Here is a 72,089-nt window from a genome sequence, read left to right as displayed (position 1 = left end):
TGTATATATGTGTATACATATCACCTTGGACTTTATTTACTCGAGAACTCCAAAAATAAATGACAGGAAAATTTTAATTTCTGAAACGACCCATTTTTGACGGAAGTTGTGGTGTAACCCCTTGCCCATTTGTGGCATAATTGTGTACCTAAGTAATCCAAACTTTCCTTTCAGTTTCAAAGCAAATTTGAGCACAAGCTCTTATATTCTCGTATTAGCAGAATATGTCTGCAAGAGTATTTAATTGCGAAAAGGTATTTCGCCCATACCTTTCGCAGAGGATATAACTACTTTGTCACGTGTTGTTCAACGTATTGACATATTCGGCCTTAAAAAGAAACGTTAATACGTCTATCTCAGAGGTTGAACCATATTATCATGCACTTTGGCTAGCTGTGCTCTACTGCAGGGTCCAACCATTCACACAAGCCAAATGATGAGCTTACTCTGCAACTGTAGCTGTAAGCTAGGAATATTTGTGCTTGAAGCTAAAATCAAATTGTTACCGAGAAACGGCGGATTTAAAAAATGTTACTGACATACATATATAAAACGTGATCCACAATAGAAACTAATTGCAGGCCAAGCAAATTGCTTACAACATGTTCCACTCTATATGGTTGCCTGGCATAAAAGCCTGGGATGTTTTTCAGCTGGTACAGCCCGGTCATATTGTACTCGCTCTCTCTCTCTGTGTGTGTGTGTGTGTGTATGGCATGCAGCGAGGCACATTAATTAAATAAAAATTGATTTTTCAAGCGCATGAAATCCAATCAACGACCAGCTCCAAGTAGGGACAACAACGAGTGGCTCGCACATAAAGCTATGTCCTGGATCAGCGCATCAGCCTTGTAGCACCATCGCATCGCACCACCAACACCTCCCCATTGCCTGCCCACTGCCGCTGCCGCTGCTGCCGCTGCTGCTGCTGCTGGTTGTCAAATGAAGTTAACAAAGTTTACGATTTTTTATATATTTTGCGTTCGCTCGACTTTCAATTTTTTTTTTTTTTTGGTTTTTTTTATTTGCCATATTTTTTGTTGTTGATTTTTTCTTTTTATCGTTTGCATAAGTATATAATATGAGCATGGGACAGCTATTGTGGCGCTGGATGTGCCATGCTTTATTTCTGGTGCATGGTGCCGCATGCCGCATGCCACATGCCACATGCGTTTTGTATCGCCTTCAACCATTGGCCACAGTTTAATGTGCGCTGTCGCCCTTTTTGTGCGGGCGGTATTTAAACCACAGCAAGTCATCAGGCAAATTGAATTTTCAACGTATGCTCGCACACACACACACACACACACTGACGGGCACGCCCACAATTACAATGCCTGGCTTAAAGCTCTACTTGTTTTATATAGCTCTTATAGCAACTACTATGCCCCGACTGTCCCTCTGGTGCCTGGTCAACGCCATTTGCCGTTTCGCTTCTTTCGTTTCTCGTTACAAAATTACCCACGATAAAAATTGAATTACTTCGTCGGCGTTGGAGCTGGAGCTGAAGCTGGCATCGCATTCTAGTCTTGCGTTTGCCTCCTGGACATGGCGAGATCTGGGTCTGGGTCCTGTCCTGGTCCTGGTCCTGGATAGCAGCGTTGTCGGTGCAAAGTGTTATGCTTACTCTTGACGCGCCCACAGCCACGCCCACGTCTCAGCGAGACTACTTAGGCGACGTTGAAACTGTCGCCGAGCCTGGTCCTGCAGCCTGCACCCTGCCTGTAAACGCCACCCTCCTTACGCCCCCATTGTGTGTGTGTATGTGTGTATGACTTCATCTAATGATAAATGAGCTGCAATGGATGACAGCGAATCAACTTAAGTGTATTGCTCTGCTTCGGTGACACTCTCCCCCTAGCCCCTCATTTTCCCTACGGCAGTCTACTTGCACACCGCACCCGCCTGCCTAGTGTTTCATACCCCTCTTCACTCCATGTCCTGCTGCCGGTCTGTGCTTTTTCCAGCACCCTGTCATCCAATGCACTTTCCCTTAACGCTTTTTGCTTGTGTTTACGTTTCACTTCAAATTTCTATGCTACACTAAATATTTACATAGGAAAAACTTTGCGAGTGTAAGTGAAACGCTTTAAAAATGCTCGAGGGAAAAACTTATGCGAATGTTTCGCCACTCATTAACTTATCGAAACTTATTTTATAGCAGGGCTAATTAGAGAGATTGGTATTTAATGATTCCAGCTGCGACCAGTTCATAAAGAGTGGCAAGGAGATGCTGAGATACAGAGAGAGAGAGAGTGAGCAAGAGATGGAGAGAGAAGAAGAGGGAGAGAGAGTGAGATAAGAGAGTGATAGTGCTTCTGCCTGGTAAGGCTCATGTCAGTTACCAATCTGTTTAAGTGCATTGCCATTCTTTTATCAGTGGCAATAGCGTGACAGTCTGGCAACGCTGCTTTTGTGTGGCCATATGTGCCATGCAAGGTGGCAACGCCAAACATCAAACTTCATGTTAAATGAACAACATGTTCTTCTTAAAATTTAGCCAGCAATCATTTTACAGCACAAAATCGAGTTTGATAACAGTTTGAAAAGTGACTGTTAGTTTTGCTAGGAATAAATCATAGACTTTATTTTGGTTGGTGGGTTGCTGGTTGCTCATGCATAACGTTGACTCAAAACATTGAATCTCCACAAGTTCCCATAAAAGTCATCTATCATCATCATTATTTCCAAAGAGCAATTTACAGCGGACTTTATTATTAAATGCATATATAAATTATATTTTATTTGAAAAACTAATTGTTAAAATAAATAAACAAAAAAAAAAAAAAATTAAGTACATTATTGTAAATATATCATTGCTAATATCATTGAATTTATTGTGAGATTATATAGTATGAATGCTACAGTTTTCGTTTCCGTCTATTTGGTTTGGCATTGTGTATAAGTTGTCTCTACTTGTGCAGACACGTTGCATCATCCTTGGACACGCACTTCAGAGTGCGGTAGTCGAAACGTTCCTTGTTATCGCAGCGCAGATGCACGAACCTATGCTTGCCAGACTTCTTGATCTCGCACCGGTAATACTTTCGGCAATCGCGCACATCTGGATAGATATCGTCCTCATCGCATTCCTCTTCATCCTTGAGCTTCTTGATAACGTTCTTTACGAATTGCTTCTTCTCCTTGGAATTCAGATCATCGTTGTCATCATCTTCACTGGATTTTTTCTGTTCGCTGTCTTTCTCCTCATTGGAATCCTTTGATTTTTTGTTGTCCTTTTTGCCATTCTTTTCCTCAGTAGAGCTATTGGATTTTTTCTTATCGGTGTCCTTTTCCTCCTTTGAATCTTTTGACTTGCTGTTGTCTTTCTTATTATCCTCTTTCGATTCTTTTGGCTTGTTGTTCTTATCCTTCTTCTCGTCAGAGCTGTTCTCATTAGAGGCAGGCTTCTTATGCTCTTGCTCCTTGGACTGGTCCTCAGCAGGCTTTGGCTTCTTCTTGTCCTTGTTGTTCTCTTCAACCGAGGCATTCTCATTGGAGATGGGTCCACCAGATGGTTGTTCTACAGACTCATTTGTTTCCGACTTGTTGCTGTCTTCAGTCGGGGCTGGTGTGGGAGCAGTGGTGGGCTGGGCAGGCTTTTTAGATGGTCGCCAGCTATTGACCCAGTCATGCCAATTCGGCCAGAAGGGCTTTACAGTCGGTATATTCTGGCCATTACCATTGTTATTGCCATTTCCGTTACCTGGTTGCTGGGGACGTTGCGGCCAGAAAGGATGTTGGGGGATTGGTCGAATGGGTGGTCTTGGGTGTCCTGGGTGCACGGGGTGAATGGGTTGACTCGGACGCCATGGATGTGGCCATGAGCCCGGACGACCCGGGTATTCAGGAACTGAAGGGATAGAGGGAACAGATGGTTTGATGGGTAAATTGGGATCAACTGGAGAGTTGGGGTTCACTGGAGAGCTAGGATCAAGTGGTGTATTGGGATCAACTGGTTTGTTGGGATTCACTGGTGCGTTAGGATCCACTGGTGCGTTGGGGTTCACCGGTGCGTTGGGATCAACCGGTGTATTGGGGTTGACCGGTGCATTGGGATCAACTGGTGCATTGGGATCGACTGGTGCGTTGGGGTCGACTGGTGCGTTGGGATCAACTGGTGTGTTGGGATTGACTGGTGCGTTGGGATTAACAGGTGCATTGGGGTCAACTGGCGCGTTAGGGTCCACTGGTGCGTTCGGGTTCACCGGTGCGTTGGGATCAACCGGTGTATTGGGGTTGACCGGTGCATTGGGATCAACTGGTGCGCTAGGATCAACTGGGGTGTTGGGGTCGACTGGTGCGTTGGGGTCTACTGGTGCATTGGGATCAGCTGGTGCATTGGGATCGACTGGTGCGTTGGGGTCGACTGGTGCATTAGGGTCCACTGGAGCGTTGGGGTCGACTGGTGCATTAGGGTCCACTGGCGCGTTGGGGTTCACTGGTGCGTTGGGATCAACCGGTGTATTTGGGTTGACCGGTGCATTGGGATCAACTGGTGCGTTGGGGTTCACCGGTGCGTTGGGATCAACCGGCGTATTGGGGTTGACCGGTGCATTGGGATCAACTGGTGCATTGGGATCGACTGGGGCATTTGGATCCACTGGGGCATTGGGGTCCACTGGAGCGTTGGGGTCGACTGGAGCATTGGGATCAACTGGAGCGTTAGGGTCGACTGGTGCATTAGGGTCCACTGGAGCGTTGGGGTTCACTGGGGCGTTGGGATCAACCGGTGTATTTGGGTTGACCGGTGCGTTGGGATCAACCGGTGTATTGGGGTTGACCGGTGCATTGGGATCAACTGGTGCATTGGGATCGACTGGTGCGTTGGGGTCGACTGGTGCGTTGGGATCAACTGGAGCGTTTGGATCAACAGGAGCGTTGGGGTCGACTGGTGCATTCGGGTCCACTGGAGCATTGGGATCGACTGGTGCGTTAGGATCTACAGGTGCGTTTGGATCAACTGGTGCGCTGGGATCGACTGGGGCATTTGGATCCACTGGGGCATTGGGGTCCACTGGAGCGTTGGGGTCGACTGGAGCGTTAGGGTCGACTGGTGCATTAGGGTCCACTGGAGCATTGGGATCGACTGGTGCATTAGGATCTACAGGGGCGTTAGGATCAACTGGAGCATTTGGATCCACAGGTGCGCTGGGATCGACTGGTGCGCTGGGATCGACTGGTGCATTAGGGTCCACTGGAGCGTTGGGGTCGACTGGAGCATTGGGATCAACTGGAGCGTTAGGGTCGACTGGTGCATTAGGGTCCACTGGAGCATTGGGATCAACTGGTGCATTAGGATCTACAGGTGCGTTTGGATCAACTGGAGCGTTTGGATCCACTGGTGTGCTGGGATCGACTGGTGCGCTGGGATCCACTGGTGCATTTGGATCCACTGGAGCATTGGGGTCCACTGGAGCGTTAGGGTCGACTGGTGCATTAGGGTCCACTGGAGCATTGGGATCAACTGGTGCATTAGGATCTACAGGTGCGTTTGGATCAACTGGAGCGTTTGGATCCACTGGTGTGCTGGGATCGACTGGTGCGCTGGGATCCACTGGTGCATTTGGATCCACTGGAGCATTGGGGTCCACTGGAGCGTTAGGGTCGACTGGTGCATTAGGGTCCACTGGAGCATTGGGATCGACTGGTGCATTAGGATCCACTGGCGCGTTGGGATCGACTGGAGCGTTGGGATCAACTGGGGCGTTGGGATTAACTGGTGCATTGGGGTCGACAGGTGCATTCGGGTCGACGGGAGCGTTGGGATCAACAGGTTTATTCGGATTAACTGGAGCGTTAGGGTCGACTGGCGTATTGGGGTCCACCGGTGCATTAGGGTCCAATGGAGCATTGGGATCGACTGGTGCGTTTGGATCGACTGGTGCATTAGGGTCTACAGGTGCGTTTGGATCAACTGGTGCGTTAGGATCAACTGGTGTGTTCGGATCGACTGGTGCGTTTGGATCGACTGGTGCATTGGGGTCTACAGGTGCGTTTGGATCAACTGGTGCGTTAGGATCAACTGGGGTGTTGGGATCGACTGGTGCGTTGGGATCGACTGGTGCATTGGGGTCGATAGGTGCATTCGGGTCGACTGGAACGTTGGGATCGACAGGTGCATTTGGGTCCACTGGAGCGTTGGGGTTGACTGGAGCGTTGGGGTCTACAGGTGCATTCGGGTCGACTGGAACGTTGGGATCCACTGGTACGTTAGGATCAACAGGTGCGTTGGGATCGACTGGTGTAGTTGGGTCCACCGGAGCGTTGGGATCGACTGGAGCGTTAGGGTCCACTGGGGATACAGTAGTTCCCTCTGGATTCACAGGGGCATTGGGATCAACTGGTGCGTTGGGATTAACTGGGACATTAGGATCGACTGGTGCGTTGGGATCCACTGGTGCATTGGGGTCGACAGGTGCATTTGGATCGACTGGAGCGTTCGGATCCACTGGTGCATTGGGGTCGACAGGTGCGTTCGGGTCGACTGGAGCGTTGGGATCGACTGGTGTAGTTGGGTCCACCGGAGCGTTGGGATCGACTGGAGCGTTAGGGTCCACTGGGGATACAGTAGTTCCCTCTGGATTCACAGGGGCGTTGGGATCAACTGGTGCGTTGGGATTAACTGGGACATTAGGATCGACTGGTGCGTTGGGATCCACTGGTGCATTTGGGTCGACAGGTGCATTTGGATCGACTGGAGCGTTCGGATCCACTGGTGCATTGGGGTCGACAGGTGCATTCGGGTCGACTGGAGCGTTGGGATCGACTGGTATAGTTGGGTCCACCGGAGCGTTGGGATCGACTGGTGTAGTTGGGTCCACCGGAGCGTTGGGATCGACTGGAGCGTTAGGGTCTACTGGGGATACAGTAGTTCCCTCTGGATTCACAGGGGTGTTGGGATCAACTGGTGCATTGGGATCTACTGGAACATTAGGATCGACTGGTGCGTTGGGATCCACTGGTGCATTGGGGTCGACTGGTTCATTTGGGTCGACTGGAGCGTTGGGATCCACTGGTGCATTGGGGTTTACAGGTGCATTCGGGTCGACTGGAGCGTTGGGATCCACTGGTACGTTAGGATCAACAGGTGCGTTGGGATCGACTGGTGTAGTTGGGTCCACCGGAGCGTTGGGATGGACAGGAGCGTTAGGGTCCAATGGGGATACAGTAGTTGCCTCTGGATTCACTGGGGCGTTGGGATCAACTGGTGCGTTGGGATCTACTGGAGCATTAGGATCGATTGGTGCGTTGGGATCCACTGGTGCATTGGGGTCGACAGGTGCATTCGGGTCGACTGGAGCGTTGGGATCCACTGGTACGTTAGGATCAACAGGTGCGTTGGGATCAACTGGTGCGTTGGGATCTACTGGAGCATTAGGATCGATTGGTGCGTTGGGATCCACTGGTGCATTGGGGTCCACAGGTGCATTGGGGTCGACAGGTGCATTTGGGTCGACTGGAGTGTTGGGATCCACTGGTACGTTAGGATCAACAGGTGCGTTGGGATCGACAGTTGAACCGGGATCTAACGGAGCGTTAGGATCGACGGGAGCATTGGGGTCGACTGGGGATACAGTTGTTTCAGCTGGATTCTCAGGGGCGTTTGGATCAACGGGTGCATTGGGGTCAACTGGTGCGTTTGGATCGACCGGAGCATTGGGGTCCACTGGTGCATTGGGATCTACTGGAGCATTGGGATCAACCGGAGCGTTGGGATCCACTGGTGTATTAGGATCGATAGGTGCATTTGGATCAACTGGTGCATTCGGGTCCACTGGTACGTTGGGGTTAACTGGAGCATTCGGATCGACTGGGGATACAGTTGTTCCCTCTGGGTTCTCAGGTGCGGTGGGATCCAAAGGAGCGGTAGGTTCAGTTGGGGCAGTCGGGTCAACTGAAGATATTGTCGTTCCCTCTGGGTCAACAGGAATATTGGGATTAACGGGCTCTGTTGGATTTATTGGGAGTGACGTCGTTCCCTCTGGGCCAACTGGTGCATTTGGGTCCACGGGTGCGTTAGGATCTACTGGTGTATTGGGATCAACTGTGGGGTCGACAGGGGATGATGTAGAGCTTCCTGGCGTGGGCTCTGTTGGACGTGTGGGGGCATTAGTTTCCCAATTGGGACCGACGGTGGTAATTGGATCCAATGTGGCGTCAGTTGTAGTGTCCGCCAGCAGTGTTGAATCAGGCTCTGCGGGTGCATTAGTTGTTGTGTCAACTATCGGCTCTGCAGTTGTCTGCAGTGTAGTATCTGTAGTTGCCTCCTCTGGCACATTAGTCGTCTCAATGACAACAGTGGTTGAGGCAATGGGGAGCTCTGTTGAATTGGCGGGAAGTAGACCCTCAGTGCTGTTGGTAAGCACATTGCTTGCAGAGCTGGTGGTAGACTCGATAAGCGCTGCCGAGCCGCTGCCACCAATTATTGGATGGTCGGTGACTGTTGTCATCTTGGCTACTGCCGCTGAAGACGCCTCTCCATCTGATTTAACGGGCACACAAATCTCCAGCCCATCGTTAATACAGAGCGTATTGACTGGGCAGGGGAGAACTTTGCCGGTAGCCACATCTCCCACGCAGGCCTGATAGGTGGCTGGTCCCACGCAGATGGCCGGTTGGCCGCTGCAGTTGATGTTTATGATCTGCGCACTGGTCTGTACGGCCTCTTGTCGGCTGCCGATCAGTGCGGCCAACTATAGGAGACATGGGGATAGAAAAAGAGGGAGAGAGAGTAAAGAATTTAGTATGATTAAGCTATTGGTCGCACTGGTGCACTGTTTGTCACAAGTCGGAGTCTCGGGACCGTAACAATTACACTGGTTTAGTTTCACTTGCATAAGATACTTTCGAGTCGCCGCCGAGTGCTATATACGATATCCAAAGTAGCAAGATTCCCGGCAGCTTTTGTTAGTTTGTTTGGTTTTAGTCACGCGTATCCAAAAGCCCGTAAAGTTGCCACACAAAATGGTTAATAAAATACAACTCATCAGTAACAGAAACAAAAAATATTAATTATTATTTCAAATTTTGATTTGAGGTTCTGGCATGACGATGTGGGGAACGGGATAATCGGGTTTTGGGTTCTGTGGCGCGTTAGTAGAGTTTATGCAATTACCACAAATAACATCAAAAACTTGAATATTTTGTTCGTCATCGTCGTTGTGTAATGTATTTGGTTCGAATGAAAAATCGTTACTATCCTCTGTATGAGCAGGCGAGTTGCTTTTATTCAAAAACTTCCCATCCGCTTTTATCTCTAGCGAATCTGTTTGACGTTATGTAAATAGCCAATGATTATCTTTGTTTGTCCCAGATAAGTTTGCGACCAATTTATGATATTGCAGCTAAAATCTGAAGCGGCCTAAAGCTGCTTGCGGCTGTGAGCCATTTTTTTCCGACTACACTTGGTAAATGTATTTATTTTTTTAACAGATATTTTTCGGTTTCGTCTGTTTTTTTCCTCAGCTGACGCAATAGAATAAAAAACAAATTCGTTGTATGGATAAACACATTGGAATGTGTTTCGTTGTTTTATGTGATAAATAATAATCACACTCGGTAGATATCAAACACTAAGCCCCGACATTCTACAGAAAACTATTTTTGATAGGGCTTTATTTATTTATTTATTTTGTTGAATTACTTTTTATTGTACATCTTAAAACGTTTATTTTAAAATTAAGCATTGATTGAACAATTATTTATTTATATATAAAATATTACATTTTCAACAAAAATGCAATATTGTGATTTTATAAATACAGAACCTGCTCCATTAAATATTCACGAGCAGCCAACTACTTGGCCATGTCTCTATTGGTGTCGATTGTTCGAAAAATTTGATAAATCAATGGGAATTAACTTAGCTCAGTTTAACAAGCTGTGAAGAAGACCTTGTCACTTTGATATGGACATGAGTTTCTCAGTAATTAAAATAATTTTTATATGTAGTTTTTAATGCTAAATTCTAAATGGGCTATGTGATATGAGTCTCTGCTCGTGCAAATAATAATAATTAAATAATCTAAGCTAATAAACGTTATTATCTCGTTAGAGCTTCCGATGGTCATTAAGTTAAGCCAATGATGATATTTCACACATTTGTTTAACTGCCGTACGTAATCTTAATCTAAGCAAGTAGACCCTAGAGTTGAACTTGACAAACAAAAAACAAGAAATATATACGAGAAGGCTGCGCATTTCCTGTGACAAATTTGCGCTATTTGCCAAATTTTAAGAAAAATAATAAATAGACGGTACAATTTCTTGTGTATCGAACATAAATTACCCTAATTCAATTCTTGTTGAATGGTATGAAACAAATTAATAATTTAATGTAGTTCGGGCAAAGGCATTTGACAATTAAGCTAATGGAAAGCTTTTTAAAAGCCATAGTTTATATAGAATTCAGATTTTGAATATGATTTAAGATATTATTGCTTTGAATAAAGGATATAATTATAGGCTATAGCTTCAATGTTCGGATACTCTATCCACGCATAGAGTATTATAATTGAGGTGCGGTAGTGCTTAGTTATACAGTTCCATGGCTGGACGGAGGTGTGCCTCAGAGTGGATTCCAACATAGATCATGACTAAGACCGATTGGCTTATCTGGCGGGCACATGATGCACATCTCACACTGATGTAGCTTTGTGTGTGTGCGCCAGCTACTGTTTGCCAGCGGGTCTGCTAGCACCATTTTATGACGCAGGCAATCCCCTCGAGCAGGGTGCGTCCATCCAATTGAAGAGTTTTGTATCTCTTTTGCGTATGTTTTTGCAAGCATCATGATAAGGCCGAAGGTTGAGCGCATTTCGTATGCCAAACAGTAGTAACAACAGCAACAATGATCATGATCGTGAATTCGAGTGTGATAAGCTACAGCAACCGGTCCAAGATTACAAGCGAGTGCTGTCCAAGTAATCCTTATCTTACAGATGCGAGATCTATCAAGATAAGCAAGCCGCTAGCGGCGTCAGTTTTGTGAATCCACGAGCCAACTCTGGACAGTTGCCGGCCCATCCGTAAATTGTCGTTCGTATTGTATAACACACATGCGCATGATATTAGGCATTATTTATGAGCAAAGGTCCAAAGACCTTTTCACCCAGGCCATACTGACTAATTGTGGGCATTGGCTTCACATCTGGTAATTCCCAAAAGCACTGATACGTTACAATATGTGCCGGAGGGGGAGGAGAGTACATCAAACAAAAATTGAAGAGCAATTTGTAGGCTCTCGTCCATGTTTCGCATTGCGTATGCCCTTTGAAGCCGGCAATTCCATAAAATTGTTAAATTAAACGTCTTTTTTAATTCCAAATATCCAATGAAAAGTTCTTCAAGGGGTCTATTGGCAAGCATGTATGATATGCATCGACAACATGTGGTATGCTTAATATATATTCCAAAGAAAGCGAATCTACACTTTTTGTGTGTACACGAGTTTTGACATAGGCTGATCAAATTTACGATATAATTAGCTCGTATATCGACAAGATCCGAATTATATTTGCCTTTTATTAAGATGAACCTTTCATTTTTAGCGATCACATATTTTCTTAATGATATTAAAAGAGCTCACGAATGCCACTGCACATACAGGGTATCCACGCAGCTCATCACTTTCACCTGGATTATGCGTGCTTTCTTTTTTGCCAGTTGCTTCATTTAATGCGGTTAAACCATGAAATAAAAACGCCAATGCAATGCAGGCACTGCGGTTTTTCATGTCTAGACAATACAATAAATACAGTTAGCCATATATTTGTATTATCATACGGTGTGCATACACATGCATACACATGCATAGACCCATGCTCTCTATACCCGATGCATATATTTTATAATTGGCGTCAATTTGCTGGCTTATCGCCTGGCGGTCTGTGTCACAAAGTGTGCAACATTATGCACAAATGAGACACCAATTTTTTTTAATTTTCTTTTTTAAGTATATTCGTCAACTGTTTCAATGTGAGACTCGGAGTGCATACTGCCAGCGGGTGACCAGAAAAACCAAAAAACAAACAAATGAGAATTAAGGCTAGTTACAGAATTTGAGCTAAGTTTTTAGGCCTGTTTAGCCTTAGATCGAGTAAATATCACACTTGAGCTTGGGACCTAACACTACGCAGCCTTACCTTACTTCAGCTAATTGAATTCCCGCCCCCGATTATCCATGTGCTATGCTTTTGTCGTATTATGCGTACATACTTTACCTAAAATATAAGGTATACCACTTGGTCATAAGAGAATCTAAGGCATTACACTGTTCTGCTAATCTGCATGGAAATCTCTTGAGTCGATTAACCAAATGCTTATTATGGTTGCCTCTCTGTTGTTGCAATCCTGATCTGAATCCTTTACTTGCCACGTCTTCTGCTCCTTCCGCCGCTATATTTTCTGCTGCTGCTGACTGTTGTTCTGCTTCGCATTAGTCTGGGCACACTTTGCGCTCAGCTGAAGGCTTCGCTTTGACTGGTGATGAGGCAAACAGTCGACGTGCTAATTCGTTGCGCACCCAGTTGAGCCTGTGGCTGCCGGATCCGGCAGGGTCCCCAGTCGACAAAAATGTAACAAGGACGCAGCGCGCACACACACACACACACACACACACATATGCACACAAACCATTGCTTGCAAATCAAGCAAAGGCTCGTTGTCAAGCGAAGGACCCCTTCCCCGCTTCCTCAATCCACTGAACACCACCTTTCGCTCCAAATTATGCAAGTCGTGTCGGTGGCTCCGGCCGCGCTGCATCGCGTTAATGTTGTTGGCGTTGCGGCCGCGACTGCGGCGGCTGCTGTGGCTTTCAGTGCAGCGCTCGTGCCTCATTGGCGTTGCACAAAGCGGGCGGCGGTGGCTAAATTTGCATAAATTAACAATGTTTCGCAATTGCAGCCACTGATGCAGCGAATTCTTGTGACCAGCCACCCAGCGACCCACTCATTCGCGCCGCCGTCGCCCACATGCCCGCACATGAAGTATATGTGCGTATGTGTGTGCGTGTGTGCGTGTGTGCGTGTCTGTGTGCTGTCCACCATGTGCAAAGTGCGCGTTTTATTGATTTGATGCTCCAATGCACTTATTATCCCTCAAGCAGCCAGTGCCAGTTAATCCCGTGGCGATGCGTCGCCATTTTACACACAAAAACACACTCACACACCCACACCCACACACGCACACACGCTTGTTCGTATATATACGCATTAGGGTGTGCCCGAAAAGTTGGTCAAGTGTGTGCAGGAGAAGGCTCATTAGCCAAACCAAGTGGAATTGGTAATGCGTATATTTCGCATGGCGGCCTGGGCAAACAAATGGGATGAAGCGCAGCCCCTTTTATGATTCCAAATATATAACACATATTAGTTTTATAAATAGATTTAAAAATACGCATTTTTGGCGCATTTTCAAAAAATTACCTAACTTTTGTTTCAACATATTAAAATTCATATTGATGCAGTTTGAAATTTGTTACATGCCATGTTTTTAAATAAGTGGACTCGTTTGCAAATCGTTTCAAGTATTATTTAACAACATTTATTCATACACTTTGTCATTTCAAAACTCTTTTCGAATTTTACACTTAGGCCAATAAGATCAACAAAATATTTGGCATTGTTTAAAGCACCTTAACTGTGCTTTACTTTTGAAATAGCCCTAGTAATAATTCTAAAATCCAACCTCTATCGGTCCATAGAATATAGAGAAAAAATTGAACCTGTTTGAAGAAATTTGAATTGCTTTTGATAGTTAGTGTGTGTGTGTGTCTGTGTGTGTGTGTGTATTGGTGTGCGAATAAAAATGGCTGCATTATGTTGTTAGTTAATTAAACAACTAACGGCTGCGCACGCTAGGTGGCGTTTAGTGCATGCCTCTGGCAAATGCCTGCAAGTGTAAAAGCCAATCGCTGTCATTCACAATGGACACACTTATCGATCCATCAGAGAGTGTCGCATTTGCTTGTGGCCAGCTATCGATCACTGAAATATATGTTGTTATCAATTATTTGAAAGCAGCTTAATTGCAATTACTTTGATTTTGTGTGCTTAATGTGAACACATTTGAGTGCACTCATTTGCAGCATGAATGGTTTGAATTTAGCAATGAGTGCATGCCGCCTTGGCACGCTCTGGGCAAGTGTCCCACAATTCAATTTGCATTTAAGCAACTAAAAATGAATTTCTTGTAATGCTTCAATAGACCCTCCAACTCCAGCGCTGGACTTGGAGTTCATTCTCGTACTCGTTCCCGTCTTCTTCGTCGTCATCATCATCATCATCATCATCATCATCGTTGTTCTTATTTGTTTATGTTGCGCAAAGTAAACAACTAATTTTAATTTGCCGCAGGAGCCGCAGACGATGACGACGACGACGACAACAAGAAGATGATGACGACGATGTCGCCGGTCGAGGTTGCCAGTCGATGCCAGTGGGCACAACTGGGCAGGCAACCAGACACTGGCGCTGGCATTCAGCGGGCGGAGCACTGACAAAGGATTGGATCAGTCGAATTAAATAAAAGAAAGAATCACACAAATATACATATATACACACAGGAACAACAAAACCGCAAACAAGCAATGCATATCTCTCTTCCTCTCTCTCTCTCTCTCTCACTCTCTGTCTCTTTCTCTCTCTCTCTCTCTCTCTCGCTCTGTCGTTTTTAGTGTCTCTCTCATTCTTTTGTGGGTATTCCTTATGTTTTATTTTGTTAGTTTGCATTTTGTTTTGACGTTTCATTTATGTAAATAACAGCAACAATAACAACGACAACTGCAAACGGGCGCCCAGTCAAATTATCTTTAAATAATTTAGATTTGTTGGGTGTGTGGGCAAGTGGGCGTGCCTGCCTGGCCATAACATGAATGCAAAGCCAACTCGGCGAACTTTTGCGATGATTTCAGATTCTGGCTTTTATTTTATGCTTTCCACTGGCCAAAGGACAGAACTGCTTAATGCACCAGTATGCGTGTGTGGGTGTGTGTGTGTGTGTGTGTGTGTGTGCTGGTTGAACATCATGAAAGCGGAAACGGAAGTGCTTACCTTTAGCACACACACACACACACACACATATGTACATATATACGGTCGGCCACACAGGCATACATTATTATATATGGCATGCAAAAAATTTTTGCTGCGCCTTCAAGTGCTCCCAAAACTCGCGAACAGGAGCATGGCTGTGGCCCTCTTGGTAGACTGGTCCACACACACTCACACACACGCACACACACATGCATGTACACATATTCAGCCAAGTGAGCTTTAAAATATGTCCACAGGTGCACAGGCCGAAACTGGGGGCTGGAATTGACTTTCAGCTTTTGACTTGTGTGCCAAAAGAAACACACACACAAAATTGCCATTTTCCGAGGGTCGAGCAGGTAGTTAATAATACGTTAATATATGCTTATATAATTGGGAAATAATTGATATAATCAAAACTAATGAACAACAATGGTATATTATGCATCTATCTGACTCGCAGCAGAATTTGTTTGTAAATGTATGCTATAACTTTTTTATCTGATCTCAAGTGAAAATAGAAGGATAAAGATCAGCTCATCTCTGAATCTGATCTTTTGGCAAGCCAACTGGATATTCCTTGTCTTTCAATATATATTTATAGTGTGCTTATTTATTTACATGAACAAATCTCACTGTATCTATTTCGTTGTTATTATGGGAGCAACTTAAATTTATCATATTTGAATATTTACAAATATAACTCATTCTACTGTTAAGTCTAACATGAACATTTGTAAAGATAGGCTGATTATATAAACCGATCTGACAGATCGATTAGATGAGACCTACGCATTCTCCGCCGCATTCGGGCTCCTCCAATTCAAGTCCTGATACTAAGTGCTTAGTTACTTTATGCACATTATGGAGATTGCGCTTTCTTCGCAAATAGCTGCTACCCTTCTGGGCAACTTCTCGATTGACCCTCGCCTTGTAATTTGAATTCTTGGTCTGTTGCGTTTACTGCAAAAGGCTAATTGAAATTTGCCATTAATAATGCAAAAAGGTCTCGGTGAGAAACTTTTAGGTCCACCCACATGGCACACTACACATTTGGAGTGTGTGCGCGAGTGTGTATCCTTGTGTGTGTGTGCGGGGTTGGCGGCTGTGCGTGGGTGTACCTTTGCTGTTTGCACATGTGTGCGTGCTATTTTAAATATTTCAAATATTTGTAACATTTGCCGGTGCCGCCACTCAAGTAACCAAAAGTACACTACACACAGCGGGCCAGGCCAACCATCCACCGGTCTCCACCCACCGGTTGAGCCCTTCGCTCCCGCCCACAATTTCGGCCTCGCCATTTACCGCACGCCAAAAACATCAACGGCGAAGGTGAATGCTTATTTTCTGGTCCGTCAGCCGCCGGCTGATGTCGACGTCACAATCACCACATGTAAAAATGCTGCCAGTTAGCCGTGTCCCTGCGCCCGGCGCTCGACTCCCATTTACCTGAAGCCCCATATATAGCAGTGGAGTGTGTGTGTGTGGGTGGCTGATGGAGTTTGGGGTTTGGCTTCGCCGTGCCGAGGCTGCTGCGCGAGTTATGCCGTGATTTCGCGATCTGACGGGGGCGTCCCACTGTGTGGACTAGTGAGTGGGGGGAACCGTTGGCCAAAGGACGCACAACAACAAATAGGGGAAAACAAAGTAAAACAAACTCATGATAAAGATGAAATGGTATACAAAACGAGTATGTGCAGCTGGGGCTGAAGCAAAGATAGCGCCGGGCAGAGCAGCCTATGCCAGCCAACCCACAACACGAACAATCACACACGCACAAACACACACACGTGAGTGACAGCAGATATGTCGCCGAGTGTTGAGTGAGTGGCAATGGAAAGATTCGTATATTTTGGGCTTATGCAGAATGGGATACTGTCTTCAAATGTCAGCCAACTGCGCTACAAAGCGGCTCTAACGAATCTCGAAAAAATAAGATAAGTAAAGAAAGAACATACGATTAAATACCCTGAAGATATGTGAGGAGAATTGCGAAGCTCATAAAAACTTGAAAAATATAAAATAGAAAACTTTTTCATATTTTGACCGACTCATTCTGATCATTCTGATTCAGACTGATCGTTATAAAATTCGGCTCATATCTGTGGACCAAAGGGAACTCGTAGTGGGGTGGCGTGAAGATAACTCGAAAACAAACAGGTTTTTTTATTCAACAACCTATTTCGGGCATATCGTTTCTCTGACAGGTATATGATATAGTGGTCCCATACGGAAATTTCCGACATATCCAATGTCTACAGCGTAAAGAGGGACCTCTGCAAAGTTTAATAACATCCGACGATCTACTCGTTTGTCATAACTGATCAATATATATATATATGGTGTATAGGGTATGGTATGCCTCCTTCAATGCACTGCACATATCATGACAAAACTATAATACGCTCTACAAGGATCTAACCACATAACAAATGAAACGAATTAGGTTAGCTTATAAGGCATACAGGGAAAACTTCAAAGCAATCAAGATTTTGAAAATATATGTATGTTCATTTTCTTGTTTTCTCTGATCCACTTTCATCAAACAAAGAAACAATTTTCATGACATTATGTTTTACACTGTGTGATAAAACCGAAATCCCAAAATTGTAGCGCATTCAAATTTCAATTGCGATTTTTTTCATGTAACTGACTCCCACCACATTTTTTTTTTGGTGATTTTTTTTTTTTTTTAGTATTTTTGGTTCATGTCGTTTCGCTTTTTTATTATTTATTTCACTTTTTATTTTGTTGATTGTTTTACAAAACAACAACATCGACAACAACGGGAAGCAAACCGAAACGAAACGAATGCCAGCGCCCTGGCAAACCGTCTCCAGGAGCTGGGCGGAATTGGGGGTTTTGGTAAAGCAAATGGAAAAAAATCTCTTGAGGCTACTGAAAACTGAGTTTTCTTATTTTCTTACTCCCGCCGCTCAGCTCCGTTTTCTGTGGCATTCCCAGTCAGTTGGGTTCGGATACGGTTTGGCTCTGTATTTTTCTTGGCCAGTTATTTCTTATGCTGCTTGGTTTTTAGCTTTGCGCCCGTCCCGCCCCCTGCTGCCTACCGAAATGATTCACGGCGCTCTACGCTCGGGGCACTGCCGCACACGCTGCTCGTAGTAGTTGGTGGCTTAAACACATGAAACAATTATAAAGTTAGCAAGAATTGTAAACCCGAAGAGAAAACAATTTAATTGAATTTAAGCAGGGGTTGTCATATCCTAATGGATTTAAAGCAACAACAACAAAGCGCACAACATTTACAACAACATCAAATACAAATAAAGCATAATACATAAAAAATGAACAGAGGCCAATTCGAATGGGGAAGTACACAGAATTGTGCTTTGTGTGGCTGAAAGTCGGAGGTGTATGTGTGTGCGTGTGTGTGTGTGTGTGTGTGTGTGTGTATTTTGCAAACTTGCTGGGCCACTAAATGGATGTTGGACCTTTTGTTCGTGTCTGCCGCGCAGAGCCAAAGCAGAGTTTTGGTGGTGTTGTCTATTTAATATTTCAAGTGTGAGCATCTCTTCTATGGCTGGCTCATTACTTATGTAGATATTTTTAAGCAGATTATGTAATCAGCTAGATAGGTGTTCCCCCATGATTTATTAGAGGATAGACATAGCTGGCCAAACAAATTACTCAAAGCTCAGATTTCTGTTCTTTAGTTTTTTTAGCATAACATTTCGTTTTATTTGATTTTATTGTGAATATTTCTGCATTTGGCAACTCTGGCTAAAAATAAATCGATATATTCGAGCGGCTACTGTTTTTGATCGTTATATTGCGAATATCTTTTAAGCTGAAAACTAAAATCCTCATACCTTTGACGTTGCCAGCAGCCACGCCCACGCAGCATGTGTCGCTTTATCTGACTTTTCTTTTATTCATTTCTTTTTTTGTGTTTTCATTTTTGCCGCTTAATGCCCATTGTGCAGCGTATGCCGACGAACGGCGGCACTTTGATTCAGTATTTGAAATTGAAATCCGTTTATTGTGGGGCTCAAAAATAAAAGAAGTTAACCAAATACCAATACGCAGGCAGAAGCATACAGCAAACGGCATAAATAAAGCAAAACAATATTTTCCTAATTTTCGCGCGCGCACGAGACCAAAGAAAAGCCAAAAAACCAAAGCAAAGAAAACTGTCAGCAACAGGCGGATGCTGTCGCTGGGGCAACAGCAGGAGATTGCACTGGTCGGGCCGACGGGTGGGCAGGAGCACAGGCAGGCTGTGCTACAAGCAGCAGGAGTACCCATAGACAAGGTAAATGCTAGATGACGGGCTAGAGCCACCCCCCCCCCCCCTCACCCGGTTGGGGTGGCTGGGAAGTTAGGGAGTTAGTATCTAAACCAGCCAGTGTCTATGGGCTATGGATAAAGATGTGGATGCAGCGAAGCGGCTATTGCGTTGCGTTTGCTGCCTGTTTGGCTTTTGTTTGCTGTTGATTTCCGCTGCTTCCGATTGCTTTGTTATTATTGCTGGAAACAACGCATAGCTCCAGGTGACTGCTGGCAGATAGAGGCGGCAGTTTGCGTATTTCTAGCGATTTAACCTTGATCGAAATAAAACAGACAAATGCGCTTAATTTTCTTTTGAATTACATTTTGCTTTATTTCATTTGAACGAACGAACTGATCTCTCCCACCGTCAAACCATTGGATTCTTATGAACTGTCGCTGCTAATTACAATTGCCGGCGTACGAAATGAGCTTGTGAAATCGAAGCTAATAAGTTTTCGTGTTTATTTGGCTCAGTAATTGCTTTTGCTTGGGCAACAATTGTATTACCTAACCTCGGCAAAAATGACATATGAGTCTTTCGCTATGTAATGGAGGTTTCTCTGTTGTCCGAGATTTAATTAATATCTTGTGCTGTTGCGAGTGCAGCTACGTGTGATTACCAATTAATCACACCTAAGAATATAATTACAGCTACAGGCTGTTACATGCATGGTTATGTGCATAGCTCATCGTTTATAAGAATGTGTATAGGTAATTTATTACTGATAAACTATCAAATACCGCAAATCCAATATGTGGCCAAAATGTTCTATTTACACAGGAATTGTTTGCCTTGCGAAATATGAAAATGTTTTGCATATTTGAATTTGTTTCTCATTGCTATTGTTGCTGTTGTTGTTGTTGTTGCTGTTGCTGTTGCTGCTGGTCGTATAGCATATTCCAGAATTGATTTATTTATTCATTTTCATGTTCATTGATTTGTTTGCATTTATATAATTTAATAAATTATTTCACCTAAATTAATGCACAATACATCCAAAACCAAACCAGACTCTACAACTGATTCACAATCTGAGGTTTCAAATCGTTCGCCTGCACCTCATTGCGACCCCTCCCCCCACACACCCCACACCCTTCAGCCGTCCAGGAACCCAAGCACTGATTGCTGCCTGGATACATTTTAATTTTAATCAATGTATCTGCCGAAAGCACATTACACACACACACACACACACACACACACACACACACATACACATAGAGTATAGAACATGGTTTCAAACAAACTGATGAATGCACATAGATCAACATTATTATTTCAACATTTGATGTAGGGTCAGCATAAAGGATTAGGCGGCTTACGGTAACCACAATAAATTTGGAGTGGAAGGCAAGCAAACAATGTGGAAGCTACTATCAGGTACCGTTATCCAGCAAATTAGACCAAGCTAATTAAAAAACAATTAATGCTGCTTAACCATAATCCATCTAACCAATCGTCGCAAATTGCAAGCACATCGAACTAAATGCTAATCTCATACTATTTTCTAATTGCGATTTCGATGAAAAAAAAAAAAAACAGGAAAAGAAACTAATATTTCCAAATGATTTTTGATATCAGTTTTAATGTTCAACTCAATGCATGTTTGAATATGTGCCTAATCCGATCTGTTGCGGTCGAAATAGTTGCAGTTCTTTGTGGCTATTGCATTTGCCCAAATGATGATTACAAAATGGCCAAAATACAACATTTTTGACATTTTTGTGCAACGTTTGGTATTTTTGGGGCAAACCAACAAAATGTATCCAAAGATTTGTGTTTAATCTCATGACATGACCATGAACAGGACTTCAGACTAGCAACACATTGTTCGCATATATATATGTATATATATATATATAAATAGCATGTATAAGGCGTGATGGGCACAGGTGTGCGTAGGGGCATGTGTGTGTGTGTGTGTGTGTGTGTGTGCATATGAGCAACTGGCATGTTTTTGGCTTTTTGCAGCTTGGCGGCATGTATGTTGTTAATTTGTTGCAGCTGTGCAGTGTTGTTGCTCTTGCATTTGTTGTTATTTGAATCCAGTGCTTTAGGGATTAAAAACACGCAACACACACACACACACACACACACACGCACACACATGCAGACAAACATAAAAAGCATTCATGTATTTATGCAAATTTAATTTTATTTGTTTTCAATATTTTGGTAACTTTGTCGCTGATATTTCCGCCACACAAATAAACAAAAATGCCAGCCGTCAGCCAGGCGCAAATGTGTTTGTTAAATTTCACACACACACACACACGCACGCACACACTCACATACACATACATCACATCAGATGCCTGTACATGACGGCGCATTATTTTCCATTTTAATAATTCAAATATCAATTTGTTGTTACATTAAATATTTAATTTGTACTAAAATGTGTTAAATTCTTTGGGGTATTATAAACATATAACTCACACATACACACACACACACACACACATACTCGCACGTGCACTCATACACACACACATGTGTCATGGAATTTTTGCTTTGTTTAATTACAGCTTAAAATCTTTGATTAAAAAAAAAACAATCAAACAACAAAATAAATGCACAAAACATTTGCCTCTGCCAATTTCTGCTTTAGCTCTAGTCGCATTTTAGCTGAATTATGTAAATCCATGGGCTTTATGAACTTTTTTTCACAGTTTAAGTGTTCAACATGAACTCAAACAGTTCCTAAATCTATTCTAACCTCAATCTGATAATGTTATGATGCCAACATTTCAAATCCCTGAAAGAACCTTAGTATAATATGTTTGGCTTTTGTCAATTAAGCTTCTGGTCAATATCATTTAATTAATCTCAGTTATTGGACTCATTAAAATGAAGTCTCTATAGCTCCATTAGACTATATTCTTATTAAAAAATGTGCAATTTTCTTCTGAATAATATACATAAATACTCTATATAACATCCTTTTCGTGTGTATTACGCAGTTTTAACGCTTTCCCACTTTTTATTGGGCGTATAATTGACACTTTGTCGGACAGTTTGTGGGGGATTAACGCAAATAAGCAACAGCCGTCGGGCAGATGAATAATGTGTCCGCAGCAAACAATATAAAGCCCATAAAGCCCTTGATCCGATACTTTAATACACATGTATAAGTATTTGAGTGCTCATTAACCAAATATTTGCACTGGTCGCAGCCATTCGAAACCAAACACAACTGTACTTTGACAAAACCAGATTACGATTAATGTTAACTGTTAACAGACAAATAGAAAGAGTCAGTTCTAGCGAAGCAGCTTTTTGGTGTATGCTGCCGGTGAATCGATTACGAATGCGAAACAAAGAAGAATAGAAATCAGCTTGTGAAACGAACCTTCACTTAATGTGGTAATGTGTGTTATGTATACTATGGGCAGGTCATAAAGTAACACCCTGTGTATGCCTAAGATTCGAAACAGCAACAAATAGGCTTCTCTAACAACAGAATCAACTAATATTTGATATACATACATCGAAAGTTTGAATAAGTGATGTGAAAAATAAGAAAAACAAAAGTTTTTCAATGGACCCTACTCCCAAAAGTACTTGATGACTAATTGGCTATCAGGGCGGCCCTTACGCTAGCTTTGCACATACCTTAGCTTTGGGCTTATTCTCATACATATGATGCAGTTGTTTTGTCATGATTGCAGCTAAAGTTGAGCCGCTTTTAAATGCTTAGCTGAACACTGAACACTGAGCATTGACTAGCCGGAGGATGAGGCGCCACCAGCTGCAAATCCCCAGTCCGTATCGCAGCGGTTGGCGTAAACGTTACCTTGGCGATCCAAAACGCAGCCAATCAAGTGTAAAATCATGGAATTTTTAATTGATTCCGGCGACGCAACGCAGCATTAGTTTTTTCATTTTGTATACCCTTGCTACGGCTCAACGAGTCATGTGAGGCTTGAAGGAATTGTTTATATATATGCCTATAAAGCAAATTTGAACTGAGCTCAGCTGTTGTCTATGTGCATGTAGTTTTTAGTAACACTTTGTATATTCAGCAAAATCAACCAAAAACTGCTATTCTCTTCCAACAGATATTACCGAAATAATCGATTATAAAGTCTTCGAAAAAAACCCTTTTTAAAGCCCTTTCATCTAATGATTTTATAATACATTATACATTTATTATATTCATGATGTTAGGAATCGTTGTTGGTGTTATAACAAATATTTTAAAGTTAAAGCCTGGATCTTTTATGGAACAGAGCCTATCCAAGTATAACATGACCATACAATACTCTCTATAGGGTTTCGGGTATTCGGGTTTCAGTTAGCCCACGTGGGCTTTTTAAGGGGTATTTGGAGCGAAAGCAAGCCTAAGCTATCACTGTTCCCTTCTGATATATATTTTTTTCTTTTCTATGCCATGTCCACCTTGTTGTGTACTTTTTGTTTTTCTTCGTCTCTGTTCGATGAGTCTGGGTACTTCTAATGCATCGGTTGGCGTAGCCATCGCAGCAGCTTTTTTCAGTTAATTGGCAGTTTGTGTTGTTGTTGCTGCTGTTGGCTGGCCCAGTGCGTCATGGTGCAGTGTCATCCTAGCTGCCGGGTGATTGTACGACCAGGGCTGCTTGACGTGTCGCAGTGTGTGCTCGACATTGGCAAGGTTCGTGTGCAGGGGCTCAATTGCCAGTGCCAGGTGCGGACCACTTGGCCAATTGAATTGTTCTGGTTCTGGATGACGCACGGCGTTCAGTTTGTTGTTCAATTTTAGTTGGGTTTCATGTGCCTCGGCCTGCCTCCTCCACTAAGCACCGACGTTCCACTCCAACCCTCCTCCATCTCGCCGTTCAATGGCCGCCCGAACGACTCGTTGATGTTGAACAAATGCCATTGAGCTGTGAGATGTAGGCGGCGGCTATAGCAGTCGACAGCGGGAACGGATGTGGGTGCGGGTTGTGCCGGGCTCAGACAACTGTAATCAATTCTGTGCATATGCATGCTGGCATAGATGATTTTTCGGCAGCAGAAGGTAAGCGGTGAAAAAAAAATGCTAGCCCCTCGTAGTCCAGGTCAATAGAGGTCTTTTCCAGCGCCCAACTGCGCTATTATTGTGCAACAAATGAGCTGAGCAGTTCAAAAATGTTGAATGCAGAATGCAGCTCGGAAGATATCGGCTTTGAAATATTTTCAAATGATCTATGATGTGAAAACGCCCCAAGGGTTTGTGCTGCAGAAAAAATTCCACAGCGCCTTAATGCATCAAATTAATTTTAAGCTGTAATCAATTGAATAGGAAAATATGCCCATAGCTGCAAAAGCTTAATTCCACATCTAGGCTCAGCTCTAATGTTTTTCAGCTAAGTTTTAAGAAGCTTTTAAGTTTCTCCAAGCTCATGCTGCTCAAGCTCGACTCAAGAATAAAGTCTACTTTTTATCTAAGGTCCAGAAAGCTGCTTATTTAGGTAAAGCCTTTAACCTATATAAGATTTGAACAGACAACTTTTGAAGACAATAAAAAGTGTATCCAGTCATGTACTTAAATATATCTATTAATTTAAATTACATTTCATTTAATTATTTTGGTAAGAAAGTCATAAGATTTAAAAGCTGTATTCTAAGCTTTCCCAAGAGATTCTCAAGATTTCAAAAGTTTGTTTGACTGCAAAAACCCTATGAGATGTAAAAACTCTACAAATATCAGATAGATTCTGAGATGGTATTTTATTATTATTTCACTAAACAATTGAAGAAAACTAACCTTAACAATTTCCAGATTTTCACGCTTTCAAGTTTGAGCTTTTCATGGCAGTAGAGGAAAAGTCAAGGGAAATCTGGTAAAATCTTGAAAAATCTTTAACTTGCCAGCCGTTGTTCTAATGCATTCCGCCAATTTGTGTGCTGTCGTAGCGAAACCCACTCAATGGCCATAAAAAACCAGCGTGCCAAATTCGAGTTGAGCTCGAGCTTTAACAGCAGCTGGTGAAGGGGGCGGTGCGAGGCGCGGGCGGCTGTGAGCCAGGCCCATTAAAAAGATGCCAACAAGGCAATTGTCAAATGTAAATGGGCAAGCGTAATAGATGTCCACGAAAGGACTCTCGCTCTCGGCACGAAACGCAATAATTTGCAAATTTGCTCAAATAAATTCCCATGCAGAGCGAAAGAGCGAGAGCCTAAAATATTTGCCCAGCCAAGCCACTGGCAAATGTATGCAAAGTCCCAATGGAGACGGTGCTATGGGGCTATGTGTGTGTGTGGGAGGGGAGCTGGATGTCCGATGCCGTTTCTAAGGCACTGTCTCTCCCTTGTCAGTGATATGCAAAACATTTGTAACGCCCGCTCCTAGCGCAACGCCCACAAAGCCCGAACGCCAACGTCAGAGATAAGCGCCAATTGTAGCCAATTGAAGGCGGCACAGCGTGGCATAAATAAATAAATAATCGATTGCAGTCGAGCAGTCGAGCAGACGGCAGCAGAAACCGGGCGACTGCCTGGCTAGAATCGATTGCTGCCGGCTCTGGCAATTAATTGGCCATTTGTTTGGGGCGTCGTCCATATCCGCAGCCCAGCTTCAGGTTCAGCTCCTGCGGCTCTCTAGCTGCAGTCACGCACGTTGCCGCTTCACGCACGCGACACTTGACAGGCGCTTCAAAGGCGGCAAATCCCCAATACGCTGATGAGAATGAATGAGCTGCCGCCAGTTACACATGTATATCTATGTATCTATAGCAACGCCTGCCTGCCTGCCATTGTCTATAACCATTTATTTGACCCCCGGCATTGACCAACTTTAAAGCCAGCGACCTGCAGACTGCAGCGCTAGCCATTAACTTAGACGCTGTCCCTGTATTAGTGAGCTTTTGCAAGCTCATGTGCTTTGCGTAAAGCGGCGTAACCAATCAATGCGTACGTGTGTTGTGTACGTGTGAGTAGCTTTTGCATGTGTTTGCTTAAAAATCTGCAATTTATAATGTAATGTAATGTTGAATGTATATTTAGGGAGTTTGCTTAAACAACATTTCATCTGAGAATTGAAACTGATTGACTTAAGAAATAATGTATTACATTATTTAGAGATGTAAATAAAGTCAATTAGGATGGATTTTTATTCGGAATGTTATGCAGAAACTGCTAATCTCAGATATGTATATGTCTGAGAGGTATATTTTATATATCAACTTCCAATATAAACTCTTTTGGAACTCAAGCAGACTAGTTTCAGTTATGATATTTCTTACAATAAGTCCGATATCTGAGGTAAAACAAAAAATAGTTCCAAAGTATATCATGAATATATACTCATTATATAATGTGGCCTTAGTGGGCGTTTAGATGGGTTTACGGGAAATTGCACCCACAAGTGTGAAAAATTCGTGTGTGGTGTGGATTTCGTCCGAAATTTCTGAGAATTATTGGGAGACATGGGGTACCAGGCAGTACGGGTAGATTTAAATCTCCCACAGGCGGAAAATGTGTGGAAATGTAATGTCTAAAATGTTAAGGGCGGGGAATACCGTCTAGTATGTATAAATAGTATAATAATACTTCATTTACGTGCACTTTAAGCAGCTTTCATTTGTACTCCATGAAACACTTGAAAGAGATTTCGGTGGTTTTTCGTTGGTCTGTTCAACAATTTGATTCGTTGTTGAGGCTAAAAACTTTGGCAACTTTTGGGCTTGTGGCCAGAAATTGTGCGACTGTCTAAGTTTCAGGCTAGGACGCTGTCTCCGGCTGTGACGGCTGCTGTTGCTGTTGCTTTTGTTGGTTGCGGGTGCGGGTGCGCCCGTCGGCGTGTGCGTGGGCGTGGTCGGGGGCTGGGACATGGGCTCCGACTTGAGAGGACTGACGTCGTTGGCACAGTGCGGAAGACAGACGACGTTTTCATTGCCACAGTGACTTGAGCCAGAGAAAGGAAGTAATTAAAACACAACTCAAAGGACATTTTAATTTAATCCCTTTGAGCTTGTCTCGCTGCTGTCTCGTCGCCATCAGAAACATGCGCCGACCGCCAAGCCCGAAATTTTATTTGCACGCCGGAAGACGGCGTCGATTGGAAGCAGTCGCCTGCCCCAGCTCCAGATCACAGCTGCCAGTGTCCTTTTGTGGAGCAGCTTCAGCTGCAGCGGCGCATAAATCATAACGCTTTGGCGCCCGTCCACCCCTCGGCAACTCCGCCCGCGCTTTCTATTTTTATTTGCCCAGCTTTGGTCGCCAGTGTCCTGCCTGCCTGCCTGCATGCCTGCTGCAGCTCCTGCTGCTGCTTCTTGCATTTTATTTATGCCGACAGTTTATTAATGTCAGGCGCGGCGTTGCAAGTTGCAACGGCCAATCGCCGCGTTCAAGAACGAACAGCTCCAGCGTCAGCGCCAGCGCTAGCGCCAGCTCCAGCTTTGGTCTACAGTCTCCAGGCTCCAGTCCGGGCTGTGTCGCCAGCTCCAGTTCAGACTCAGGCCAGGCCAGGGCCGGACCGGGCCACTGCCTTGCTTGACTTGTATTTGTATTGGTTTATGGCTATGTGGGTGTGTGTCTGTTTCCGTGTGTGTGTGTGTGTGTGCGGTTGGGTGGCTCATTTCAATGCCGCAACTTTTGATTTGCGCCCACAAGCCAAGAGAAGGAGAACGTGAGCTGTTGGAATGGCATCGAGACCCGACCAGAGTCTGCATACAAGCGGAAGCGTCAAATACTCGCACACACATGCAGCCGGCGAGTAACTAGGTTGCCAGCACCACTTGGCTACATTCCATTGCGCCCCCGCCCCTCTCTCCAACCGCTGGCCACCCCTTTTGTACGCTTTGTTGCTTGTTATGCTAATTAGTTTTCGACGTTGACGTTTGCCAACAACGCCGGACGACAGCGAGGTTGCCAACGATGTCTTTAATTGGTTCTCATGTTGCCCATCGCCCATCGCCCATCGCCCATTTGCCAGACTACCCTTGTCCACCGGGCTGCTGCTGGTGCAGCTCCAGCATCAGCTGCTGCCATTTGCCACTTGGCAGCTGCAACTGGCTCCGCTGCCTTTTTTCTTGCCACTTTGGCACTGGCAATTAAGTGCAAACTGCATGCAACTTATTTGATTTGCCATTGTTAGGAAAGAAGCCGCAATTTGAGTCCTGCTTCCGACTCGCTATCAACTTGCAACCCTGCCCCCAAAATGTGTTGCAACTGTTTCTTTTGATACAGCACAAAAGTCGCCAATTTAATGCAAATTGTGTGCGAACCGCAAGGCCTGCTCTTGAATTCCTTACTCAGTGCAAGGCCCGTGTCTAAACCATTTGGGAACTACAATACTATATCTAAAATCCTTGCCTGAGCAGAGTACAAATAATTTGAGCACAAATTCGACTCATTTTCGATTAATTTTCCGGATTGGGGCCCTGATTTTGATTGAGAGTCTAAGGAAATCAGGATCAAGGACTTTTTCTGAGGATTCCAACTGCCAGATAAAGAAAAAAGAGGCTATTCCAACTAAGAAAGTGTAACGCGTAGAAAAAGAATCACCATACCAAATTATTTTAGGCACAACCCTATCAAAAAATAAACCATATCAGCTAAGATATCTAAACAATCTTAATGACACCATATTACTTGATCATATAGCTGCTAGTGTGGGAACAATCTGGTATTCTTCTGAAATACTTTCTCATATTCTTAAAAGGGTGCAGAAGAAATTCCTAGTTGAATGCTGATTTGGCATTAAAGCCATGTATACATTTACAAATGTTGAGACTCCTCACGAAACGCACATCAATAGACACACATCTGGTACTTATTCTGTTTTGCGGTTTGTGGCTACTAGAATGTATTTCTAAAATGGATGCTTTTGCCCTGCATTCCAATTGTCAAATTCAAACTCAGCACTTGATTCGCTCGTGGCCCTTCTAACCCCGCCAACCCTACCAACCCAACCAACCCTTCCAGTGCTGACCAGCTACTGCTGCCAGCCCGCAATTGTGTTTTGTTGTGTTACCCAAAACTGTCAACATTTGCAGCCGGTTGGCAGGCCCGGCTGTCCAGTGCAAACGTTATGATAATCACCGACAACGATGCGGCGTCAGCAGCAGTCGCAGCAGCAGCAGAAGGAAAACAGGACGATAGGGGCCATCAGGTGGGGGAGAGACGAGGCCAGGTAATAAACAATTCCATTTACCGACAGCTGTCAGCAAATAATGAAAAATTTAATAAAAATATACGCACACACGAACGCATGAACGCATGAACGTAGGGGCAATAGCAACGGAAGCGAATGGCAAGAGGCGCCTGACGAGGGAGGAGAGGGGAGCGGAAAGTGCCACATGGCGAGGGGGCAAAGGACATCAGTCAGCTTTCCACTGAAGGATGCCGATGACCACAACCAAACCATCCGGCCTGTCCACAAGCTGTCCAAATATGTTTGGTTTTGTTGCCGTTTCACTGTGCTGGCCGCTGAGTGAATCGTGCACAGACATTGCAGTGAAACGAAACGGAATGGAACGGCGGCGGTGTGCGCAACGTTGCCACCCGGCCGCAATGATGAGCGAAAAATTGACATGCATGTAATTAGTGACACAAGGACATTGCCTGACAACTGACGCTGTCTGGATCTGGATCGCTTTATTCCAACGATTGCTGTTTGCCTGATGACCTCAACACATACACACACACACACACATACGCACACACATATATAAATTATGGCGCTCATGTTCTCGCGCACAGCCAACTCTGACTTTTCGTCTGTGTAAAAATTAATTTTCGGTTACGCAATCAAAAAACGCAGTAGCAAATAGACGATGCATGCGCTGAATCTATAACGAATTGAAAATGATCTACAAGTAACTGCTTGAAATTATCATGATTGAGCTAGAAAAAGGCCGTGATTTGCTTTGAATTCACAAGCTCAAAATATTTCATTCCAGCTTTTCATTTATACGTAATATCCTTCCAGCATGCTGTAGCACAGTTTTGACTTGGCTTCGCAAAATGTTTCATTCTAGCATTCGATATGATTCTGCTTCATCCGCTTACATAAAATCTGTCTATCATATACATATTGTTAAATTTTCACAGACGCTTACTGTTCTTTTCCAGCATTCCAAGTCATTGGAATCAATTGGCATCCTTCGAATGGCATAGCTTTAATGATGCAGACGCTTGTTGTTCCATATCATAATTTCACGTGCAAATATAATTTAGCTTTGGCTTCATTTTAATTAGCTTGATTTGTATTGACTCAACGCATGTTCCATTTCAGCATTCCATAACATACCATGATTTCTGACATTATAACTTTTTGCTTCGGAACAGTGAAATCTTTTAGGAATATTTTTTGAGCTATGCGAAAACCGAGCACTTTTCGCCAATTGTTTTCGCAAATTGGCGACCTTGAGCGAATCGTTCGATTTAGTAAGCGAATTTTGCAAATCTTGAATGCTTGTGGCTAGAGAGCTGCAACCACACTCTGGCGTAGGGCATATCAATATTTAAGCGAAAATGATGACAGCTACAACAAAACTGACGCAATCCAGCCGCTGTCCAATGGAGCAAGTAACCAGCAACTCAGTCCAGCGTCGGCCCTTCAGCATCCGCGTCGGCTTCGCCGTCACTTGTGACATTCACGTTGACTCTTCTGACACGTCGACAAATTGTCAACAACGTTGCCACAGCGCTTACCATGGCAGAGACGAAGGCGTCGGGCAAGAAACATAGCCAAAAAAAAGAAAAGCGCGACAAAAAAAATAGGAAAATTGGTTTGGTGGCATGGGGGGCATGGCCAAAAATGGTCATTCACTGAAACTATGGAGGTTGTCCTCTATTAGCTGCAGCTCCAGCATTTGCACGCCGGATGACGCAACATTTTATGCCGCTCAGTGGATTTGCAACACTTAACAGCAGCAGCAGCAGTGGCTGTGACACTGGCCCTGGTCTAGTCCTGTTGCAACTGGCGTTGGCGTCTGCCACATTTATCAACGCCTCGGGGCAGCTGGGGGCTTAGGTTAGCAGGGTGCTGTACCGAGTGGCGCCAGTGCAACTATTCAAGCTCCTGCCTATAAAAATGTGCAGTTTGAATTTTGCTCGCTGTTGCTACGAAAAATGCAATTCAGCACGATTTGCATTTTTGGGGGCTAACTCTGGTGGCCATGGCCCACTACTTGGGTCACTTCACCAAGTGCATGGCGCGTGCCGAGTGGAGAGCGGTGCCAGCTAAATTGTCCATGCGCCAGCTCTAAGCTTTCCCAAAAAAAAAATAAATAAGAAATTCAACAATGCTGATTGCATCAACGGCTTAAATAGTTGATTAAACCGATTATTAATTGTAATTAGAGCGCTTATTTTGGGCATGTTTTCTTAAGTGGAAATTAAAACTCACGCTAGTTATTCTTGAACTTACCCTGTTTCAATCTCACAATTCCCTTGGCGGTTAGTTGGCAGCACTATGTCGACGGGTTGGCAGCGCTGCTCGACCTATGTTGTAAGATGGCAACGCTGCCAGCTCTCTAAATTAAACAGCAGACATGCTAAAGTGCTTGCCAACTGGAATTTGACAGAAAAAAAAACCAATAGCTTTTGGATTTCAAGAATCATATGTGCTTTCAGGTAGTTTAATTACAATGGCAACTATTACTTCGACATTAAGTTTCTGCAATAGTGTCATCTAGATGACCTTCCGCCTTCTTTCCCATACGTATCGGTTGCAATTTGTTGTATTTGAGCAAAGCTTGAATGCAATTCAGACTCTTAATATTTATATTTAAAGTATGTTCAAAAACTACCGAAACTGATAGGGATAACATAAATTGATCGCAAATGCTTTATAGCATTCTCTTGATATCCTCAATTAGTATAGTGAACACATTTACCAACACTGCCAGTAACACTCTACAGCATTTGGCATTTCCATAATCACGTTAGCTGTCCAACACTGACATAATTTAGGGCACAACTAAGGATTAAATATATTGAATTTATTGTCAAATTAACTAAAACTATTATTAACATTTAGTATCTCATCTTGCTCTTATGAATCTTCTATGCATAATCCAAAAATACATGGATTAAGTTTGTATTTACCAACACTTATTTGAATCATCTTTCAAACAGAGTGTATTTACCATCACTGACATTTACATATTCTAGTGCAAAAGAATTGAAATCAACTTAAAATACAAAACGCTTTTTTCTAAAGTTCGATCAACAAATGTTGCTGCTGCTCGACGTTAATGCAATTGAAATCTGCCAAGAAGGCGGAAACGGAAATGCAAATGGAAATAGTTGTAACCGGTTTTGTGGCAATTTCAATTGCAGTGGCAGCACGCCACAAAACAATTGAAATTTTGTTGCTTTCGGTAAATAATTAAGTGGCGCCTTAAAGGAGTCCGATGCCTTTCAAGACTGGCGGACTGACGGACAGACAGACGGGCAGACAGGACGCTTCACATATTTTATCACGAGCGATTCTCCCGACTCGGCCCGGCACATTAATCAAAGCAAAAATGCAGGCAAATTTCCATGCGAATGTGTTTCGAGTGCCTTTTACAGTTATAAATTTTTGCACACACACACATGGGGGCACTCTGTAGCTGTTCGCTGGCACTGTGTACGCTACTCGAGGCATGCCACACGGCAATGGGGAAAGTGTCAAGTTAATGCCAACAACAACAACATCAGCGTCAACACCGTAGCAGACACATACCGCCTACTAGCACTGGGCGTGGCTGGAAGCCAGCTACCCAACCATCTAATGACTGCGTTGACGGCGCCATTTGCTCGACTAAAACTCAACTGACACACACACACCCGCATAGATACTCACATAGACACACATAGAAATTTGCACTTGCAAAAATTCTGGGTCAAATTGAGCTACTTTCGAAAGAAACAGTTATTTTCGCAGTGCTAAACACATTTGCCAATATACGTTTGAGCTAAAATTAGTTTTTATACAAACATAACAAATAAGATTTCCGCATTCGAACTGGTTCGGTTCAGAACCGGTTTGCAGCTTTAATACAATATCCCACTTTTATATCGTCATTATGGCTCTATAAGTTCAGATAAAATTGTCGGCAATTTTTTTCACGCCCCGTGAACCTGATTTTTCCACTAGGTTTACGCTCAACCAAGCCATTTTTTAATGAAGGCTTAGTGTTTGATTTTTTAGTGGTTCGGTTCACGGCTTAAACCAATTGCCGCCTTGAGTTTCGGTTCGGTTCGCGAATCTGTTTTTTGCATCCATGAACCTCCTTAAGGTTTCTCAGCTTAGATTTTCTTATATACAAACAAAACAAATCAGATGTTCGCACTCGAAAGGGTTTGGTTCAATAGCGGTTTCCTTCTTTAGTCAGATGTGTTTTAGTTTCAAGAGAAACTTTCTGCTTAATTGAATATATGTTATAGTTATATTTGAACTTTTTGTCTATACTTATCTAGAAATGACATGATGAGTATTCACAGTAATGTTAACTTCGAGAGGCTTTTTATTTTATATGGAACTCTCTAGCTCAAAAATATTGTTGAGCATTATTCATGAACATATATTTGAATCGTTGTGCATCCACAATCAATATATGTGGCCATCCAAACCTATCCGTAAAGCAGTTGAGTGGAACCTTCTAAGGTGTCCCAGTCCGTGGTACTCAATTTAGGAAATGCCATTATATCGAATTGTGATAGCATGAATATACTCTCCGTAAAATAAATCTCACAATATTATAATATTTTTAAATTGATTTAGAAGCGTTTCTTAAGGCTCCCCCCAGAAACCGTCTACCCCCAAGAAAAACTTGTTAAGCATTGCACGTGTGCATATATTTTTCTCAGTGTACGTCTAGCTTATAATGATGCTGTTGCTGCTGCTGCTGCTGTTGCTGTTCCTGTCGTTTAGTTGCTAAGACGATGCCGACAGTTGGACCCGAGTCTTTAGACAACTCAAGCGAACTGAAGTTGAGTCACGGGCGTGCACTGACAATGATATGTGCCCGAGCTGAGAGTACTATGCACACACCTATGCGCACACCTATGCACACACCTGTACAAGCATACACACACAATCACAATGCTGTCAAGGCCACACACATACATGCACAATGTTGGCGGCGGGGAATCACCGTAGAGACACTTTGCACCGGAAATATTGTTGACAGTTGTGGCATATTATCATACTTCGGGTGTTCCAGGCGCGCGCCTCGTAATTGCTCAACATTTTTCGCTCGACCTTAAAGAGCAACTCGAGAAGAAAGTGAAGCGTAATTTCCCGCTCATCGCTAAGCCGTCGTTATGGAAGCTCTAATCATTTCGCCAATTATTCTACGCAATAACAAATTCGAAAAGCAGCATATAATAGAAGTTCTTAAATTTCCTCAAAATAAATTGCGACATGCATAAATGAGCACACAGGTTGGGCCACTCTTTGAACTGCTATCACTTTGTTAGGGCTAAGCTGTTTATTATTCGCTTTTCGAAAGGAAAATAATTTACGCATACTTTATAATTGTTATTTGAAACTGTTAACATTAAAATGTATTTCTATTCAATTGCTTACTCTATTCCCGCAAATCATAGGCAGAATGAGTTTATCATTTGTTTTTCGATAGGTTTTCCCCTTTTCATAATATCGATAAATATCGATTTTGTAGCCATGATTTTTATTTGGAAATTCTGTAATAACTAGTTCGCAGTTTCTTCATAGAACTCTGTACGGCCTACGGATAGTATAAAGTTAAAATTTTAATATTTGCATACAAATTTTATGAATTTATGAATTAACAAGGATTAAACCTGGGCTCCCAGATGGGAGAAACTGGTCCACGAATAGAAACTTAAAGCAGGGAGCTAGTTCAAACCTTGAAAAAAACACAGACATTTTATTTGTTTTTCTGATACATGTTTTTATTTCATATTATATATATATAAAATATATATATTTTAATTATAAAGAAACCTATTTATTTTTGAATTATATATAAAATATTATTATTATATTTTAGTTTTGAATATACATATTTGAATTATATTTAAAATAATCGTTTAAATACCATTTCAATATTTCTCATGTTTTTTCGAAACTAATTTTTTTGAACATTTTAAACACTCTAGCGAGCTTTCAGAAAAAAGAGTTTTGAGTAAAGCTCTAACAGACCTTCCTGTGCCGCCATCTGTTGGCAGCTTTTAAATGATTGTACAGAAAATTTAAAAATTTTTGAGATTTATCCTAAAGTAGGCCTTAAACTGAACCCGGCTGATATTTGTTTAGTTTTTTATAGTTTTATTCAGCACGCACACATCGAAAGTTCAAAAGACAGCTATAGATATTTTGATAACTTTTTTTTAGTGGAAATTTGATTAAGCTATTAATATATTAGATAGGTTGTGATGGCTTTGGAGCGGATTTGCGGCATTGATAAGGCGGACTTTATGCAGCCCTATAATGATCTGAATGTTGCCTATGCACAAGTGGAAGTCAACACGGGCAAGACCGTGTTCGACAGTGCATATTCTGTAATCGCGCCGCCCTTTGAGGATCCGAAGCGGAAGATTAAGAGATCGCTAAAGAAGAGCAACTTGAACCTGGAGATGTCGCACGGGACGACCACATTGGGCTTCAAGTACCAGGGCGGCATCCTTCTTTGCGCCGATTCGCGCGGCACAAATGGCGAATTTATTGCCTCGCAGGAAATGAAGAAAATCATTGAGGTGGACAAGGGCATATTGGGCACCATTGCCGGCGGCGCCGCCGATTGCGTCTACTGGGATCGGGTGCTCACAATGGAATGCCGTCTGTTCGAGCTGACCTATGGACGTTCGATGACAGTTAAGTCAGCGGCGCGCATCATGTGCAACATTGCATACAAATTCAAGGGATTGGGCCTCTGCATTGGCATGATGCTCGCCGGCTACGATTTTGATGGGCCCCAGCTCATTTACGTGGACTCCGATGGTCAGCGCGTCGAGGGCAATTTATTTACGATTGGGAGCGGTGCGCATTGTGCATTGGGCATCTTGGACAGCTTCTACAGATGGGATATGTCCGATGAGGAGGCCTACAATCTGGCATTACGCGGCGTTTACCATGCCACCTATCTGGATGCCTATACGGGCGGACTCGTTCGTCTCTATCATATGAGACCGCACAAGTGGTCAATTGTCACTGTCAAGGATTGCATGGAGCTGGGCGAAATATTTGCCAAGGCACAAAAAGAAAATCCAACCGGCGGACCATCTAGTATACTAAGGAAGGGCTTTAAAGCGGATCCTGAACCGGAGGAAGACGAGGTAGAATCAGTGGAAACGAAAATGGAAAAGGATAGGAAAAGGGAAATAGAAAACGCAAAGAATAAAGAAAAAATATTATTTAGTTAAGTTTAATAGTCAAGTTTCTCGTGGCTTCTGTTTTGATTCTATATCACATTCAAACGAATCAAAATTTTTAAAATATAAAAATATTATATTATATGAAACATCACGCACTGCTATGATTCTGTCTAGAAGACTACCCAACTACTATACATATCTCTGCAAATATCTGTTGCTATCTTTTTCGTATTATTTCTAGATTTTTGGGTACATTTTTTTCTGGTTCAAATCCAACGAATAAGCTCTGCAATTACTCTCCCGGCTTCTTTAAACACATTCCCATTTCATCGTTAGTAAATCTTGATTAATGTTAAGTAATATAAAACAGTGTTGAGAAACGCTTATTAATATTATTTAATTTTTTATTAAAATGTTGAAAACATTTTCGTATCTAATGTAAGCTCTTAAAAGTGCAGCCAAGCCAAGCTGATTTTGAAAGGGAATATACAAGTTTATATTTTCTTAAATTGATTTTTAAATTTGTTTTAAATGTATCTGCACTTTAAGCTGAATTCCAAGCTTTCTAGCAAAGCTTTCAGTTAGCTTTGACAAACTTAAGCTACAGCTATGGCGCCATCTGGTGGCCAACTTGCAAATGGTTAAAATCTGAGCTGTGCTCACAGTGAAGCTCTGGCCAAAAGCACAAAATTCAAATAGTAGGGAAATTTGTTGATGGTACTTTTTTTATTAGTATGGACACCTCAATTTCCCTAGCACAAGTAGATGCTGCAGTAGGCCAAGCAATTCACGTATCAAGTAACCCTGCTCGAGTCGGCTGAGCTATATAAAATGTGTTCATTAAGAAAGCAAAACGGCAGCAGGCACAATTCAGGCCAAAGCAATTGCATTATTGAGCTGCTACAAAATAAGGAAGATAAAACGAATAACTCAAAACTTGGAAGGATGTTGGGCAGACAGGGCCTCATATTGGATGCACTGAAGCATAAGATACATGTGGCCAAGAATGATCTGGAACGCTACCGGGAGGAGTATACCCACTGCCAGACAATGCTGCAACGTGAGCTAGAGCGTCGCAGCCAATTGGAGGAGAGCTACATGGACCTGCAGCGTCGCAATGTCGAACTGGAGGATGAGCTACAGCTGGCCCTGACGCACGTGGCCCATCATCAGGCGACGGTGCGCGAGGCACGCGGCGCACTCAATGAGAGCGATCGCCTGCGCAAGGCACTGGAGCATCGCGACCAGCTGCAGTCTGAAAAGATCGAGCTGCTTGTCTGGGAGCTGGCCAAGCTGAAGCGTCAGGCCAAGGAAGCCGATCGCACCGCCCAGTACAGCGGCCAGCGAGCCGATCAGCTCTGCGAACGTCTGACGCACAGCGAACAGCAGCTGGAGGCCAGCCGCACCAGCCATGCCGTGCTCCAGGCGGAACTGGATGCCGCCGCCCAAAATCTGCACTGCGTGGAGCGCGCCTTTGAGCGCTCTGCTCAGCAGGTGCAAAGCTTTGACCGGCAGGTGGCCAAGCTGAAGCAGCGCCTGCACGAGAGCGAGAAGCGCGCCCATCAGGCCGAGCTGAATGCCCACCAGCTGCAGCAGTCCTCCGCCAATCTGGAGAAGCGGCTCGAGGAGCGTGTTGAGCAGCGCTGGCTCAAGAAGCTCCACAAACTGGACCTGCAGCTCGTTGCCAAGGAATAAATTCTGCCATCCTCTCATTCCAAATTCTACAAGTTTAGCTTAGCAGTCCATCTAGCATATCGTTTAAATATTATGTACTAGTCTATTTAGGTTTAACGAAAATTACAGCAAAAAAAAAAAAATAAGGAAAAAAAAAACACCGGAGAAGAATTAACTTCGGCATGCCGAAATTTTAATACCCTGGCGGAGACTTATATATTTATTATACCAAACAAATCATATGGCATGTGAACGATATAGTATTCCCTACTATTTTCAACTTTCTGTCAATCAGTAAATAAAAAAAAAGGTTGTTGGAACCAAAAATACTTTTGATGCGCAAAAATTTTGATGGAAACGCAAACGCGAAGCTCATCAGAGCGATTTGTTTAGATACCTTACATAACCCAAGAGTTCCAATTTTGAAGGCTATGAAACCCAATTGTTTTCTAATTTATTCAAACGAATTAGTTTTTAAGCATTGGGGACCATTAAATATTGCCATGAGAACTCTGCTAAAATTCCAGCAAAGAGTGTAAAATAATCTTAGAATCGAATTACAACCGAACAAATCTTAGCCTTGGAACTAGTTTGAAAGACAGACGGAAATTTTGTCAATACGCGCAGACAATATATATGACTTGATCAGATATGCTGAATATGGTAGACTCCGCCAGGGTATGGTAGGCGCAATAATATTATGAACTCTTATGTGGCTGTATTTGGAAGAGTATCTCGTCGGCGTTGCGAAACTTGAGCGAGATGCCCTCGACGAACTGCAGCTGCTCGAGTTGATGATCGCTGCAAAACTCAAAGTTGGCTATCAGCTTGACCAGAAAGACCTTCATAATGAAGAAGCTGTAGCGACGACCTGTAAACAAATTTTTTAACCGTTAAGCACTTAACCATTTAAGCAGTTAATCAAGGGCCAAGAGCTCACCTATGCAGGTGCGCAGCCCCTTGGAGAAGGGCAAAAAACTGTACGAGTGTCGACGCTGCTTCGCCCGCTCCGTGCCGGACTGCTGCTGTTCGTCCTGATGCTTCTCCTGTTCCGGCTCCTGGTCGTGATCGAGCTGGTGCTGCTGCTGCTGCTGCAGGAAACGCTGCGGATCGAATTGCTTGGCCCTGTCGCCCCACCAGGCCGCATCGCGTTGCATGTTGAACGTGTCCATCACAACTATCGTGTTCTGTGGCACAATCGCCTCGCGTCCAGCCAGCTGAAAGTCGCGGCTCACATGCCGCAAATTCATCGGCACCGTCGCCAGCAGACGCAGCGCCTCGTTCACGAATGCATCCAAATAGCGCAGCTGCTGCAACTGCTCAACGCCCACATAGCTGGCATCGTTGCCGTGCGGCAGCACGCTCGCAATTTCCGCTCGCAGTCGCCGCTGACAGTCGCCCTTGTGGGTGGCCAGGCACAGCAGAGCAATCATTATGCTGTTCGAGACCGTCTCAAAGGACTGGGCACGTAAAATCAAGTTTATATTGAGAGTTAAGAGAGATCTATGTATACTCTATCTTCGATATCGATAAACAGGCAGCTGCTTAGATAAAGATGACATTTAAATTTGTTACATGCACATCAAAATGATTCCAATTCCCTTTCTAAAAAAATACACCTATCATATCGATAAATATAGATCATAAATTGATGCTTTATATTTTGAAAGACGGTCAGATATTCGATTAACTAACGCGCTTTCTATAAAGATGTTTTAAAATTACATTTAAATATGTGCATGTAAAATCATTATTAGATTAACAATATTTTACTTGTTGGATACCTTCCATCCTATTGAAACCAGATTTAAGGGAAATCAAATGTTTTTGGTGCTTCTTAGAACCCTGACCTTTTATAAAGATCGGATATAAATATAAATACCGAAGTGTAGGAAACCAGAAGAAGCAGCCCAGTGGTTGTGTGTATATATGTATTATGGAAGAAAGTTGGAATGCTTACAATGGCAGCTAGAAGCAAGGTTCAGGGCATCGTCTAGTCGGGCATTCCCGACTAAAGCACTTCTACCCTTCTCCATTTTGAGGGCTTAAGCTTAGTCTTAAGTTAAATATTTCTTGAGCCATCCAATTCAGTGTCCATCGACAACTTTGCAAAATCGATAAAAATCGGTATAAATCGATATTTAGTTTCAGGTTTTATAATCTACGATATACATGACGAGGCTAGATAAGCTTATTGATCAATTTTCCACATTTAAATTTCGGAAACCCTCGCATGTAAAATCTCTCAGATCGACAGACCGACATATTAGTCCGATTTCAATGGCTACAGACTTACCAACTGTATGGATATAGAACAACCGCTTATATTGTAAGAGCCCACTTAGCTTTAAACGATTTCTAGTGTCTGGTACTCACCACCAAAACCATGGATTGTGCCTCATCCTCGATGTCCTGAAGCGTTAGTTCGCCGTTGGCCGCCAGCTGGAACATTTGCTCGATGAAGATGCGCCGTTGCCAGGGTACATCCTCCTCATCGTCGATGGCATTGCGTAGCTGCCAATTGCGATGCTTGCGCTGCACGATTTGTGCCACAAAATCCACCAGCAGTTGGTTGCATGCCTCGGCCTCGGCGTACAATTGAGGCGCCAATAAGCGATGCAGTAAATCGATTTGCAGCCAGGGCTTCACAATTTTAATAGCCGAGATTTCGAGTAGCCTATTAAAAAGTACACACACACACGCACACATCAGCATTAGTCTACGGCTTTTGTGCCGCTGGGGCTGAGACCACTTACCGTTTGTAGGTGGTTGCGATGTGTGCGTCATCCGCTTGCGTGAAATTTGTCGGTGTTCCCATAATGGTGACTGCAATAAAAGGTAACGAGGTGTTAAGACCCAGACAGTCATAGAGATAGAGATAGCGCGAGCGAGAGTGAGTGAGACAGAGATAGAGATGTGACATTCAAATATTGCCCGCCGACAGCAGGCAGAAAGTCCTTAACTTCGGCTACCGACAACATAATTCGCCCCATGCGACGCGCTGAGCTTCATCGTAAGCTCTGGGCCAAAGAATCCCACAAAAACTCCCACTTCAAACCAGCCCCCTTTAGCCGCCAGCCAACTGGTAATGGCCACCGCTAACTGTTTTATCCAGCAAAGTGTCAAATGTCAAGTAATTAAATTTGGACCAAAAATTGAAACGAACGCAGCCAGCGAACGCCTCAAGCACAGTCGGCCCAAGATGTGTGTAAATATAATGGAACACGCCACAAAGCTCTTCTTCGGGCACTTCATACTAATTCGCTCATATGTAGTTGCAAAATTACCACAAATTCAAGGTAAAGCAGTTCTTAACTTAAAGTTCGCCGTTATTAAAGTGTAGCCAAATATATGTATATATGTTTTGTGTATGCATGTATGCATGTTGCATGTTGCATGTATGCATGTATGCATGTTGCATGTATGCATGTATGCATGTTGCATGTATGTACGTATGTATGTATGTACGTATGTATGTATTTATGTATGTATGTTTGTGTGTATGCATGTTGCATGTTGCATGTTGCATGTATGCATGTATGTACGTATGTCTTCTTAAATAATGCCCTCCTACGGGATTCTCATAAATTCAAGTAAGTCCCACAGACTTCACTTCAAGTAGAAGATGCGGCTTCGACTTCGGAGTAGGCAACTACAACTTAGGAAGAAACTGCGGCGTTAACTATGGAGGAAGCGGCTTCAACTTTGAAGGAGGCGGCTGCTTTAATATTGGAGGAGGCGGCTTCAAAATTGAAGAAATGGAAAATTGAGCAAAGGAGGAGACGTTGGCTTTAGCTATTGAGGGTGTAGCGAAATCAACGATTGAGTACACGGGGGCTCGAGCTAAGGAGGAGAAGGCGGCCACGCCTATGAAGGAGGCGGCGGCCTTAATATCGGAGGAGATGACGGTGCCTATATAGTTGCCGGAGGAAGCAGCATCAATTTTTTATGAGGCAGTTAAGAAAAAACTGGTACGTATTTTGAACATAACTATGTCTTATTATATCCGTATATACTAATGTTTGATTTTATGTATCAAAAAAAAAATAAGCTAATAAACACAATCTCTGCTTTCTTCTTTCAGTGTTGTGTATATATAAAAGTTCATCTTCCACCCACTGACAGATGACGATGAATAATCAAGCATGTGAATTGGCAGGTGAGTACCTAATCATATAATATAAATATATATATATATTTATAAAAACGTGTATATATTTTACATGCATGCATAAAGTTCATCTGTGTTTGCCGCGTCCCTGAACCTAAGTATTGATTTCAAGGTTGTGACTCTTCACATGTTTTTCATTCAGAAACATAATTAAGTTTTAAATTCATCAGAGGCAGCACCTCTTGGCTCATATATAATAATCTTAACCATTCTGTTGACCTTTCCCCTTCGGGTTGGAAACAAACGTTTCCAAATGTCTCAATTAGCTTTTCTTTTTAATCAAACCATTCTTTGGGTCAGGTACCAGCTTTGGCTATTTTTGGGTTTAAATTTCAGTTTTTAAATAAAAAATATTAGTGGCGAGAAGCGAATATTTTGGACCTGTGTCACTCTACGAGAAGCTAGGTCCTAAATTAAGTGTATGTAGCTCTGATGAGATATATGATTAAAAACAGTCGGACATGCGCATATGGGTATTACATGCAACATGTTGAGTAACAAAATGGAAATACCCTTGCTGAGGCAGCAGCAAAATAATAACAGATTTTCGCGCCTATGTCGAAGCAATCAATATCCAATCGACTAGTTACTGCATAAGCCTAATCATAATTTACAGCTCAACATGCCCCCCAACGCCCAGCCGAAAGCACTTCTAGTGCTGGCCTGCAGCTTTGAATGGTGACCCTCGGGTCTATGTGGCTCGGTCTCAATGGGTTCCGCGTACGTGAGCCGCATGGAAACTGGACAAACGTGTCGTGCGAGGGCAGCGTTTGGGCAGCGGCCGTTTCAACTTTCTAGCTGGGATTTGGTTAAGGCATTCAATGGGTGGCTACTCACGGCAGGATACCTCCAGAACGGCACGGCTGAGCATATCCTCGGCATCCTTGAACTTAACCGCCGTGCCGTGCAGATGCGACTGTGTGGCAAACTGTTCCACCAGCTGATTGCCCACCATATTGAAGACATCGAAAAAGCTGATGACAATGTTGTGATTGAAGGCGGGATTCAGCTGCTTGCGACGTAGTTTCCACTTTTGACCTGCAATCCCCACAATTAGTGGATGGCTCGGGCTGCCCTGGGTAGGGCTTGGACTATAATTAATACTTACCGCGCGCATGCAGCAGACCGCGACGGGCAAAGAAGCCCTCCTGCATAAAGGTCTTGTCCAGACACTCGGGCGCATTCAATATACATTCCATGCCCGCCGGATCATCAATATAGAGCAGGGCGCGCGTTCCAATCAATATGGCCAACGGGCGCTGGAAGAGCACGCGCAGACGCGTCACCTTGTCCAAAATGCCTGCGGCATGAGGCGAAGGTATTAAGTGGGCAGTGTATTGAGGTAAATTATTTGAGCTACTCAACTGTTCGGATGCAAATTGATGCAGAGCAGAAACCAGAGCAATGGCTGCTGTGCCACGCCCCGCCAGCCATTCAGCTGCCAGATGAGGCGCCAACATTTCCGCTGCTGCCAGCCCAGCAGCAGGGCCAGCAGCGTGCCACACACCCACAATGCCACGTACAGGTGCATTGTTGTTCCTCTTGCTTTGTTGTTGTTGTTGTTGTTTGCGTTGTCGTCGTCTAATGCGGTGCTTTATAGGCAGCTCAGAGCTGACACGTTTGCGCAAGCGATTTCCAATTCCGAATCCGAATCCGTCGCTTTGTCTCGATCCGTTCGCTTGGCCAACTAAAACGCAACTAAAAAACGCGTCAGCGGACCGATCCAACATTGGCCAATTGACAATAAAGAAATTATAATATTTTTTTATTCATAATTTGTTTATATATGTATTATTTTTAATTGCCCGCACAATGCACACGCGTCGTCCACTTTGTATGCCCTGCGGAAAACAAAACAGCTTAAGATATAACGCCCCAAGACTATTAAGAACATATTTCCCACACACATATTTCCCAGTGAACACAGAGGCCATTAGAGCTATAGCTGGAAACTTTGGTATGTAGACTCCCCTTTGTCTCAACTCTATCTTGCGAAAGTTTCACGACAAACTCATTTGAAACATAAAAGTTATTGACAAATATATTTGAAGAATTTGCAGACTGAGCTCAAGATTGAGCTCCTGAAGTCTTAAGCAGTTGAAAGAATTAGTATATTTTTACAAAATACAGGGTATATCTGCGTTGGGTTATAAGCATTTGGTTTTGTTTTCATTTAATTTGTTATTAAAGGTATTTTTATAGATTGTTTAATTTTGTTTTTATTTTTGGGCAACGCTACGTGGACTTTGTGTCGTCGACTTGAGGTTCGAACCGAGCGTAGTAAATACATATTTTCAACTGTAATTGGTTCGGTTCGTTAGCCAGAGTTGCCAATAGCTATGCGAATAACAATAACAAATGCTTGGCAACAATTCAAACGCAAATCAGCGACGTCTCCAATTCCCGATCCACACGAAGAAGCCAAGTCTCTCTCTCTATCGTCTTGTTAGTCGTTTGGCCATAAAATTATGTCACGTAACGTGACGTATCAGTTTTTAATAATTTCCGTTAGCCGAACTATTAATTGGCATTTACCATAAAAAAAAAGAGATTTTGGAAAAAAATAAGTGCATGCATTCCATACATGTTAACCAGGAACCAGGTTTTAATAGACAAAAGATTGAGAATGCGTTTATTTTGAATATTAAAATTAGATGTTTATTTGCAAAAAGAAACTTTTATTTTAGATTTCAAACAGATTGAACCTCAAGCGTTCATACAGATAATATACCATATTCGATAGACCCTTCCCGTTTCTGTATGTCTCACCTATTTAAATGCCAAAATAATTCCATCAAGTGTTCTTTCTGAGTTAAAGTCTCCTTTATAAAAGGTTGCCAACACATCTTAAACAGCGTTGCCAGATGCGAGCGACCTCTTGTCAAAGTCAAGGTGAAAGTCAAAGTCTGCGTCAAAGTCAAATTCGGAATGCAGAAAACCCTTCGATATGCATAGCAGCAGGTACTCATTAAACCATTAAACGAAATACGTAACTTGCGGCTGTCAAAGATTTTTATAGAGAAATTTATTAAAATTCCTATGCAAAAAGGGAGCTGAAAAAATGCTGAACCGCAAAGAGGCAACGGTATGTCACCAAACTCGCATTCATTATCAAAAACAAAAGGCACGAAAGCACAATAGAAGCGACAGGCATTAATGCCATTGATGAGATGCCGACAGGGGGGAACACACATAAAGAATGGGACAAAGCATCACTAAAAAAGCGCGCGAGAGCGGGTGAGATGCGGGGTACATGGAGAGCAGAGAGTGAGATGGCTGCATAAAGAATTTCTTGATTAAGTTATGGAGAATGTCAGGCACGAATGTCATGAGTGTCGCGCGCGACTCTTCTCCTTGTCACTCCCACACTCTCCCTCTCTGTCGCTCTCTCTCTCTCTCTCGCTTTTGCACGGCGCTTTCTGCTTGTCGTGCAACCATCTCTTTCGCTCCTTTGTTGTGTGCTTGGGTCAAGTCAATAAAGCATACTGATTAATGTCAAATTGTTGCTGTGTCTCTTTTTGCATAAATTATGCATAAATCGCAAACATTTGCCAGCCGTTGTCCTTTAAAGCACAAATACGGATGCCAATGACGATCCCGTTGCCTCACCATGTGTCCTTGCCCCTTGCCCCTTGCCCCGTGTGGCACCGTGTCCCCCATCTGCCTGTTGTCGCCGCGCACATTCCAACCTCAGACCCAGACCCAGACCCAGACCCAGACCCAGACCCAGTCCCCCAGATTCCAGCCTCCGTCTCACTTGATGGCACCAGCGCCAGCATTTAAGCTGTTTTAAGTCGCTTAACACACACTGCAAATAAAGAAATCAATAACAAAACAGACAACGACTATCAAATACCCTGCAAAAAAAACAATATATGTTTATCTATCAGCTTGCATATTTATTTATATGCTGCTGGGTTGACTAATGAAAACTCTGCTCAATCTATTTTAATCATAATAATATGCCTTTTATTAATTATGTCTATACCCTAATATTGTGCATAGTTTCTTCACTTTATTATTATATTTCCTTTAAAATTTTGACAAGTTTTTTATTTAATATTGTCACCAATTATAATATCGGTTAAACATAGGTCTTGCATAGTCTCCTTTAAGTGATTCAAAGTTACGTCCTATTTCAGAAATACCAACAAAAAAGAAAATGATACTTTCTTTATTACAATAAAATGTATTTTATTATGCTAGACCTTTTGGGATTTTCAAGAACTCTTAAATATTAAACACTGTATATAAAATATATGCACAAATCGTATTGCAATGCCATTCAGAACCAGATACCGTCATATGATAGCTTACAAGAAAATATTATGTCAAAGTTTTCAACAACTTTTTGTAAATGTCTGGCAACTCTGCACGTGTCAGCATATAGACTTGAAACTTTGCAACATTTCAACAGTATTTGTATGTGTCTATTAACATTCTTATCGGGTATAAGAGAACGTAACGGTTACGCTGAAACTGAAGCTGATGTAGCTCAATTTGACTGGCTGAGTGAATGTGTCAGTCGCATGTTGTTCGCTTTCTGATACCCTGTACTAAGAAAATGGTTAAAACAGGGCATGATCGAGAGCTGTAAGCAAGCCACAGTCATGGATATGGATCCAATCTCTTATAAGACACGAACCTCTGATTCCGTGTAACATGTTCAATAACTGTCTATACCTACCAATTTATTTAAAGATCTCTTGAAACGCGAGATATAGATATGCCAATCGATTGTAAAAAAATATACAATAACTATATCTTTTAACTCTAGAGCTTACAGGGCAGCTCAAATTCGGTCTTTTGTTGCGTACATGTAATTTGCTTCATGTATTTGTTTTCCGCAGCTCCTCTGCTTGATGCCGAAAATGCGGAAAAGCCGTCATAAAAAATGAAAATGCGAGACAGCGGCAACAACAACAAGCAGGCACAAAAATTGTGAATCTGTATATAAATTTAATTTCCCCGCATGAGAATTTCACATAATCAAATTTTTTAAATGCAAGCGATTTTACGGCCACGCTTGAGAACAAAAAAAAAAAAAAAACGGGGGGTGCCCACAAAGGGATGAGATGTTTGTGTGTGTGTGTGTGTGTGTGTGTGTGTGCGCGCGCGTGGTGAAGGGGGGCAGGATTGGGTTGGTGGCTTGGCTTTCGGGGCATGTTGGGATGTTGCTTGCGTTGACATATGAAATATTAACGGGTCCAACGCACAACATACAAAAGTCAAGTGCATGGGCGTGGCAAAAAAAGGCAAAGACCAAGGGGGGGGCTGGTGGTAGTGGCGTGAGTTGCGCCCAATTTGCCATCAAGCGTAAAAACAAATTTTCTTTAACAAGCCAGCATCGCGGCAACAGACATGTGAAGCCCTATAGACTGGGTACAGTCAAGGTGACAGAGTTGCCAGACTGCGAGAATCTTAGACAGACTACCAGACTGCCAGACTATCAGAATGCCAGACTGTCTGTTTGTATACGAATTAGAGCACGTCAAAAGTTTGTAACATTAAATTCTTTTTCCTGTGTGTGCGTATGTGTGCACGCGTGTGTCTGCGTGTGTGTGCGTGCGATTGGTGTGCAGATAAATGTTTTAGCAAAATGAAGACGAAACTGACTGGAGAATGTAATGATGCCACACGTTTCTTTACACATGGCATAGTTCCACAAACCAGGCATTGAGAACTCTGAAACAGGGACATGCGACAGGGGCGTGGGTGTTAAGACGTCCTGTAGGTGAAGGGGGTGGTATATTAAGGGCGTGAAGCGTCTGATTAAATGTGCTTTGCATGCGTGTGCGTGAGCGCATATGCAATGGCAAGCAGCCATAATGGCGATTACACAGCCACACACAACACACACACACACACACACACACACACACACACAGAAACATCTGACTGCCTTGCAACGCCTTCTCACGTATTCTTTTGAGCGTTTCGCTGCGTTACGCGCGCTGCCACTTGACTTTTTGTGCGCCACATCAGAAACTTTGATTCACGAAATTCCACTGGCGCCACACACAGGCACGCACACACACTCGCGCACGCCCGTTTGCATGTGTGTAAATATAAGCATTTAATCGCGAGCAAGCTTTGTCCTGGTCACGCTCCGCTTGACTGCCTGGTTGGCAGCCATCTCTTGTCTGCCTGTGGTCCAAGATATAAAGCTAATCGAATCACAATGTAAATAGCGAAATATTCGCTGAGCATAGCCCAGCAGGTTGGCAGATTTGTTTCACCACAAGTTGCTTATTGATGAAGGCTGCGATGTAAGAAGCTTACGTGACGTCCTTGGTGACATGTCAGCGATGATGTCATCGTAGCTATGGATATGCCGACTAAAAAGGATGGCACTCGAAGACAACGTAGCTGACATATCATTAAGCGTGTCTGCTTACTTAAGTACACCTATTCCGAATTAAAATAAATTTCTTATTCAACCAATCCATGCTTATTCGTTTGCACATTTCCTATATTCTGATAAAAAGTCACTCAAAGCCTGAGCTACAGCAGCGCGTTATTCATTCAAGTGGGAACGATCTTATTTTTGTTTCTTTAGCTTTTACAGCATTTAAAGTGGGAATCCCCTTTTGTCTATCATCTTCATTTACCGACAACAAAAAATAATAAGTAGATTTATTCAGCTGAATCAGCACATTGTTTGCTTGAGTTTTTGCTGATTAGCTCACATAAAGAAATACACACAACCATATACATATGTGCAAGCAAGAATATATATTTTTTTTTTTTTTTGATTGGTAGAATTAGATAAGAAATATAAATATTAAGAAGAATATTACAGATTGAAATGTATTTGAAAAGTTGCAAACAGGGAATCAAACCGAATCGTATTACACTTCTGGAGAGGATGAAAAACCTGGGGGACTGCATTAGTAACGGTTTCGGTACAACGGCTACGTTTCCGAAAGAATATTTTCGATAAGCCAAAAAAAACAAGAAAGAGGTTCTAGTCGGGTGCTCCTGAACCCTCTTCTTCCAACACCAAATGCAAATATATATACTTCTCTAGAAACCACATGTCGGGTTTGGTAACTCTAGCTTTTATGGTTGCGGTTTTGGTTTGATTCCCCGATATACTCAATATAACAGTCAAGCAAGATATTACGAATTAACGTGACTAGCTCACGATAGTTTTGCTATCTGCCAACACTCACGAGTCACGCGCTCATCAGCCGTTTAAAGCTGCGCGCTCAGCTCAAGATCAGCGCATCGATCAGTGTCAATCGAGAGTCGAGATGTTGCGGACCTTCTCAATTTGGCTGCTGTTCGTGGCGGGTGCTTTGGCTGTTTGTGACCTGAATTTGATGGAGCCGAAGCCGATTGTGGTGAAGAGATTCGGCAGCAAGACGGCCATCGTGAAGCGTGCCTTGACTAGCCTCCAAATGTCCACGAACGAGACGGTGACCTTTCACTGTCCCACGGGCATCAGCATCAACAGGAACACCGGCCAGTCGTTAAATATCAATGCGGCAACGGCGGAACTTCTGTGCACAGATAATGGCGTCTATCTGGATGATCGCCAAATAATCCAGCAGCGCAGCGGCGCGTTCATCAGCTGCAGCGCCGACTACAGCCAGACGCTGTACGAGAGCAACCACAGCCTCACCGGCTGCGATGCGGATGCAATGACGCTGCTCGTTGGCTACCGGCTGCAGGCTCTGCCAGATGTAAAGCTGCTGGGCATGTGTTACGATTTGGGAGCGTCGCGTTTACGCTTCGTCAGCTTTTTGGCATATGCGCCGCGCAATGCGCTGCTCGAGATGCACACAGACCACGAGCTGGCCGCCCTGCAGCTGGACAGCTACATTGGCAGCCTGACCAAGTATTTTCGATTTCCCACCAAGTCGGAGTTCCAGACGCAAGTCGATCGCCAGAAGCGCTTGGGCGAGCTCTACGATGGAAAACTGTTTGAGTACGAGAGCCTGCTGCAGGATACGCAACAGATCCAGGAGCTGAACGGATACACCGATATGCTTAGCATTGTGTGGCTGCGCGCGCTCCGCTCGGGCAACTGGCTGCATTGGCTGAACGCTTTGCGCTCTGCCGCCAGCGGCGGCGGCGTCGGCGACGATGAAGACGTTGCTGGCAGCAGGTTTGATGTGCGCGTCGGTGTTTCGGGCGTGGCAACGCTGCCCGTGGCACACAGCTGCAATGCCAGCCGGCCGCTGCTGCTGGAGAAGATCGGCGACAACACGTTGCAGGTGCCAGCGCACATTTGGGCGCATGTTCGAGCGCTGCAGCCGTCGCCCACTGTGCCCGATGAGTTTGTTATTGTCGCACACAATTCGCCATACGTAAGTTTTACTCTCTCTCTTTCTTCCTCTCTCTCACTCTCTCGCTCTCTTTTGTCTCTCTTTCTTGCAGTTCAATGTGCTGGAGCTAAGCTCGTTCTGTGAGGACATCTGCGCTGAGATACCTTGGCTGAGCAACACTCTATTTGGCCAGCTGCATTTGGTGCCCAGCTACGGAGTCGTCAGCTGCTGTCGCATGGATCAGCTGCAAAAGCTCAGCGACTTTCCGCTTGCGCCAGCAGCGCTGCCCGCGCCGACAGCGGTGGTTTCAACGCCCATATCACTTATCTAACCTCGGCGCTCTGAAAGCTTTTGCTGCGTGTCGATCGTTTAAAAATAAATTTACTTCATAAGCTTCACCCTTTTGTTGTTGTCGTTGCTGTCTCTTGTGATTCTGTTTGGAAGCTTCAAGCTGGCTGGCTTGTGGATTCTTCCGGAGCTTTCAATAAGATGCTCACACGTCAGAATCTTGCAAAGGTAAGTTGAAATTTTTGTTTGCTTTGTGATTCATAATTAAGATATACTAAAAAACTAGTTACTTTTAGAATATACTTGAACCAGAAGTTCATAAACTAGTCGAAAGTAGACCAATTTTACATTGACATATACATACATATATCTGCCCTCATGCATATTAATATACATATAACATATAATCTTGATCAGGCTGACAATTTGTTGTGTGAACGCGTTGCTTATAAAACTTTAAATATATACAGACTTAAAACTGAAGCTATAGGCTCTCGCAAGGCAAGCGTTAAGTAATTTACTTTTCGGTAAGTCTCACTAATCGGCAAAAGTCGGTAAATATAGAATTCCAGACACGGTTTTAGAGCATTTCTGATAGAATTTTAAAACAAATAACATCAAATTCGCTTTTATAAGTCAAACACATATCAAGAACATTTCTATCTATATAAATCTCCGACAGACTGATTGGTGATCAACGTACAGCCCAAGCCGTAAGAGTTAGGAAGCTGAAATTTTCACATATGTGATGAAGGTTCACGTTAGGACGGGATTTCGGGAAATTCCAACCGCATTTGTTAAAAAGTCACGAAAAACGTTTGTGTGAAACTTTTTCGTTTACCGTCCGATCGGTTTAATGCTTGTTTTTAAATATCTTTGAGAGAATTTCTTTCAAACGTCACGGGCAGGGTCCGGGGTATACCCGCTATTATAGACATAGGTCAAAATTTCGAAACCCCATCGCTCGGTCAAATCTCATCGTATTTTTACAAGTTTTGGGTCTTTGGGTTTTACTTGGCATCTAAATCAATTTGGCATCTAAATCTATCAACATTATTCTTGGTCAAAATTCCGATATAGGACATTGGTCAACATTTCCCACCCCCATAACTCGGTCAAATCTCATCCGATTTTCACGAGGTTTGGCACTTTGTTTATGTATTTTATACTTACCACGGGTAAAGCCGGGGCGTACACGCTAGTATTATATATATTTTTATATATATCACAAAGGATTTGCAAGTGAAGCACTCGTAATTGTTCATGGTTATGTACTTTAAATCCTGTAAAAACTATACTTGCAGCTTTGGTTCGTTACGATAAACGTTAATAAACCCAAACTACTTCAGTTGCAGCTACGTAAATGATAAAACTGTTTCCCAGCCGCAGTTATGTTAAGAGCTGCGGGTATTACGTGGCAGCTTCCATTAAAAATCCTGCCATAAAATACTAAAGAGACAACACTCTGTGGGTTTTTTTTTTGTAAGTGAAGGACCAGGGCCACTTAAAATGCAAGCCGATGATGAAATGTGCATATAAAAAACGTATCTGGCGTTTGTAATAGCCGCTCACTGATTCGAATTTAGTTTGGGTTAAAATGTATAAACGAAACGGCAAGAACGGCTAATAAATACCCTTACAGCACCGTATTTAGCTTCGCTGTGCTTTAATACCAAATGATATATATGTATATAGCAGGCCGATTTGATGGGGTCTCACAGTCTTGATGCTGGGATTGTTAACGATTCCTTGAAAAACCGAAAAAACGATTCATGGAAAAACAAAATTTCGACTGATCATTCCTATAGCAACTACATGATATATTCATATATATTCGTAAAAATATTCTCGGTACGCTAAATACTCGCTAATACTCTTGAAGACAATTGCTATACAGCTTTAGAGATATGTGTGAAGATCGTTAATGCTGAGTTTGATGAAAATATCTTGGAAAACAGAATATTTTGCCATACAAGATCCCACTTTTCGATCGATCGTTCCCATGACAGCTATATGATCCGCTGTTGATAATATTCTGCATATATATAGAGCGCATGGGTGAAGCTTATGCGGGAATTTCGTCAAGATGTGTTTAAAAATTATATAGTGGTCCGATCCGGACAACATATGTACACCAATACTTTATGGTCGGGGAGATGTCACCTTCTATGCTTTAGACATATTGTGACAAAGTTAGAATACCCTTTACAAGAGTAGACAACAAATAAAAAAAAGAAAATACAGCCTCATATCATTTTTTATTCTTTCATTTTTTTGTGTGCTGCGCGCCAATGAATATTAAAATATTTGTGTGTGTGTGTGTGTGTGTGTTTGTGCGGGGGAGTTTTTTGTTGCATGATTTCGTTAAAAACTTTTAATTGGATTGCAACCGCTTTAATACTTTCATAACGGCAAACGCACGTCCTCTTGGTCGCACAAAACAGAAAATCAATTAAAATGCCGCTCAGTCAACGCGTTGAAGGCTAAAATATGCGTCCAGGCCAGGCCAGGCCAGCAGACAGCTCTCCAGTCCACGGGCCATCAGGCAATCAAGGGGCTTGCCAAATCGATGCGCAGCAACAAAGTATCATCCAATACAAGTAAAACAAACTATCAATAGCCGATTTCAATGGCCAACATTTAACTTTGACGCTTTGCTAGGGCGGTGGGCGGAGCACCATGTTCAGGGTTCGAGCGCCCGCCGTTTAAACAGAAGTCGAAATATTTATTAAATTTCATAAACGAATTGTAAACGGGCAGGTGAAAAGTGGCAATGTGTTGCATCATTTTTGACTGTTGAATCATTTTTATACCCTGAACTCATTAAAAATGGGTATATTGTATTTGTGCAAAATCCAAATGTGTGTAACAGGCAGAAGGAAACTTCTCCGACCCCATAAAGTATATATATTCTTGATCAGCACCAATAGCCGAGTCGATCTAGCCATGTTCGTCCGTCCGTCCGTCCGAAGAAAAGGGTTCAGGGTATCCCCTAGTCAGGACTTTTTTTAGACTTCTATTTATTTTAGCCAATATCCACCAGCATTTTTGGGCTAATCAAAGTCGCTTCACTGTGGGTCTTCGTCGGCAATCAAGTGCGGAGGAGAAATAATCGCTGCCCTCACATTCACCTGGAACTGTCGCCCCCTAAAATCCATACTCTAGCCAAACCCCCGATTAAAAGGCGAACAGAAATCAAACAATTTTTTAGTACTTTTGCCAGTACTTAATATGAGTTGCGAAGACCTTGAATAATGCATATAAATCCGAAATGTATCCCTTAACCAAGTTGATGAACGATTTGAACTTTTCGCTCGTTGAATTAAAACGAATTTTTGCTTCATACTGGTATGGTGGTCATTTTTTATTAGATACTTTTTAGATTTTTGTTCAGCGTGAAGGCTCTTGTATATATTTTTTTTTTTGTTTGTCTATTTTTTTGTGCATTTTTTTACATTTTTTTTTTTTTTTTTTTTTAATATTTTGTTTGTTTTGGTTTTTGCGTTTTTCTATATAAATTTCCATCTACATACATAGTTTGTTTTTTGTTTAGCTGTAGAACAATTATCACATCTTAATATATATGTAGCTACACTTAAAATTATCCATTATATGATTTGTGCATATGTATGTATTTTGTGTGTGTCCAAATGTTTCCGTCTTCTTCTTCGGTTTTGTATATAAATCCTTGTAAAACTATGCAAAATCTTTTTAAAAAAAAACCCAAAACTCTCAAGTGATCATCAACAACATCAACAACAACTGAAAGATTATTGGATAATAAGATCAAATAGGGTAAGCTCGTAATATTTACTTATATCAAAACCTTTTGTAAGCCTTTACTGATTTGAAAGAGGGGATAATATATGATGTACTCATTCAAAGTGCTGAGGGATACTCAAAAGTACTCGAAACCATCGATAGTAGGCTTTTTTATGTCTTTAACATTCAAACTAGAAATGGCTCTTAAAAAGATTTTCGAATTTGTAAGCTTAAGAGCCGTTTTTGGTACAAGGTTACGGGCTCGTAGCCCAGTGCTTGGATTTGGGTTTGTCTTAGCCAAATTCCAGTTTTATTAAAAAAAAAACGTTTGGCTGGTAGCTTATAGCTATATCCTATATATGTTATTAGAAAAGTAATAATTATGATAAATAATAATTATTATGCCTATGGACTCTTTTAAAAATTTGTAAAATATTTACTTTCAAACATTAGCCTAGATAAGACAGAGTGTGATTCTGGTATAGCTCATAAATCTATGAATTTATTCCTTTTCTTTCTTTTTATTCTTTTCGTAGTTATCCATACTCATACTCATCTGATCTTATACTCGTTTCTACTCATACTCATATGTACTTATACTCATTTCAATATAAGTCTCATTTTGCATAAATCGACGAATTTCTTCATCTGATCTTATCATGAGGATTTTAAATGTACTTATACTCATTTCTACACATAATTATGAGTAGTATTTGCATATGTCTTTGAATTTCCACATTCTTCATCATATACTCATTTATATTCATACTCATCTGCACTTATACTTATTTCTTCACATTCCCATCCGCACTCCTATTCATTAGTTCATTCCTGGAAGTTCCACAACTCCCCGTGTACCCATAATACTTGTGATAACTTTTAAGGAGATCGGCTTGAACCAGTTCCAGCGTCTTGAACCAAACAAAATTTGATTTGTTTAAGACAAGCAACTATCGATAGTTAGTGACAATCGAGTTGGACATTTGCCTGGCTGTCGGCTGTCCAAAAATGCGAAATGGCTATAAACACTTGGCCACTCGGCTACCTTGCTGTGTAGGTGGATGGGTTGATAGGTTGATAGGTTGGTTCGCACTGTGTGCATCCTTTTTATCTGACACTCATTTCGACAGACTGAAAGTTGGCTCATTTATATTGTATAAACAGTGCCGTTGGCTCGCATTGAAAACTGTTTCAGTTGCCGCTGATGCTGCTACTTATTGCCCCCGTCCGGCACCGGCAACGTCCCTGGCACCGGGTCCGACACCGTCCCTGGCCCCGGGGGACTGTTGGCTGGGTAGCCCCCCCTTTCTACTTTTATAGCTGTTTCTCATTTATTTTCCTTACGGGTTTTTCCACATTTCTTTTACATTTTCTTTTCTGTCATTTGCCGCTTTAAGCTGGGCCACTGTGAAAAGCGTGTGGCCGTCAGTTGTTCTGCAAAATCGTCGGTACATTTCAAAGGCCAACAATTCATTAGTTATTTAAAGAAAGTTTTTGAGCCCCAACCCTGCCAGCTGACCTTTTGTCTTTGCCATTTCAGTTCACAATAATGTGCACGTTGATGTTGACGCTGATGATGACAATCATATACTATATAACTCCACAGAAGAACAAAACAAAACAAATTGTAACAAAAAATGCAGAGGGCCTGACAAACCCTTTGCCAAAAGCATGCCATTTGTAATCCCGTGCCGTGTCTCAATATGTGTTTGTGTGTGTGTGTGTGCCGTGTTTCTGCCCCGCCCCGACTAAAATGCAATCGAATACATGAAACAAAAACAAAAAACAAATGCATTTCGTATCCTTGCATAACTCGCCTAGTAGATGCACTCGCCCAGCAAATCGCATTCACCCTTCTCCAACGGCTTCAGCCACAGCGGATTGTAGTTGGGGCACAGTTTCCGATGGATGGGCATTTTGATTTGCACTGGCGTCGGCGGTACACCCTCCCAGTTGTGTCCCTCGAAACGCTGGCCATCGGATCTGTTGCATTGCATGCTAAGCGGCTCCTGGATGTACATCGTATACAGTTGGTCAACGTGCGGCTTTGTCCATTCGATAGTCCGATAATTCGCAGAACGTGCCCCGTTCAAGTGTATGCCATGCTGATGCTCCTTGCTGTACGCACACAAAGTGCGTGTGCGTGTGCGTGCGTGTGTGTGTGTGTGTGTGCACAAGGTGAGCGATTGGTTGGACGGTTAGAAAGGGAGCAAAAGATGGATAAAGTCGTGTAATTGCCTACGGTTAGCAAAATGTCAATGCTTTGTATGTGCGACCATCAAAGCCATTTTAATGAGTAAATTGCCCAAATTCCCATTTGCCCTACTCCATTAACGTGCAGCCGTAAATCAGTGTTGAAAAATGTTCCAATTTACTGAATTTACTAATTTGCCAGTCGCATGTTAACGCAGCCAGTGTTGAAATCAAGATACAAACGATATCAATCTAATGACTTGGGAGCGTTTTAAGATATGTTTCAGCTACGCGAAAGTAAAAGGAAACTAAAATCTAATAAGTTAATAAGTACTTATAAACAAATCATTTTAAACATTGGAAGTGGAACATTTGATTTTGGAAAAAAACAAAAAAAGATCACCTAACCTGATGGGATAGAATGTTGAATCAAAATCTGATTTGAAATGTTAGAATTCCAATGCAAAATGACGCAAATGAAATTGTTGAAATAATGAAATGAAACATTACGCTTTTGAAGTTGAAACATACATGGAATGATGAAATGAAACATTTCGCTTTTGCAAACTCCAAAAAACAGGCTCAACAAGCATAATTAAATGATATTATATGGAATGCTGAAACAAAGCTCTGAGAAAATATAATTTTACAACATGAAATGGAACGGAAGAAAACATTAAACAAAACGCGCTCTCTCCATCGCTCTCCCTCTCTCTCCCTCTCTCTCTTTCCTGTTTTTTGCATGAGACATTGAAACTTTTTACACTTTGTTTTCGCATCATAAATTTTGGAATTGTATTTGTTAGCTGTTCCTGGCTTTACATAAAGCTGACTTTAACTAGTTCAGAAGCGATTGCCAAGCACTCTGAAAAGCGCTATAGATGTCTACATTTTGTTAGCTAGGCTTTTCCTATGGCCTTTTCAAGTTTGCAATAATGCGGATTTTACCTTTTGCTATGCTGAACAGTTCGTAAATTTTCATAAGTTTTTCTTTTTTACTTTTTTAAGGGGGGGTGGGGGGGTGGCGACTCATTCAATCAGCCGCCTTTTGTCTGGCGCAAACCTTTAAGCCCACTTTTTGGCCCTTTTGTAAATTGGGAGCGCAAACGCTCAAACGCTGTTGAAAAGCTCACAAGTCTCTAATCTAATGTATAAATTTCTACTTTCATTCTACTGATGTTGCCCTCCAAATACACAATACACCCAACAATGCGACGCGTTTCAAGCACTTGGGAGTTGGTTCCCTGGTTCTCTGGTGTTCTCTGGCTGTACTTTTGGGCCGGGCCCATTAACGCTGGCAATTAGCGTGCACCTTGGCGTAGCATTTGCTGCTGGCAGGAAGCTGTAGACATTTCCGTTATGAATACGCTTAGGGCGCCGCAAGCCGCAAACCGGAGCCACAACAAACGCCAGAATGCCAAAGTTTTGCCTTTGATGGCAATGCCAGGGTAAACACACGCAGAGAGACAGAAAGAGAGAGAGAGAGAGAGTGGGCGAGGGCTGGGAGCTGGGAGCACAAGTACAAGAAATGCCAACTGGCGCAAAATGTAGATTGAAAAGTAACGCAAAACATTAACGACGCCCACGCAGTGGCCGCCTCATCCGCTTACCGCTTCATATAGATAAAGTAATCCTCGAGCGTCTCCTCCGAAACGGAACTCTTGCACACCTCCAACTTGGTCGCCGGATAGTAGTGTATATAGTTGACGCACATCTCATCGCTAATGGAAAAGCCGCCCAGCGTGGCATTTGTATCGGCAAGCGTATTATAATAGCACGTTGTGACCAGAGCGTCGCCCTACATGGGAAGAGCAAGAGGCAGGCACAGTGGGTGGGAGAGAGCATATGTAGTGCATCTGGATTAAGCAAATTTTGCGTAACGCATACTTACCGGCAGCACACGCGGCTTGTAGTGCAGTGTGCGTATTTCCTGAAAATGATGCGAATAGTAATCATCGCGATTCACCTCGCGCAGCTCCTGTTCGCCGCGAAAATGTCGTGTTAGGATGCGAACGCCTCGCAAATGTGTATGCAGCTGCGATCCAAAGATGATGATGCCCGTCCGTGGCAGTGCGGCCCGTGTACAATCGGCCACACAGTAGCCACTCAATGGGAACGCCGTCTGGCCGGGCGGTATGGCCATTTTGTCGGTATATTCCAGACCCAATTCCATGACGCCGGCATCGTATTGCCGCAGTGTCTTTGATACTTTGATGCGAAATCCAGAGCTATCCACCAGACCTGCAGGTCGTATGATTAATATTAATGCGATTGCTGGACAATTGCGAGGGGCGGTTAGGCTGAAAGGGGGGCGGGCTCGAAAGTGTACGCATGTGTGCAGCACACTCTAGAGCATGACTCAACACGACATGTTATTCTTCCATAACAAATTGTCAGCTTTCGTGCGTGTTCGTGTTTCACGGATTTTCAAGCAACACGGGAAACAAATTTATTAATTTTTTTGTTATTATTCTTACTATGGGTAATCTATTGTTTTTAAGAAATTTCATTCAATTTTCTTATTCCACCCAGAAAAGTGGATTTTCCGCAAACTGTGAATTACCTATTACGTGTATTCAACAGTTCTACGCCCATTTTTTGGGGTGGATCTTTTTAAATCGTTATAGCACTTGCAAAAAAAAGAAGAAATGTTCAAGGTAAATGAATTGTTTGCGTCTCCTGTTAAGCCATTTAAATCCACCCATCTCTAGCCCGTGCTCAGTTACAGACGCTGAGCTGAGTGGTGCACTTGGTATGCTTTAGCCATGCCCACACTCTTGTGGCCATGTAATGCGCAAGACGATGCCATCGACAAGGATATAAGGTACACAAGGACACTTCAAGCAGCAATAATGACATTTTGCTCCTGTTTGTCGCAGTCACAGCACTCGCTCTTGCTGTTATTTATACAAAAGTTTTAATGAAATCACCCCAGTGCATGCCTGTAAATAAATGTGTGTATATAAACATATACACACATACACATATCTGTGTACATATGTGCATTTTTGTACACTGATCCACTTGAGTGCGGGCCGCCAAAAAGGGGGGCGGCCAAAGGTTGTGAAACGAGTCACACAAAAGCAGCTCAACAATCATCAAAATCGAATTACCCCGGCTACATTCCCATTGTCAATGTGACCAAATTTTCGCCCGTTTCCTTTTCCGAGACAACAAAGCAGTGTTGGTAAACAAACAAACAAAAAACAGAAGCCTTTGTAGGGAACTGTGCTCAGCTGTGCACAGCAGCTATTATCATGAGCCCCGCAGGAAGCCCAATTCACTATTTTAAATCTCCAAGCATGTCTGACATGAGAATATCGTTTGCGATTTCAAAAATTCTCTTTGGTAGCGGTAATAACAATATTTGGTTATTCAATCAGTATTTCAAAAGTATTTTGCGCCTGAAAAGTGCAATTGTCATATCGTATTTTGTCTTGCTAAAATATCGAAAGACTTAAACATTTGAAAGAAACACTGATTAAATAAATATAAATTGTGCTCTAGTCGGGAGTGCCCGACTGAGAAATACCCTGAACCCTGCGCCTAGCTACATTCATAAGAGCTCTAGCTTCCACACACGCGTGGTTTAGCCAACTCCTGTGCTTCTTCATTTGCTTCTCACTCTGAAAAACGTGTTCTTGAATATCTTCGGTGTTTGTAGTCCGATCTTTATGCAGTTTTCAAGCCATAATCATGATAGCCGAGTGCAAATAAATACCAAAGCGCAATGTTAATGCTGTCACAGTTTTAAAGTTTAGCTATGAATCGCTGTAGGTATCTATAAAGTAAAATGTTTTAAGTCTATATACATATACTATATGAAAGTTTATTCCATCAAGCTCTAACAGTTTGAGTTTTTTCCAACAGCAATTGTATCACTTTTTGTTCACACCTCTTTCCATTTACATAATATATTTTTATCTATATAAATTCGTGCTGCTTGTGATATACGAAAAGAAATATATTTCTCGAACTTGAGTAATTCTGTCTGAGATTTACGGACAAACATAAGTAGATCGATTCAGCTCGTCATCCTGATCAAGGATATGATACTCTATAGAAACGTAATCTTTCAGCTGCATTCGACACTTTCATAAAACCTTATTCCCTGCTGAAACATTTTAAGTGCGAATTCAATTTGTAAAATTGAACTTTCAATATCAACTGTAACTTTACTCACCCGCCTGCAGCTCCGGATTATTGAAGTGCACCTCGAGTCGAACGTAGGGATTAAAATCGGGTCCACCGACTGGCAGGCCAGCCTCAGATGGATATGTAAAAGTGCTGGCACCCATGGCCCACAATGACATTACCTTGGAGCAGACCTTGGCCTCCAACGGCAGCTGTTCGCAGTCGCCATTGTACAGTGGAATCTCAACGTGGGCGTCCGTTTCGCAGTGGAACACCTCCATGTGATGTATAATGCCGGGCGTCTTGATAATCGGCTCAAATTGTACAATATGCAAACGATTCTTGATTATGTCATCCAAACGCTGCACATGACACCAGTAGGTGGTCTCCTGCTTGGGCACCGGCGCCTGCTCCAGCGTGATTTCAATATGCTCCAAATCGCTAGCGGAGTGGTGGGGAGGGGGGGAGAGGAATACTTAAGATCGTAATATCCTTAGAAAGGCGAAGCCCTGAAGCACTTACGTTTCGGGTATGAGTATCTTGTCGGCGCGCAGCAGCTGCAGCATCTTGAGACCCGCCTCATGTGGTGCACTCACATTGGGCAACGCAAACTGATGATCCTCTAAGGCGAGCTCCGATTCGCCGCGTGCCCAGACCACATACATGGTTCCCTCCTGCAGCAGGTTAACAGGGTTAGCATTCGGATGCAACAAAATGAAATGCCACTCACGTGTAGTCGCAGATCGAGCGGATCGCAGGTATCAAACTTGCGCTTGAAGGCCAGCGTAAACTCATCCATTTTGAAGACCTCGCAGTCCTGCTGGTAGTCCTTGCGCACCCAATGGCCATCTGGGCTGGTGTACGTGTCGGTGACCACATTGAAGAAACCGTTCTGATTCTCAAAGAAACAAATATCCGCATCGGCTAATCCGCCGCGCTTCGAGAAGCCCAAATAGAACCAACGATGCTGCTCATTGAATGCATTCTGCAAATGGAAAAGCACCTCCTGCTTGTACCAATCCACCATCCAGCTCAGCTTGATCTCCTTGTCATCCAAATAGACTTCATGTAGCTTTGTATCCGAGAGACCTGTGAACGGAGTTAAACGGTTGAACGCTTTTAGATGTTAACTCTTAACTCATTGGCATAAGCAAGGCTCAGAGCTATTTAAATAAATATTAACTAAATGTAAGGAACTTTTCACACAAAAACTAGGTTTGTGGATGTGGAAAAAACCTGGTTTGTGAAGCGAATTGAAAGGAAGGTAGCTGGTTCGAACCAACGACAAATTGTTCTGTTAGCCGAAAGTTTGTCCTGATCTAAAGTAATCTTAATGATGCACAAAACAGTACGTCAGGGATAATAATGTTTAAATATTCAATAGATAAACTTCAACTACAAAAAACATTTCCCTCTCCGTCAAGGGGAAATGCCAATCCATCCTTAAGGCAGAGAACTGGCCCCAACCAACGACAAATTGTTTTAGTCTTAAGTTTCCTTAGTTTGCTGAATGTCTCAGTCCATAAAAAAAAAATAAGAAAAAAGAAAATGGAGTTAATCTGATAAATTCAAGACCTCTTGCCTGCATTCCGAGCGCTCTCGACTGTTATTTGACTCTGGCTTTTTTGCTATTTACTGACAAGTCCGAAATGAATGATAGCAATAAGAGCACGTTTACAGTTACACGTTGGATGGCGTGGTCAGAAATGGGCGAAACGGCAGAATTTGTAGTCCATGGAGCGATAATCAAGTTGCCTCTATACTAATTACCAAAAAAACAAAAGCAGAACCGGACGCAAGGCAAAGGAAACGAATTCAATCTTTCAGCCATGTTATCTGCTCTGCTTCGAACCGCACTCAAATCCTGTGCAGCTGTACACGGACCAGGTCATTAGATTTATGTTACCAAAGGACTCTTGGCCAGGCAACCGAACATCAATTACAACTACAACAGCGTCTCGACTGACTTGCTGTGGGCTGGGCCCCAGTCACTGGAGCGGCAGTAACGAGAAAGAAAACCCAATAAAATGTCAAATCCAATTGGCAAACACACACACACACACAGCAGCAGCAGCAGCTATATCGTGTGAACGTAGTTTGCAAAGTATATCAAACTGTTTGACAGCAGGAATATAGAGCTGAGGGGCATTTGCCGAGTTGCCGAAGGGCTGTTAGATGGAGTGCAAAAAAGCGACGGTGGAAACACTCGATTACAATCACAAGTGACAGCGATTCGCTGCGTTTCGCCATTCGCATCGCATGAGACCAACGAGTTTATTGAGATAAACCAGCGCCAGATCTGGGCCTGGAGCAGGGGCTAGAGTCGGCTCCAGAGCTGGGGTTGGAGCCGGAGCCGGAGCCGGGGCTGGAGCCAAAGCTGGAATAGGGTAACTGCAGCTGATGTCCATTGCTTTGCTGCGTTCATGAATTGCGCTTCCCCCTTTTTTTTTTGTTTTCGTGGTGTTTTATCGCAATTGGAGTTGGGAGCGGCGTCTAGGGATTTCTGATGTGATTCGCAGCCAGTGCGCATATCCCCATGCGTAAGCTTGCAGATATGTGCAACAATTTGAAGGCTACAAAAATGGTTTGCGCTATGAATGCCAATTTGCATTTATATAAATCGCATCTAGAACCAAATCTTTGCTCAAAAACTAATCAAAACAAAAGTTGAACCAGCACTTTTTCTTGAAATGGTTTGATTTGCAAGTGCCGAGTCGATCTGTTTGTACTGCCAAAGCTAGACACTTAAAACTTGCCTTTTATACTCAGGCTAAAAATATAGTCTGGTTATCGATAATTATCGATTTCCAGACCTGCCTACTTGGGCATAACTTGATAATTATAAGAGCTTGGCATGTAGATGCTCGTTTTGTCTAGCTAGCTGCACAATATTTCACATTTTGGACACCTCGCCCCATGCCAAGCTCAGCGGAAGTAATATGCCACAACGGAATGGAAGCTGCAAGCTGACGTTAAGGTAACTGCGCTGAGAGTTCGATTGTCCGGCACTAAAATTGATTTGTTATCCTACATATGTCCCACTGCTAAAACACACACGCATACATACCCTTGCACACACACACACACACACTCAGGCACACACATACGCACAGACAACAACCATTCACAGGCCCTCACATATATCATAGCCAAACGGCGTCCGCGCCAACTCGTTTCTGTTTGCTTTGCATGCGAGTCAGAATAAAAAAAAAAAGTAATAAAAAAAGGGAAAACAACGTGTTCTCACACCAAATTTCCATTTAGAAATGCTTCTACGTAGTAGCTGGCGCTGGCGTTGTCGTCTCTCAAGTGGAAATCGCAACGGCAGCGGTTAAAGGCAACAACAAATTGTACTCATTGTTTGGTTTTGTCAATTTATCATTTGTGCAATGGAAAACGAAATGCGCCAAACTCATGAATAACTGAATAATGTTTAAAGTTTTCGGTTTCAAATGATTTTCATTTTATGCTATCATTTGACAGACATCTGAGCAGCACATTTATAAACATCAGTTTGCATTATACAAAAGTATGCACCCAGTGCTATCTGAATTAGTAGCACAGTCGGTTGATATACAACCTTTAAATACCCTTCTTGTCTGCTTATTTATGGTCATAATCATAATCAAATCATGTGATATATCCATTTTCCATCAAACTTACAAAACTTGGCCAGATGGCATTTCTCAGCTAAGTCACACACAATCTGCCCTTAAAACTTTGGACTATTTTTAGTGGAGAAGTGGAAAAATAAATACACAAATAACAAGGTTTATATAATCAATCGACGATAACTTGTCCATAGTACAAATGGTTTTTCAACATTTCTTATGTATTAATTCTTCTATCGCAAATGTATCTTCCGCGCGACATCAACGTCTATTAAACTCTTATCTCTGAGGAATTTAACGAGAGTATTGCGCATAAGCTATTCATGAGTGTGTGCTTTAAAAATTCACACACACACACATGTGTATGCATGTATTGTACAAAAGTACTTCTTTAATTTATGTAACCTACTTTTGAGCTGCTGAACTGTGACAGTCCAATAAGCGCCAGTAACTATCTTTTAAATTAAATCTAAATATATCAGATGCTTAATCTTGGCTTGACACACACACGAACACACACACACACACACACGCACACATACACGCACACACGCATACACAGACTGTCAACCGGCACTCGAAAAGTTTTAATTCTGTTGAAATTCGATTTGTGTTGCCCACTTTTCAGCTGAAGCTCAAGCCAAAAACTATCTATGAAATTGTTGGAGCCCCCTCCCACCTGCTCTACCCTCCCACTTCCCACTTCCCGCTTCCCTCTTCCATCTTTCATCTGCTGTATGCCGCCTTCAGTCAGAGTCGAGCCAGTGACTCGCTTTTCAATTGCTTTATTCTCGATTGCTTTGTCTCAACTTTTCAATTGCATTTTCATTCACACTTAACAGCTTTTACCCGGCGGCAATTTAAGCTCCAATACCAACAACAACAATGCATTGCACACATAACTGTAAATTTAATAAACTTGTTCAAAGTTTATTGCATTTGCTTGACTTCCCTTTAGCTGTATGCTCCCAATACCAAAAAATATATACACATATAGATAAATATATATACATGAAAAAAAAAAAAATAGAAAAAATGGCTTTCTTCGGCAGGCCGCATATTGAATACTCTTGCAGACATGTGATATGCGCTGTAGATATGCGAGAAGAATTGTTAAGCTCGCGATGGCAGAGTTAAGCTTACAAATACAAAAGCTTTTCACAGATTCTACCCAAAGAGCATGATTCCGACAAAGTCTAGCTTATATGTATAAAACATAGTTAAGGTCGAGATATTATGAAAGCAAAAAGTTGTTCATACAATTTCTTTATGCTCGACCGATCTTGCCCCTAGCAGCTATCAACACAATGCATTTGTTTAGATCCGGCATGACAGAATCCTTCAAGCTGAGAGTGTAGCTTACATAAAAACGGACAGACAGGCAGATAGATATATTTGGTATACACACACTTTTGCATGTTATATTCAAGCACTACAAGCTTGCCAAGAATCGGACAACAAGCACCGAAGTTACGCATTTCCCATGCATAGAGTAGGGCCATGCAAAGAACAAGCATAAAGTACAGAGCTTGTGTGCGTGTGTAAATATGTGCTACTGATATTGAAAAAGGGGTATCTTCTGATATTCAGGGTATCTTCAAATCGGGCACTGCCAACTAGTTTTTCATTTTTTGATGCTGAACTTGAAATGCCAGTTTGATGCCTGATGTATGTTTGTGTGCGTGTATGAATGCATGCGTGTGGTGTTGCTGGCAATGGTGCTGCTGGTGGCTCGCGTCTATGAAGTACGTGAATGTGGTGCAGAGTACAGCGCATAGTTGAACGTTTTTTTTGCCTTTTCGAAAGTGAAGACGGTCGACGACAAGGACGCTTACGAGGGCATGGGCTAGGGCGGAGGCGAGAACGTGGCTGATGATGAGCATTCGGCATGCCAAGGCGCACAGGAATTTTCTTATTATTCACTGCATGCGAACAAATTTGAAGGAGCTTAGGTGGGGCACCACAGCCAGCGAATCATCGCACCGCAACCCAGAACCGCCCAGTCGCATACTGACGTGTTCTGCTTAGGCTGCTGCTGCTTGAAAATATTTTTAGTATTTGTGTGGACGGACGCATTTGCCTGTGCTGCCATAAAATAGCTGATGTCATTATTGTAAACGCTAGTTGCACAAATCTTCAATTGCTTTAGCTAGCCCCTGCCCCACCCTGGTGCCCAGTGGATCCCAGCATCGTAGCCAGTCCTATCTCTTTCTCCTTCTCCTGCTCCTGCTATACATACATATATATATAATTTTAAAAATATTTTTTGTGCCTCTCTCAAGTGTCGCTTGGGCATCTTGGGAATGCTTGGCTTGCTGCTGCACCACTGAACCACCACCCGTTTCCTGCTGACTTTTCTTAACACCCTCTTCTTAACCAGCTGAACACTTTATTGAATTCCCTTTTTAGCGCTTTGCTCCATTTCGATTGCCATGTCGACTTGTGCGAGTCCTTCGCTCCAAGTCTCTTATTATAAATTGACTGCTCTGTTGTCCGGTTCCTGTCGCATTGAGTTATGAAATGGTGGCCATCAGGGGAAAAGGGAAACGAAACAGAGGTCGGCTTGGGGGTGGGGGCGTGGCAGACAGCATTTATCGAGCAAAAATTTGCCCACACTTTTCCACGGTTTTTCGCTTGATTGAGACAAATATTTGTACAAAATTTTTGCTTTCGTTCGGGTCAACGTTGCGGTCGCCCAGCTCTATAAATTATTAAGGATTTATTGTGGCCAGCTCTTACATAAATCAGCAAATACACACACATATATACATATATATAAATATATATATATATTTATATATGTATATATGTTGCCTGCAGTGGCATTGAGGCTGTTGCCATTTTGATGGACCGCCTCAAACGAGCTCACGTTTCATGGCCAGGTTAATATAATTGCAGTGCAAAGTGCTTCGCATTCTTGCCGCCCTGCCCACTCTTTCCCTTTCCACATTCCACTTCACGTTGACATTTCTGAGTAATGGCGCCCTCAAGCCGATAATTTACTACTAGAGAGCAGAGCAGAAGCAGCAGCAGAAGAAGATGATGAGGAAAAACCCCTCCACAATGTCAGTCAATGCATTTTGTGTGCCTACACAAAGAAACCGTTCACGCAAAGTCAGCATAACTGGAAATGTTTTCAGCGTGAAGGCGAAACGAAGCGAGAAGCGCTGTGAGAAGTTATTATGTGAAACGCCGGCTGAGATAAGAGGTGTTGCAGTTTGTCAGTAGAGCGAATGCTGCAAAGCGGTGCAAGAGAAATGAAGCGAGAAGCTAAGCTAAGTTAGGTGAGAAGCAAAGCTAGGTTATGGGTCAAAACCAAGCACCCAAGAAAAGCGATAAGATAGATAGGGCAGAAAAATAAAGCAAATTGTAATCGTAGAGAAATTAAGCAATAAGCTATGAAAAAAAGAAGATAAGCTGTAAAACAAACGAAGGCAGAGTTAGATTATAAAGCTAAAGAGCAGAAGCGAGAAGCTAAAAGAAAGTTTTATTAAGTTGATAAGAGTTAAGAGAGAAGCAAATAGAGAAATCAGCTATGCAAAAACTAAGATAATCGGAAAAGCAAACGAAGCGAGAGGGCGAGTTAAATTATAGAATTAAGAAACAGATGCGAGAAGCGAAGTGAGAGCCTTATTAAGTTAATAAGAGCTAAGAGAGAAGGAAAAGAAAAAGGGAAGTCATTATTCAAATGTGTCACAAGAGAGCAGCAAACCAAGAATCCTACCGAAAAACAAAAATAGAAGCGAGATGCGAAGAAACAAAAGCTAAAGCGAGAAGCGCAGCGAGTATGATATGTGAAGTAAAAGTAAAGCTGAAGCGAGAAGCAAAAATAAGCTTAAAAGCAATAAAACAAAACAAATACGAGAAGAAAAGTAATAGAAATTTACAGTTGCTATATCTGCAGTCTTATCACTTCTTCACATTACACCAAACGCTTCTCGCTTTGCCAAAAATTAAGACAATGTCTGTCGAGTTTCTATAGTAAAGCAAATATTGAAATTTGTATTAAAGCGAGGCTCGATTGAATATCGATGAATGCGATATCTGCCCAAAGTATAAACCAATTATCGAAGACTGAATATAATTAACTGCATTTCAAATAGCCCTCTTTTGGGGATTGTGCTGCCGACACGGCATATGTGATCCACAAGAGCTGTGTGAAGAGCGCCGAATGCTGCACGGGACGAAGCAGACACGCACACACAGACACACACAGAGACACAGGACAGGCACACACAAAACAAGCACACAAAGGATATATGAAGGATGTGCGTATGGCCAGTGGCACATCCCATGTGAGGCACAGCAAGGCAGGTTAACGTGACTCCAGCCACGAGCTGGCATCGAGTCGGATGCATAAACAAGAGCCAACAAAATTGGCCCGAGCCGTGTCCGGATTCAGGTTCTGGTCCAGGTTTCGCTTCTATCGGGCCACGGCCAAGCGCTGCCAAATGGCCGCCAGTTGCGGTACACCGACTGCGGCTGCGGCTCTGGTTCCACTGATAAATAAATTAAAAGGCACACGCGAAACGCCAGGAAACCCAAAAACTGCCCAAAGCCGAACGCAGCCTAATAAAGCTGGCCAAGCGGCCGTGAGTGTGTGGGGCAGCATGCGGTGGCAGCTGGGCATGTGGTAATGTGCACCGAAAACATATAAAAAAAAAAAAAAGAAAAAGAGAAGAAAAAAATAAAACCAGCGGCTTCTGGCCACACTCAGGCCCGTAATGTGGACACGAGGCAGCACAATTTGAACTGGCAAGCCACATAGCCGGAGACCAAATTGGTAAAAAAAAAATAAAGAAATGAAAAAAAAAGCATGTTCACAGCTGGAGACGGGCAGAGGGCCTGGTCCGCAGCGGAGTGGGTCTCGCTTTTGCTCGACAAGGATTCGACATAATGTGTGCCGTGCTTTCAGTTGGGAAATCCAAATCCGAAGCGCTAACAAGCATCATGAGCCGAGCGTATAATTAAAATTGGATATTCAAGTTAAAAGCTGGTGTAATGCTTGATATATATCGATAATTATCGATTCTAAATAAAACTTAGCTTTAACTATGAACCCAATGTGAACCAAAAAACAATCGAACCGAACTGAACCGAACTTAAGTGAACCATAATTAACTTGAAAAAAGCTTTAAAAATGGTTTAAAATGCAAAACTCTTGCGACAGAGTCAAATGCAGTAACATCTTTCCGCTATATTAGAATTGTGAAGACTCGAATCACACTATGAATTCAAGAGTCCCGTTACCAACCGGTTCAAAAGTGGTTTTGAATCGATTCAAAGGATATTTCAATTCATATGTAGGCAAGTAAATGTTTCAATCCTTATCGATTTTGGGTGCGCTTAAAGCCCATCAACGCATTTAAGTTACTGTAAGGAGCTTAATGCCATAACCGATTAAAAACCGTTTCAAATTCCATTTTCCATCTAATACGTGATGCTTAAAATGTGTGTGAGTCGTTTTGCCAAACGATGCGCGAACGTATGAACTAGTTCAATAACAACTTTTAAAGATTACTGACTGTGAGACGGTTTGAAATGTTTTGATCTTAACTAATTCGCAAATATATCTTGCTTTAAGGATTTTAACGAGATAACCGATTGAAAACCGATTCAAATTCAATTTCAAAACTTATCAAAGTCATGCTTTAAGTGCGTGTGAGCCGCCTGGCAAGCAATGCTCGTTTGAACTAGTTCAACAACAACTTTAAAAGTGTGTCGCGTTAGCTCTATTGATAAATGCCTTTTATACCAATTGAAATGCACTGGGAAAATAACGCATAGAATACAAATACTGCACAAGTTATTGAGCTGCTCAAAGTTTACGGCTGTGAACCGGTTCGTAAATGTTTCAGATGTAAATACTTGAAATTCGGACTGTTATTTTTATGATTGAACCGTTGCGACACTTTCGTCGCCCGTACAATTGTTTTGTCGACCTTCAATTGTTAGCCGATGCGGTCCATTTGCCTGAATATCTGTAAAGCGGTTCGTCGGCCAGTTCACAAAAGTTCGGTTCAGTTCAGTTAGGCTTGGTCTGATTGGGCTGGGCATTGTTTCAGGCTGTTGCCGACGCGGCGCTCAACAGCAGCCACAACTACATGCTACATGCTACATGCTACAGGCTTTTGCCCCCTTTTCAATTTGGTTGTGGCAAACATTTCAACTGTATATGTGTGCGTGTGTGTGTGTGTGTGTGAGCGCGTGTGCTGTGCCGGGTTCAAATTAGGTTTCATCTGCCAGTTGCCTTTTTCACTCTGTTTGCAAACTAATTTACCGTTAGTTATTGCGATTGTGTGCGTGTATCTGCACACACACACACACATTTATATATATAAATATATACAATATACCCATTTATATATATATATATATTTTCATCTGTATACAAATGCCGCCCACCCCCACACACAGTCTGGGGCATGCATATGCCGGCCATTTGTCTGCCACGCCTCGACCATAAATTATACGCTCTTGGCCCAGGCAACAAAACACGGCAAGATGCCCAAAGATAGACACACAGACACACACACACACACACACACACACACACACACACACACACACACACGAACAACAAAGTTGTCACTTATAAATGTGTAGTTATTTCCATTAAATTGTTGTCATCACTCTGACATTCCTTTGAGTTTCATCTTGCTCGCCTTCGTCCAGGGCCACTTGTCGAAAATGTTGGCCTTCTTAGCCCCGTCCCCTCAACATCCCTGGTTGACGTGGACCACAAGCAGCTAGGTAATCTACGCCTTAAATTCGTTGTCATGGGCTTGGCAGGGGCAACAAGGCCGTGCAGCTTTGCGGGCAACCCGACTTAATCACAAGTAAACGAGGCCTTTGCCGCTCGTCGCCCCGTCCAAATCTGCAGCGTCAGCCATTCATTTGGTTAATGACATTGTGTGGTGGTCGCTGCGGCAAAAGTAACACACACATAAAACACACAAGCGCACACACACAAACACACACAGACAGCTAGAGTTAGAGAGCCACGCGCAGGCCAAGTATCTCAAAGATACTTTTGCTGCTGGCACATAAACTTTTTGCCGCTGCCCGCAAGCGCTGTCAACTGGCAGGGGCCAACAAAATGCTTAAATGAGACCCCTTGCCACCTTGCCACCTTGCCACCTTGCCACCTTGCCACCCCCCGCCCACTTGCCCCCTCTCCCGTTGTTACTGTGTGTTACTGACAGAGTCTGCAACACTTTTGCATTCAGCATGCAGCTGGCCGCTCGCGCTTGAATTATTTTAGCCGCAACAGTTGCTCAGCTTTTGTGCTAATGCAGCATGTGGCATGCCACAGACACACTGCCCCAACCTGCTCCACTTGGAGTACATGTGCGCCCCTTTTTATCAGAGACCACACAAAACGTGGCACAACAAAATTAA

At 42.9% G+C, this 72,089-nt stretch overlaps 5 protein-coding genes and 1 pseudogene across 5 annotated transcripts; 3 read left to right on the top strand and 3 right to left on the bottom strand.

Moving 5' to 3' along the window:
• Positions 1-2,912: 2,912 nt before the first annotated feature.
• Positions 2,913-9,178, bottom strand: LOC115769023 (mucin-2). Its single transcript, XM_030713732.1, has 2 exons — positions 9,119-9,178; positions 2,913-8,696 (listed from the first exon to the last, which is right to left on the bottom strand). Exons 1-2 carry the CDS (start codon positions 9,155-9,157, stop codon positions 2,913-2,915), a joined length of 5,823 nt encoding a protein of 1,940 aa, XP_030569592.1. The 5' UTR covers positions 9,158-9,178.
• Positions 9,179-35,532: 26,354 nt separating this feature from the next.
• On the top strand, positions 35,533-36,683 carry LOC115769021 (annotated as a pseudogene).
• A 705-nt stretch (positions 36,684-37,388) lies between these two features.
• On the top strand, positions 37,389-38,581 carry LOC115769028 (tropomyosin-like). Its single transcript, XM_030713736.1, has one exon. The coding sequence runs from the start codon at positions 37,414-37,416 to the stop codon at positions 38,275-38,277; it is 864 nt and encodes a 287-aa protein (XP_030569596.1). The 5' UTR covers positions 37,389-37,413; the 3' UTR covers positions 38,278-38,581.
• An 81-nt stretch (positions 38,582-38,662) lies between these two features.
• On the bottom strand, positions 38,663-44,088 carry LOC115769027 (probable cytochrome P450 318a1). Its single transcript, XM_030713735.1, has 7 exons — positions 43,793-44,088; positions 43,536-43,727; positions 43,265-43,465; positions 41,013-41,082; positions 40,633-40,933; positions 39,197-39,716; positions 38,663-39,127 (listed from the first exon to the last, which is right to left on the bottom strand). Exons 1-7 carry the CDS (start codon positions 43,956-43,958, stop codon positions 38,955-38,957), a joined length of 1,623 nt encoding a protein of 540 aa, XP_030569595.1. The 5' UTR covers positions 43,959-44,088; the 3' UTR covers positions 38,663-38,954.
• A 5,595-nt stretch (positions 44,089-49,683) lies between these two features.
• Positions 49,684-51,106, top strand: LOC115769022. Its single transcript, XM_030713731.1, has 2 exons — positions 49,684-50,742; positions 50,813-51,106. The coding sequence occupies exons 1-2, from the start codon at positions 49,684-49,686 to the stop codon at positions 51,029-51,031; spliced, it is 1,278 nt and encodes a 425-aa protein (XP_030569591.1). The 3' UTR covers positions 51,032-51,106.
• Positions 51,107-54,534: 3,428 nt separating this feature from the next.
• Positions 54,535-62,166, bottom strand: LOC115769020 (tyramine beta-hydroxylase; the record flags this gene model as incomplete). Its single annotated transcript, XM_030713730.1, has 6 exons — positions 54,535-56,868; positions 58,554-58,741; positions 58,835-59,184; positions 61,127-61,518; positions 61,600-61,751; positions 61,808-62,166. Coding segments are annotated over 6 exons (1,742 nt in total), but the record flags the coding sequence as incomplete, so codon positions are not given.
• Positions 62,167-72,089: the final 9,923 nt, after the last annotated feature.

The sequence above is a fragment of the Drosophila novamexicana genome, unplaced genomic scaffold (assembly GCF_003285875.2).
Source record: "Drosophila novamexicana strain 15010-1031.04,08,12 unplaced genomic scaffold, DnovRS2.1 tig00002170-arrow-arrow-pilon, whole genome shotgun sequence".
In the NCBI taxonomy this organism is placed as follows: domain Eukaryota; kingdom Metazoa; phylum Arthropoda; class Insecta; order Diptera; family Drosophilidae; genus Drosophila; species Drosophila novamexicana.
This window is presented reverse-complemented; position numbering and strand designations above follow the sequence as displayed.

Coding starts and splice junctions, on each gene's coding strand:
- LOC115769023 (XM_030713732.1), bottom strand. CDS start 9,157: ATGACGAACAAAATATTCAAGTTTTTGATGTTATTTGTG. Junction 8,697..9,118: donor AGTTTTTGATGTTATTTGTG/GTAATTGCATAA, acceptor TGTCTCCTATAG/TTGGCCGCACTGATCGGCAG.
- LOC115769028 (XM_030713736.1), top strand. CDS start 37,414: ATGTGTTCATTAAGAAAGCAAAACGGCAGCAGGCACAATTCAGGCCAA.
- LOC115769027 (XM_030713735.1), bottom strand. CDS start 43,958: ATGCACCTGTACGTGGCATTGTGGGTGTGTGGCACGCTGCTGGCCCTG. Junction 40,934..41,012: donor ATCGCAACCACCTACAAACG/GTAAGTGGTCTC, acceptor ACTTTTTAATAG/GCTACTCGAAATCTCGGCTA. Junction 39,128..39,196: donor GGGGCTGCGCACCTGCATAG/GTGAGCTCTTGG, acceptor ATTTGTTTACAG/GTCGTCGCTACAGCTTCTTC.
- LOC115769022 (XM_030713731.1), top strand. CDS start 49,684: ATGTTGCGGACCTTCTCAATTTGGCTGCTGTTCGTGGCGGGTGCTTTG. Junction 50,743..50,812: donor TCGCACACAATTCGCCATAC/GTAAGTTTTACT, acceptor TCTTTCTTGCAG/TTCAATGTGCTGGAGCTAAG.